Consider the following 72,089-nt stretch of genomic DNA (forward strand, 5'->3'; position numbering starts at 1 on the left):
AACCAAAACCTTCCCAATATATCTGTTTTCTCCACATACCTAATCCATCAAATGTAGATTTTTCTTTATACATATATATATATAGATATATATAGATATATGTAAAATAATCACCTTTCATTACCCAAGGAACACAAATTTGAATAATTATCAGATGGGGAAAGTAACACAAATGGGTACTTAAAAATCCCAGCTGTAGTTGAAAAGGGAAATGATTAGGTAAGTACCATCAGAAAGATGTAAAGATAGAAGATAAAGGAAAAGACGACAACCCAGATTCTGAATTTCTGAAAAGTAGAACAGGAAGTAAATGCCCTTTCCACTAAATCATTTGAAAAATATTTTAACTTTGTAGTTGGCTCAAATTTAATCTAGTGAGACTTCTTTTGGATTTCTGTCCTTTAGAACTGTAAAATGATAAATATGGATTATTCAAGCCAATTAACTTGTAGAAATTTTTTACAGCAGATTTGGTTTAGTAAACTAATTCAACTACAACCTTTTCCTGATGCAACTACAGGGACACCACATTACTACATTTCCTAGTTTCTGAGAATAAGAAAATTTTGCTACTGGCTTTGTGCACATGTGTGATATGTACATACCACTAAGGGCCTTACATAAAGGAAGACTCGAAATTGTAAATAATATTTAAATAAAAAGCTCCCTATCTTTATTTTCACATTTAGGGAACACTAAGTTCCAAAGCTATGTACAAGGCTAGGGTAAGATTATGGAAATCGAATCTGTCTCCTTATATTATAAAGATAATTTATATCATTTTGAGTTACATTTTCTAAAGCAATAAAAATTAAGGTAAAATGGAAACAGAAACTCAATTTTCTATCCTTCCTAACTTTCCAACAGAAATTAGAGAATCCATTAAAGATATAGTCATCCCAGGATGGTGTATGATATTATAGGAGCACTAGATGTTGAAAAAGAAGATAACAAAAGTGGGTCCCCTGGAACAATGAAAAACAAAATCTACACCTACAAATTGTGGTATAGCTAGAAAATAGTTTCCTCTCTGCTAAGTTTTTGATATTTTGTTTGTTTACCCAACAACAATCCTCTCGTAGGAAATGACCCCTTATTAGTACTCAAGGATTTGCAGTTTATAACCCAGAAAAAATAGTGCTTCAAAATGTAAACAAACATGATACTAAGAGTAACCCACGTTACTTCCATCACTATAGCTGATAAATAAGAATGATCTTGGGGAATAGTCAATCTTGAACTTTTTCATACTTTTTCTCTTCTCCAACCTGAGAAGTCCTAGTCAAGATAAGTAAAACATTAATACAAGATTTTCATATTTTTTATTGTTCATACCAAAGCAAATACACTTTCCTCTTTGCAAGCCTGACTTTGAAAATGTAAGACGCTCACAATTGTTTTATAGCCAAAAGTTTACTGCTTTGGCTTATGTGTTTTCCTGCCTTTGGGTGTTGTTAGCTATTATTTTGGCAACTACATAGAAAAACAAGATAAATCCATTATACTTATATTGAATTCTTCAAAGTCAAGGTGTCTTCAAATAAAGTTTTCTGTTCCCTTCTTCACTGCTAAGGTTTAATTATTGCTCTTTTAATTTTTTTAATTATTGCTATTTGAATGCAACAAAAACGTGATACATTAAGGTATATTCTTGTTCGAACTGGTGAAAACAGGAGTGACTGTGATTTCTTTTTTAATTGTTTTGAAGTATTTTCCTTAGGTATTTTCATTATTGCCTTTGTTCCAGTCTTTTAATCAGGAAACACAGGGTTACCCAAAAAGATTTTCCTAAGATATAAGATGTTAGGAAGAAAAAAATAGATGTATCATTAAAGATTACCATCTATTAAGAGACTGATAAGCTCAGAAGACATTTGCTATTAATATGACTTCAATGTTTTGGTTCTTAAATTAAGTGAAATATATGTAAAATGTTACAGTTGTTCCAAACAATGATTATGGCTTATACTTTTCTGCTCCAATGAGATGAAACCTCTGACAAGGTTGGAGGGCATATCAATTTTAGGGTAGAAGGGTTAACGTTAGAAAGCCAAGGAAGATTCCTAAAACAGAGTGGCAGGAAGATTGCAGAGGACAAGCTCTCGCATAGAAAGCAGTTTTAGTGTTCCAGTGGACAGTCCTAGGCTAGAGAAATACACCAATTGTGGCATCTCAGTACAGAGAGTTTGGCCAGAGAAGGAAAATCCAGGCAAGGAGACAGATCTGAGCACTTGCCTGCAGCCATGGCTGAAGTGGTAGCGGCGGCAGAGGCGGCCATAGCTGCCATACTTGCAACACAGAGACTCCGGGACAAAGGCGCCAGACATAGCAGGCCGATGCATTCTACTCAACACCAGCAAGAACTGACAAGGAGCAGATATCTTCATCCTGCAGATCGCAGACCAGAGATGACCCAGGAACCAACACTCCGGCAGCATGAGTAGAAGCCTGACATCCTCACTCCTTGTCAGGGAAGAGAGGAGGGAAGGCCACCCATCCACCCCCATCTACCAGAGATCTCCAGTTTTTGATATTGACAAATGCCCGGCTGAGCTGCTATCTCCAACTCAGGCTTTGGAAGATAACAAAAGGGTCATTTAGTATGTCACAGGAATCTGCCCAGACCTGTCAGGCTCAACTCAACAGGGTTCAACAGGGAAAACTCACCCAGCAAAGGCAGAGCAAAATACGCCCCCAGGAGTGGTTTTCTTCACTGGGTAAACTGAGCCAGAGACTGCCAGTCCCTACAGCAGCCTAGACAATCAACTGAAATTCAGTAAACATAAACCCTGAGAATGGCTCCAGGCTGGCCTTTGTGAGTGTCTCAGAAGCTAGCCCCTCAGGGAAAAGCTACTGTTTGCTGAAAGGCCTCAACTCAACCCAGAACCTAGCCTCATCACAGCATCTCCAAACTAGAGGAAACAGCCAACTCCCTCTTTTGTGAACCTCAAAACAGATCTCCCTCCCACTGAAGTAGGCTGGCAGGAGGATCAAAAAATCCTAGGTAAAGCAGAACATTATTCTGCTTGCACAAACAAACTGACTTAAGTAACCAATCAAGCCACAGGAAAACCAAACACCACAAGAAGATCAGACTCTCCACCACGAGACTGTTTATGGACACAAGGGAGATACAGAATCTTCCCATTCCCCCCCCAAAAAATAAAAATCGAAGAACTTTCTTTTTTTGTACCTTATTTTTAATTTTTTTATATTTAACTTTTAATTCTTTTTTTAAATTTTTGTTTTCTATTATTTTTTCTTTTCTTCCTCATATAACTTTTATTTTAGGTATATATCTATGTGTGCTTTTTTATTATCTCTACTAACCAATTGATCCTTTTTTCTCTTTCTTTCTTTTCTCATTCTTTTCACTTCTTCTCTTTTGTCCTTTTCTGCATGACTTAATTGCTGTTCTGCTCATCCTCAGATATACCCATCGTCGATTATTAGATCTTATCCCCCAACGTGTACACACTTAAACCAGAAATTTATTATTCAATTCAAAACCTCTTAGACTTCAATTCCTTAATAACAGTATTACCTACTTATACCCACATAATATTTTAAACATTTTTATTTTTCTAGTGTTTCATGTCTTCTTTCTATCCCTCCCCTCCTCTCATCCAATCCCCATTCTTCTCTGGATATTACATCTTCAAACTTGCAGTTTTTAAGGGTTTCAGTGTTTAATTTTTAATTTTTGTTTTTCCTTTTTTTCTTGTCTTTTTTATTTTTCTTCTTTCTTCTTCTTATTCTTTTTTACTTTTTCTTTTTTCTATTTTCTCTCTCTGCTATCATTCTGTCCAATATATTTCCCTCTCTGAGATTAGTACTTGGTTAATTCCACTCTCCCTCACCTTCCCACATTCCTCTAAGCCTATTTTACCCCACATTCTTCCTAAACATAATAATTTCTGTTTGCCAAATTCTCCTTTCTTGTTCTTAGGCCATTAAGACATGGTTGTGTGATGTTGAATAGATTGTATCTCTTGAACTAGATTGTATTTGCAGATTTTTGATTGTGGAATTATGGGCTTTGGTTGATGCTAACCTTAAAATAGTGTTCCACCAAAAAACTGGTGTTATTCTCATCCCAAATGGGCAGAAGAAGCCAGAAAAACACAAGAAAAATGGCAAGTCTGGGGATCTCAACTCCCACTAATGACAATCAGGGGACAGAAATCATAATGAATAATGCAGAGGAGAGTTCCCCAAAAGCTCTACAAATGCTATAGATAGATAGTGTAAATGAAAATAGTGAAAAGCTGCACAGGTCTCAGTGTGAGCATGATAGGGAGAGAGAGGAGGCAAACCAAAGATCAATACAGTAGTCTCATGAACGTGAAGAAGCTATTCAGATTGATACGGGAATTTCATGAGCAGATTGAGAACACTCAAAGAGAAAGAAAGGAATTGCATGAGCAGGTTGAGATCAGTCAAAAAGATAGGAAGTGCATGAACTGGCTGAGAAAAGACAAAGAGAACATAGTCAGGAATGGATGGTGTGAGCAGGCAGAGAACGCTCAAAGAGAACTAGATAAATTGCATGAACGTGAGGAAGCAAATCAAAGTGAAATACTTGAACTGAGAATAGACAAAGATCAATGGAGGCATTCATGGAATCCATAACCAGATAGTGGAAAGAAATCAGGGAGACTACAAAGGGAATGCTGAATGGAGCACAACAGAAGGAATGGCAGTACAAGGAAACCATAACCAATCAACTAAGTGATTTGAGAATAAACACAGAACACCAAATTAAGGAAATAAGGAAGTTCTTACAAGATCTAGAACAAAGTACCAACAAAGAATTTGAAGCCATCAAAGCCGACCAATTAGAATGAAAATAAGTTTAAAAAAAAAGTAGAAAGTCTTGACAGTAGGTTGGACCATGCAGAAGATCGAATCTCGGGGACTGAAGACAGCCTAGATATTTTAGAGAATGAACATACAACCATCCAAGACAAATCCAAGAAATGTGAAAAATCTATTCAACACTTGAAAGACACCATCGGATGGCCTAATCTGAGGATAATGGGTGTAGAGGAGAACCTAGAGACAGAAGTTAATGATCTAGGCAATTTGTTTAACAGGATCCTAGCAGAGAACTTCCCAAACATACAAAAAGATAGGCCTATTCAGATACAAGAAGCTTTTAGAACCCCAAATAGACCAGACCACAACAGGACATCACAATGTCTCATTATAATCTGCATAGGATCAATTCAGACCAAGGAAAAGATCCTGAAAGCTGTCAAGGAGAAAAGATCAATCACCTATAAAGGGAAACCAATTAGAATCACCTAAGATTTCTCAGCAGAGACAATTAAAGCAAGAAACACCTGGAATGATGTATGCCATGCCCTAAAGACAAACAAGTATCAACCAAGAATACTGTACCCAGCTAAACCGTCCTTCAAAACCAAAGGTCAAATAAAAACCTTCCATAGCAAAGACAAATTGAAACAATATATCTCTACCAAAACAGCCCTAAAAAGATACTTAAAGATGTCCTACACATAGAAAACCTACAAGACCACAACAAAGGCCAAGAAAGTGCACACAAACTGAGAATCCAAGAACGATAGGAAGAACTCAGTTGCCGAGCCCCCAAAAAGGTGGATAAAATGGCAGGAATACCCAAATATCTCTCCGTCCTATCTCTTAACTTTAAAGGGCTTAAATATCCAATTAAAATACATAGACTCAATTTGGATTAAAAACCAAGATCATTCATTCTGCTGCCTTCAGGAGTCACAACTTTCCCATAAAAACAAACACATTTTGAAAGTAAAAGGCTGGAACAAAATCTACCAAGAAAATGGCCTCCATAAACAGGCAAAATTTGCAATAATAATATCAGTTGAAATGGACTTTAAATTAAAATTAGTTAGAAAAGATAAAGAAGGTCGCTACATACTTATTAAGGGATCTCTCCTTCAGGATGATATTGCAATTCTAAATCTCTATTCGCCAAGCAACGGAGCACACAAATTTGTCCAGGGAAGACTATTTTCTCTCAAATCTCATATAAATCCAGATATTAATTGTTGGGGATTTTAACACACCATATCCACTTGGCAAAAACTCAATAGAGAAACCACAGACCTAAACAACTGTATAGATCAACTAGATTTAACAGACATTTACCAAATATTTTACCCAGCAACATCATAATACACGTATTTCTCAGCAGCACATGGAACATATTCCAAAATAGACTACATTTTAGGTCACAAAGCAAACTTGTCCAAATTTAGAAACATTGAAGTTGTACCTTGCATTCTCTCAGACCACAATGGAATAATATTAGAACTCAACAGCAAAAGCCATCAAAGAAAGTCCAGTAACACATGGAGGCTGAACAGCACACTGTTAAACCACCAGTTGGTCATGGAAGAGATTAGAAATGAAATTCAAGTGTTCATGATATTCAACAAAGATGATCACACAAACTACCAGCTCCTCTGGGACACAGCAAAGGCAGTACTCTGAGGCAAGTTTATAGCTCTGAGTTCCTCTATCAACAAATTAGGTGAGATCTAACAATTTAATGAGACAGCTGAGCCTCCTTGAAAAAGAGCAGCAAGATAAACCACAACCCAGTAGACAGAAAGAAATAATTAAAATTGAATGAATTAGAATAGAAAAAACATAAAAAGAATGAACAAAACAAAGAGTTTGTTCTTCAAAAAAATTAACAAAATTCACAGAATCTTAGCAATTCTTATCAGAAAAAGAAGAGGGCACACCCAAATAAATAAACTCAGAGAAGAGAATGCAAACATCACCACAGAAACAACCAAGATTCAGAACATTATAAGGGAATACTTCTCAAAACTTTATGCTAATAAGTTTGAGAACCTGGAAGAAATGGACCTCTTCCTAGCAAATATCAACATGCAGAAACTAAATCTAGATGAGTTAAACCATCTTAACAGGCCCATATCAAGCAATGAAATAGAAACAGCAATAAGTAACCTCCCATCTAAGAAAAGCCCAGGACCAGATTGTTTTAGAGCAGAATTGTACAAGGCTTTCAAAGCAGAACTTACACCAATACTCCTTTAACTCTTCAATGAAATTGAAAGAGAAAATTCACTACCAAATTCATTCTATGAAGCTATAATTACCTTCATCCCCAAACCAGGCAGGGACTCATTAAATAAAGGGAACTATAGACCAATATCTTTGATGAATATTGATGCAAAACTTCTCAACAGAATTTTGCCCTATCGACTTCACCAATTCAATCAAAAATCATACACCACCATCAAACAGGATTCATTTCAGGGATGCAAAGCTGGTTCAATATATGCAAATCAATTAACATAATTCATCACATCAACAAGAGCAAGGATAAGAACCACATGGTTATCTCAATGGATGCAGAAAAAGCATTTGACAAGATCCAACATGCCTTTATGATGAATGTTCTGGAAAAATTATGAATCCATGGAACCGTCCTCAATACAATAAAGGTTGTATATGTCAAACCTATAGCCAATATTATACTCAATGGTGAAAAACTAAAGCAATTTCCTCTAAACTCAGGAAGGAGATAAGGATATCCAATCTCCCCACTGCTCTTAAATGTAGTATTAGAATGCTTAGCTACAGCAGTAAGACAAGATGTAAACATAAAGGCGATGAAAATAGGGAAAGAAGAAGTAAAACTCTCCCTCTTTGCAGATGACTTGATCTTGAATTTAAAGAATCCCACAGACTTCACTCCCAATTTACTCAAGGTGATTCAAAACTTTGGCAAAGTAGCAGGGGATAAAATTAACCATCAAAAATAAATAGCTTTTCTGTATGCCAACAATGAGAAAAGTGTAGCTGAAATCAGGAAAGCAACTCCATTCAGAATAGTCTCACAAAAATATAAAATACCTAGGAATTAACCAAAAAGTGAAGGACCTCTAAGATGAAAACTTTAAAAACATGAAAAAGGAAACCAAAACAGAACTAAGAAAGTGGCAATAACTCCAATGCTACTGGATTGGAAAGATCAAAATCCTGAAAATGTCAATACTTCCCAAGGCTATCTACAAATTCAATGTGATATACCTATCAATAGTCCAACCTCATCCTTCAAGGAAATAGGAATGGTAGTACAAAAATTCATATGGAATAATAAAAGACCCCGAATAGCAAAAATGATCCTTAACTGAAAGAACAGTGCTGGAGAAATATCAATAACAAATTTCAAACTCTACTAGAAAGCCATAGCAATCAAAACAGCTTGGTACTGGCACAAGAAGAGATCCCAGGACCAATGGAAAAGAATTGAAAACCCAGAAATGAATCTAAAGACCTATAGCCATCTAATCTTCGGTAAGGCAGCTAAAAAATAGAATGGAAGAAGACAGCCTCTTCAGTAAATGCTGCTGGCAAAATTAGTTAACTACTTGTAGAAAACTAAAGGTAGATCCTTATATATCATCCTGCACCAGAATCAACTCCAAATGAATCAAAGACCTCGGATTCAAAGCAGACGTTCTGAAAACATTACAGGATGGAATAGAAGAAATCCTAGGTCTCCTTGGCACAGGCCAAAATTTCCTTAATAGAGACCCAGAATCACAACAAATCAAAGAAGGTTGTACAAATGGAATTGCATGTAATTGCAGAGCTTCTGCATGGCAAACGACATAGCTGGCAAGATCAACAGAAAGCATACGGATTGGGAGAAGATCTTCACTAGCCATACAACCGACAAGGGTCCTACCTAAATAATTACTTATAAATTATTGAGTAGCAATCCCATTCATATATATGTTGTGTAATGATAAAATACATCATATCCATTTTTTCTGCATGTAACATTCCTTTTAGTGAGAATGCTCAAAAACGTATCTTCTGGCTGTAATGATATATCTGTCCTTAACTGTAATCACTTTCCTTCTTGTGGTATACAATTAATATATTTACTTTTACTCATGGAAGTCTGCTAATTAAAGTTATATAAAACATGAATTGTAAAGTGAAAGTAATTCATGGTTCCATTAATTGCTTTAAGAAAACAGTTATGCCTTTTGTTTTCAATTAAATTTCTGTGGGAATATGTAATATTCATTGATTTAACTGTTAAAAGTGATAAGTTATATTATATCAAGTTGATTCAAACTTTTATTTTAAAATTGCACCCTTAACACAAATATACTTCTACTTTCCTTTATCACATAATTAAAATAATAGTAAAGCAAAGACTGGTGTTAGCCATTCATGTGTACAATCCTAGAACTCAGGAGGCTGAAACCTGATAATTTTAGTTCAATGTCAGTCCATACAGACAAAAATGTGAAAAAGTATCTCCAATTATCAAGCAAGAAGCAGAAGGTGAGGATGCGGCTCAAGGATAGAGTGTCATCCACCATGAGTAAAAATTACGAGAGACCATTAAACATGGAGTTCAAGCCCTAAAAATGGCATATACACACAAGGCAACAACAAAAAGTACTATGAATATCAATAATGAAGACAAAATGGTAGAAAAGATCATGAGAAATATGTAAACACCTGGAAGACAGAAATCATTTGATAGTTTTGATTCGTGAGAGGGAAAAGTCGCAATCACATTTGTACAATCACATTGTAGTCATTTGTATGAAACCTGGCTATTGGGTAACATGTGATAGAGTAGATTGGATTACCTGACATAGGAGACATTGCCTGTGACTATGCACATCCCACTCTGCAAAAATCTAAAATCGTGCTGGTTAACTGAGATAAAAACCTCATGTTAGAGACTGTTTGGTCCACACAGACTAGGGTCCTTATTTTGAGGCTTCAGACCAGTGATTTTGTTTATAACCACTCCTGTTTTACCCACCTTCCCTGGTGCAGCTATACCTTACTTAGCTGGCATCAAGCCAAGGCTTTGAACTAGAACCCCAGCCTTAATCCCTCCTTTTCTCCAGCTACAACACATTTCACATACTATCTCTGTCTTAGCATTAGTTGTTTTCTTACTAATCCCTACCAGAAAACCCTTATAGTCATGTAAACCCACTATAAATAACCTAGTTAGAAAAGGGAGGAAGGGTTTAGCATTGGCTGAGGCTCTCGTCTGTAAGTTTGCTACCTAAGAAATCTGTGTTACACTATCTCTTTTTCTCATGGCTTTTGAGTCTGACAAATGTTTTCCAGACTTACTTTGGAAGTTTTAACCTGTGCCAAGGAGCCCTCATGTTTCCCCTAACTGTAAGATTCCTAAGGCATCTGGACTTACATTGAGGTCTTTGATCCATTTGGAATCAATTCTGGTGCAGGGGGATATATAAGGATCTAATTTCAGTTTTCTGTGTACAGCCAATTATACCAGCACAATTTTTTGAAGGCTGTTTTTCTTCCATCCTGTGTTCCTGGCTCCATTATCAAATATTATGTGCCTATAGGAGTGGATTCATTTCTGGGTCTTCAATTCTGTTATATTGATGTAATTCTGTGCTTCCACTGGAAAGAATGGCATTATTCCATGCCTGAAGAAATGGAAAGACTGGGGAAAAATGGTATTAAGTGAAATAAGCTAGATCCAATTAAATATATGCTGCATAGTTTTCCTCATTTCTAATAAGAAGATATGTCTATAAATCTACAAAGTAATCCAATAGATTGTAAAAGACAAATAATTACACTTGGATATAATTAACAGCACTCTAAGCATTCACATGGCAAGAACAAGGAAAGCTATTCTTAGGATAGGATCACAATGGCTCAATAGCTATATGTATCTGACCAGATAAATGCTGCTTATTGCAATGAACTCTAAGAATCAATCATATATATGAAATACATATATCTGTATATAATTTTTAAAGATGTCATAAAAATAACCACCTTATCTATAAACTCAAAAGCAAAATTCTAAGTTTAGAAGATAAAATTGAGGAAAGTTTTCAACACATAAACTAAAATACATAGGGGAAAATGTGGGAGAGAAAAGATAAGATGGAAAGTAGAATAGCTAACTATTGAAGAATTCATAGACAATTTACAAAACTGTACAAGAGAGCTGGGGTACAGCTCAGTTGTAGAACTAGATTAATATATAAAAAGCCATGGATTCAATCTCCAAGAAGGTCAAATAATAAGTTAATAAATAGTGGTAATACAATAATTACTTGAAATAAATGTTTTTATATTAGAGAGGCCTGAATACTAAAACAGTAAAAAAAAAAAATACTTTCAATTCTTGTATCCAATGACATAAAACTTTTTTGTTTTCTTCTTTTTTTCTTTGGCAATATGGTGCTTGAAGTTACTAAGGCTCTAACCATTTTAGATTATTTTTCAGGCCAAGCCTCCCTTGAGCAATGATCTCTTACCTATGGCTTCCACAAACAAAATATCAGGAAAATTACACTATATCTACCTTTCTTTATTTTTGTAGTTACTCACGATTTTTTTTGTAAAAATTTCCCCTGATATCAGTCTTCCAAATCTTCTAATTAGCAAGGTATACTGCATCTCAAGCTTGAACTCAAACTAGTTTTCAATGCAAACATTCAATATTGCCTTCTGTTTTCTAGATATCATTAAATTCTATTGAGGTTAGTATGGATCTTTAAGATGTAAAAACACAGATAAACCACTTGAAAACTTTTTCCAACTTATTTAAATATTACTAGTATTCATCAGAAGTAGGACAATATTTAACAAGTACCTTATGCAAACTTTAGTTACTTTAATTACTTTGTGCATATATTAATTCCAATATAATTTTATCAACTCTATATGAATATACAATATTTACAGGTACATTACTTTACCAAAAATAAGTCTGTATCATGTTTCCCTTTTATACTTAAACCCACTACTTCTCTTTTTCCCATCCCAAACCTGTTTCATCCTGCCAACCAACACATTTTTTCTCTAACTTCTACATCATGCAATAATTAAGTTTTTAAGATTGCCTTCAAATCTATGGTAGATTATTCCCAGTTATTGTATGTCTTAATATGGTATTGTGTTCACTCTAATTGCCTTTTGGTTCTGTTATTAGAGAATGTAGCACAATTCGTTTCCCATTCACCTGAAGAAAGCCTGAATTGATTTCCATTTCTTAGACTAGAGGAAATAATGCTTCTATAATCCTCTGTGTTTTGGCCTTTGGGTGAATGTTACATTTTATTTTTATGAGACAAAGCCTAAAGAGCTCAATTCCTGTACTATTCTGTGGGTGGTTGCATATTTCTATTCTAGGGACCGGTCAAAATATTTTCAGAAGTGGCTTTCCCATTTGACATTCTTGCGAACATCCAGTTTCTGTGTTTCTTGACACCATTTATAATGGTCATTATTGTATTATGTGAAGTAATACTCGTACATGTTTTATGATGTCATTTTAGTTTCAATATGCATTTACTTGAGGACTGATGATGATTTTCTTGTGCATATGTTTCACAAGATGTATTTTGCTTGTTTCTAATTTATGTTCTTTTTAACATTAGGTTTTTAAGAGTTATATGTAGAGTCTAGATTTGAGGCATTCTTCAGGTGTAGGAGTTGCAAATATTTTATCCTTGACTATGGGTACCCTTCATCATCATCATCATAGTATTACTATTATTACTTTTGTACATGTATGTATCGTCTTGAGGCTTGAACTCAGCGTCCCTGAGATTTGTTACAATTTGTTATTAATTTACCATTTCAGTCATGCCTCACATCTGACATTTTTGGCTGATCAATCAGAGATAAGATTCTCAGGAACTTTATTTTGTGGGCTGGCTTCAAACTGCAATACTCAAATCACAGCCTCTGAAGTAGCTAGGATGAGATACATGAACCACCTGCTCCCACTATTCACTATTTGTATATGAGCTTTCACAGACTAAATTGTTTTACACTTTTATGGAGTTGAACTGTATCATTTTCCTTTCTTACAATTTTAATGCCAAATTTTAGAATATTTCATCTCCAAAATTGCCAAGAAATCTTCCTTTGCTTTACATTTAAAAAAACTCTTTTTGTTTTATATACCACGTTTTAATCCTGTTTGAAGTTAATAAATAAATAAATCCTGCTTGAATAAATTGTTATGTTTAACTAAATGTTCACTTTTTAATTCTCCCAAATACTGTCTAATCTATCCCCCTTATTAAAGAGAATGTCATTCCACAAATGTTTGGTTTTACCCCTTATTAAATATTCCTTGATAATATTTATGTGGATCTAATCTGGTGCCCTACAGACCTATTAAGCTGTGTATTATTTCCTCTACAAATATAACAAATTTACACTAACAGCTTTAATATTAGAAAGAGCAATATATTCCAGTTTATTATTCTTTTTCAATGACTCAGAGTGCTGGTCAGGTGTTTTTAGAAATTGTCATAAACTTAAATAAAACTGTGAAGCTGAGCGCTGTTGGCTCATACTTGTAATTCTAGCTGTCTAGGAGGCTGAGATCTGAGGATTTCAGTTCAGAGTCAGCTGGAACAGGAATGTCCATAAGACTCTCATGAGAAATGTCCATAAGAGAATGTCCATAAGACTCTCACCAGAAAACCAGAAGTGGCACAGTTGCTCAATGAGTAGATTATTCACTTTGAACTGAAGAACAGAGGGACAGTGCCCAGGACCAGATTTCAAGCCTCATGAATGAACAAAAAAAGGGGAGGAGACAATTTATATCTTTGCTGAATTGTATCCTCCAACCCACAAAAAAGATAAGTCTCAATTTATTTAAATTTTTGCTTTTATATTCAGCATTTTATAATTTTCAATTTAATACATTTTGACGATGTGTGAAGATAGCACAAAGAAATTCACAAAAAACAGTTGAAAAATAAAGGGCAATGGGAATGGAGAAAGACAGAAACAGGTTAATCAACCCCTTCATTAATATGTGAGAGTGTAAAATATTTAAATAAGATTTTTTGCACAATTAATATACACCAATTAATAAATATCTTCCAAAGACATTGGTATTCAAGTATGACATAAAGGAAAAATTGAGATTCTGTGGTGAAATGAAAGAAAGAGAGTTGAGAAAATACATACTTATAGTGATTGTCTAAATTAAGAAATTCGGTCAACAGTTTGAAGGCTCATGGCTCATTGAACTAGAAGGCTGCTGTTATCTAAGATAATACTAAAATGTTAGACTTGAGCCCATCTTTAAGACTGCTTAATACTATTGCTTTTTGAGCCAGTATACTTTTTATTGTTGGTGGTGGTGGTAGTCGTGGGCCTGAAGTCTCCCTCAGCTATTCAGCTCAAGGCTAAATCTCTACCACTTAAGCCATAGTGCCACTTCTCATTTTCTGGTGGTTTATTGGAGATGAGTCTCATGGACATTTACTGCACAGGCTGGCTTTGAACCACCATCCTTAGTTCTCAGCCTCCTGAGTAGTTAGGATTACAGGCATGAGCCACCGGCGCCCGTCTTCTCTGTGCAACATTGTAACAATAAAATAAAATCAATAAAGGACATGTTTGATAAATAAATAAAGTAAAATGATAACTTACAGACAAATGAAAATAATAATATACAAATATGTTTATATACATGTATGTACACATCTTTATATTCTTAAATATGTTTACATATATATAGGTATTTGTATATATACAGACATAGTGTGTACATATACATTTATTTAAAGAGACGAATCAGAAATATATTAAGAGCATATTAATGCCATTGAAAAACTTTAACCATCCTGAATAATTTATCAAAAATCCAAATACATATCTCTATAGTAATATAACAACAACCAAGGAATATATGGAAGTATCATAACATACCACGACATTGCATACATATAGAGATTAGTGGAAATAGAAACAATAAGATACCCTTGCACAACCATTATGTGCAAATTGGAATCCTTATACATTGGTGCTTGGCATTTAAAATGATATTTTCAGTTTGTTAAACATACTGGCAAACTTTAAGATATTACACGTAGAGTTGCCTCTATGATATAGCATTTTCAATCATAATTTTATATACAAAATATATTTCAACATATGTCCAATGAGACACATGTACAAGAATATACATAGCAAAACCTTTTACAATAACATATAATAAAATATTTAAATGCCCATTGAGGATATAATACCATTATATACATGCATACAAAACAATATGCTCTATCTATGAGAAAAATTTAGATGGACTTACTTTGGAAATAGTAACATTACATGGGAGAAATAGATAAAATAGACTGCATTTTCTAATTATATGAGCTTTTTAAAATTGGCACATCTGTAGAGGTAGAATATGAAATAATATCTGCTAAAGGGAGGGCAGGTTGAAATAATGACAGGAAGTGTTTACTAATAAATATTGGAGTATTTTGAGAGGATAGTGATGATAAAATGTTCTAGAACTGAAAGTGATGTTCTTACTCCAAATCTTTAACATTCTAAGAATCATTGTACTTTATTGAAGGATCACAGATTGCATTTGCATTATCCTTAGGAAAAATTTTAGAATAGTAGTCGGTGAATCTGTGTAAAAATTTACAATTTAAAATCACAGAATTATATAATGCATAACTTTAGTGCATTGATGAATATGATTATCAATAAAATGTGATCTGTGATATATTCTCTTAGTGACCATACATGACATTGCGAGTCAGTGAATATTCTACAAAATTATGTAAATTGAGGGATGAGATAGGATTGAGAAGGATGAGTGATAATGATGATCAATATGCGTTGTATTGACCATGGAATTTGTCTTAATGATAAACTGCTTGCCTTGAATGTGTGAAGCCCGGTGTTTGATTCCTCAGTACTACATAAACAAAAAAGCTGGAATTGGCACTATGACACAAATCAGAGTACTAGCGTGAGGAAAAGAAGCTTAAGGACATTGACAAGGCCCTGAGTTCAAGCCCTGAGACTAGCCAAAAAAAGTTCCTTTGTATTAAGCCGGGCACTAGTGGCTCACGCCTGTAATTCTAGGTAATCAGGAGGCTGAGGATTGAGGTTTGATTACGGCCCAGGCAGGAAAGACTGTGAGATTATTATCACCAATTAAATCTCAGAAACATCTGAAAGTGCTGCTATGTCTCAAGTGATAGAGTTCTAGCATTCATCCAAAGAAGTTCAGGGACAGCTCCCAGCCCAGCGTTCAAACCTCCGAAGACAAAAAAGTAAACAAACAAACAAAAAAAAACCTCACTAAACACTATTCATAAACTGCTTTGTCAAACAGCAATAACTCCCATAAGACTACTTAAAGTTAATTAAAAATGTGATAAAATACAAGTCATTTTGGGAACTAGAAATAGTATACAGGGGACAAAGTAAATTTTATATCATGCAGTTTGAGTTGAATTTTTTTCTATAGTCTTCTAACATTTATGAAATTGACAATACTGCCAATTATAGGTCAATTTCCTTGAGGAACAGATTGAATTCTGCTGTTTTGTCATAGCAAAGTGTAGATGTGATTTTTTTTGCCACTTATTGAAGTATATCTGATATTTTAAAGTAGATTTTTCCTAATATAATATTAATTTAATCAATCATTTCATTAGGGAGATGTTGGTCAAATTTTTTTTCTAGTAAATCTTATCACTTATAATAAATGAGAGCATGCTGTGATAGTCTCCTATTAACATGACAAAATACTTTATAAAATTCACTTAAAAGGGGGAAAGATTAATCTTGGCTTCTGATTTTATACATTTCAGTTTATGTTTCTTAATTGTTTTGGGTTGGTGGTGGCACAGTACCCCATGTCAGGAACACGTGATGGAGTATGAGTATTCATGGAATCCAGGAAGTAAAAAAGAAGTGACAGGGGGCTGGGAAGGTGGCTCAGTGGTAGAGCGCTTGCCTTGCATGCTCGAGGCCCTGGGTTCGATTCCTCAGCACCACATAAGCAAAAAGAAAAAAGCCGGAAGTGGTGCTGTGGCTCAAGTGGTAGAGCGCTAGCCTTGAGCTGAAGAGCTGAGGGACAGCGCCCAGGCCCAGAGTTCAGGCCCCATGACAGGACCCCCCCCCCAAAAAAAAAAGAAGTGACATAGAAGTGGGAGAGGGAGAAACTAAAGGATGGAAAGAGGGAGAGGGAGAAGGAAAAGGAGAAGGAAAAGGAGACAGAGAAGAAAAAGAAGGAAGAGGAGGAAAGGACTTGACCTTAACATACTTTTTGACTACAAGTTCTCGGTGACCAAATCTCTACAACTATGCTGACTTGAAAGGGTTCACCTCTTTATGGAAACATAGTGAAAGTTAATTATTAATCTCAATCCTTTAAGATTTCAGATTTAATTTCTAGAGTGGTGGGTAGATATTCCTATACATTGTGATAACTTCTGTTCCTAAATATTTACTTGAATTAATCAGAGAAGCTATTTGGCATGGAGGTGTTTTGGTTATAAAATTGCTGGAGCGATATTTTGAGTGCAAATACATTTAACAGATAAGGAAGCTTCAAGATATTTCATTTTATGACCTAAAAAGTGACTACTTCATCTAACTCATAATGACTTGAATTTTTCATAATTTTATGACATTTTCGTTCAAGATTTTGTCATCTAATGAAGTTCTTTCTAGTTGAAGGAAAAATAAATACTATTACAATCATTAATTTCTTAATTATTTTATAGAGTAGGTATAATATGAATTTCCTAACATTCAAAAATAAGTTATATTCAAGTCTATAGGATAAACGGATAAGTCATGGAATATCTTGCTTTATCTCATACTGAGATTGATTCAATGTCTAAAAATCACTGTTAACATAAAATACACGAAATTCAGTGTTTTGCTGAAGTGTCTTGGTAATCAAACCTCAGAAACACATGAGCAGTAACTAAGATTTTTATATATTCAAAAAAGTATGGATCTATATTTTATTTCAAAAAGATTAAGTTTAAAAGAAGAGAAAATCATGTGACCACAGTAGATAATCCTTAATGAAAAATTGCTTAATTCACCCTGACAGAGCCTATTGCTTTTAGTTTACATGAGAAATTTGTTTAACGATCCCGTTGTTGCTTTTGAATTTAGAGTACTTCAATTTGTGCAAAGATTCTGTCATTTAAATCTTCGAGTATATATTTTTTCATAAAAATGAAAACTTTTTTTCACACTGCAGGTTCAGGTTTAATAACTAAATAAATATCTAAATGTTAATTTCTTAAATTGAGCCTCTAGAATTCAAAGAATAAGAAATTTATTTTATTGTTAAATGTATTATATGTGTGCTGAATATGAATATCTCAAGCTTGTAATCCTCACTACTCAGGAAGCTGGGGTTCAAAGTCAGACTTGGCAACAAAGAAAATATCTTATAAATATGTTAGAAACAATCACAAGAAAGAAAAAAAAAACATTTGAATACTTATCTTGAGGTTCATTTCACCTAACATCAACATATCTGACCTTTTCTGCTTGTTTCAGACATGTCCCACCCCCACGGTATATCCCCTGCTTTCACTGTATTTGATGATGGTATAATTTGTGGAGGGGAAGAGCAAAAATAAACCGTTTAAATAGGGATACAGGTCGACCCATTGCAACGATGAGATGTAAAAATCGTTATGTCAAAAAACAAACTTTACAAACTTTAGCCCCAGGGGGATGGGGGGCGGTGTGAAACGGGATGGGTTGGAAGAGGAAACAAAGGAGAAGGCAACAATGCTTGATAAGAAACGTACTCATTACCTTGCCCATGTAATTGTAACCCCTCTGTACGGTATTTTCACAATAAGAATAATTATTTAATTAAAAATAATTTTTTAAAAGCCAGCCTTGGGAAGAAAGTTTGTGAGACGCATCTCAATTAATCATAAACACTCATCACAACACACACACAAAGCCAGAAGTGGAGTTGTGACTCAAATATTAGAGCAATATCCTTGAGGGGGGAAAAAAACAACTAAGGGATAGGTCTTGGTTTTTTTTGTCGGTTGTGGGGCCTGAAATCTGGTCCTGGGTGCTGTCCCTCAGCTTTTCATCTCAAGGCTAGCACTCTACCACGTGAGCCACTTCCGAATTTTTCTGCTTATGTGGTGCTGAGGAATCGTACCCAGGGCCTCATGTGTGGAAGGCATGCATTCTAGCACTGAGCCACCTTCCCAACCCAGGGATAGGTCTTGAGTTCAAATCACAAGAACAACACACACACACTCACACACACAATATTATGTCTAAATTCTTATTTTATTTTCAAGAAATAAACAATATCATGAACAGTAGTATTTTTTACATATCCTGCAATTTGGTGGGTTGCTTTTAGTAAAATTTTTCTTAAACATAGGTTATTAAAATTAAAATTAATCAAGTATATTTATAATTACTCATAACATCTTGTTGTACAATAGTTGGTATTATTGCTGTAGCCATAAGAAATATTCTGAGGGGCGGCTGGGAAGGTGGCTCAGTGGTAGAGTGCTTGCCTTGCATGCCTGAGGCCCTGGGTTCAATTCCTCAGCACCACATAAGCAAAAAGAAAAAGCCGGAAGTGGCGCTGTGGCTCAAGTGGTAGAGCGCTAGCCTTGAGCTGAAGAGCTGAGGGACAGCGCCCAGGCCCAGAGTTCAGGCCCCACGACCGGACCTCCCCCCAAAAATAAGAAATATTCTGAGTAAAAAAAGAAAGGAAGAATAGAAGAAAATGAAAGAAAGAAAAAGAGAAAGAAACAAGAGAAAGAAAGAAAAGAGAGAAAGAGAGATAGGTACGGATGGAGGGAACGAGGAAGGAAAGAAGAAAGAAGGAAGGAAGGAAAAAAGGAAGGAATGAAGGAACAAAGGAAGGAAGGGAGGAAGGAAGGGACAAAAACAATTTAATTTATAAAATCTGCTATTTAGCCCAAAATAAACTTCATGTAATTAACCCTAGTAAATGCAAGTTTGCAATTTTCCTTTCTCTGCCTGTTCCGCATGCATGAATGAAACCAACAAAAGAAGGATCAGAAAAAAACAGGTGAACCTGTTTGCATCTTTAGTAAATATGTATACAAATCTTTTTCTCATTTTTAACATCATCAAATAACTATTTGCAAACAATTTACATTTAGTTATAAATATTCAAAAATTTGAGGTAACCAAAGGATGTCAATATATTATAGAATATGAATACTAGTAATAAGAGTGCTATTAATATTTATTAATTTATTATTATTGATATTCATTTAATATTACAGTCTTCATGTTATATTAATTATAAAATTTTTATTTTGTATTTTATCAGAGAAATTAACATCCTCTGATTTTTTCGTCTGTGAGAGTCTACTAGCAGACCGTAATTAAAATCAAAGGAGATCTGTATTTGTTGGCTCAAACGAATATTTCTGAAAGCAATTAACTCATCAGAGATTGTTCAAATACTTCATAAGGGCCTTCGAAAGGCTTTACCATGCTTACATGGTTACCTGTGATGTGATTCAAGAGCCACTAAACAATCTTACTTCACTTTGCCATCAGTATAATTATTCATTCACATAATTCACATGTTATAAGCTTGTCCTTAAGTTATTATCTTCTATGAAATAATATCCAAATGATATATCACACTAAGTTAAAGAAAAAATTTCAAATGTATTGGATGATGTAACTCCTTCCAGATACACATGTTGAAATTCTATTCCCCTGTCTGGTGGCACACACTTAAATTCCTAGTGGTATTGGAGGATTGAACCTAAAACACTATACTTGTGAAATAGCATCTCCATTAATGCCATACCTGCAGATTGTAGATGGATTGCTTATTTTGAGGTAGTATCACTATGCCTGGGCCGTATTGGACTGCAGTCCTACTAAAACAAGCATAAAACATTGCACCCAGCAAATGGTTAGTTTCTGAAACTTCTTTTTTTGTCTAGGCTTCCCTGGAACTGGAATTCTCTAATTTTTGATGCCCAAGTAGATAACATTACAGGTTTGAGCCACTTTATCCACTAAGCTATACAATTTCAAAATGTCTTGATATTGCCTATATTTGTGCTTAACATATATAGTTAACCTTAATTTTCTCCCTCTTAAGTTTAGTACTCTTGAGCTGAAAACATTGGCTTTCTTGATATACATGGCTTTGTTTTGGATGGAATCGGATCACAATAAAAAAAAATCTCCCAAAAGTTTATTTCAAAAATCATGGAAAAGAAGGCTTCAGGTTGGAAAAAAATTGATCCTTAAGTTCTAAATGCAATACATTTATAGTGTTAGTCAATGCTTTCCTAATTATGAGAAGGAAGGTAGAAATGTGAAAGATGCTAGATATAATTTGATAACCTTCTAGTTCTCCATAGAAATTCTGTAGTCACCACTTCATGTTATCTTCCTTCCTTAAAGCTTGTTTTAAAACCCTCTGGGTGGATATTGGCTGGACTGATTGGTAATCTTCTCCAGGAAATGAAGCTGATTTTAGAAGGCTGATGGTGTAGTAAATAAAGGAATGATGAGAATGAGCACAGATATTGTCACAAAATGAGCAGACCTCCATTATATAATTTGCAAATATCTTTAGTATGTCTTAATTTTTATGTTGTAGTAGGAGCATCTATACAATGCTGAGAATTAGAATTCTACAAAATATACAATGAGAATTGGAATTCTACAAAATATGAAACATTGTTAGGTAAGAGTTGTTCAAGGATGTAATCTTAGCTAGGTAAGAGATTGAGATCTGAAGATTACAGTGTGAAGACAGCCTGGAGTAGGAACGATCATTCGATAATTAATTCCAACTAACCACCAAGGGAAATGGATTTCTAGGTCAAATGGTATGTAGAGCACTGGCCTTCAACATAAAAGCACCATCCAGGCCCTGAGTTTAAGCCCTGGGATCAACAGAAACAAAAACACAAAATACAACATAGAGTTAGATATTTTATAATGAAGCATATTCTAATGTACTCTTCAGTGTTAGAAAGACTAAACTTCTGTGTTAGCTTTATAACCTACCACAATAAGTGTTATTGTTCATTTATTAAGCAGGAAGGCTTACTCAGATTTAGAACTTTGAAGGTTTCAGTGTATGTTCAGTTGGTTTTATTGATTTTGGGGCCTGTGACAAGACAATGTCAAGGTCGGGAGTATGTCAAAGAGAAATGTTTTGACCTAGAATGATTAGAAGATAAAAGAAGAAAGTAGATGAGAATCTAGTTCTCATGTGTTTCACTCTAAAGAATTTAATTTCCAGAAGAACTATTCAGGTATTCTCCACAGTCTGGGAGGAAATAGAAAGTCATTTTTCTTTAACACGTAGGTCTTTCTGGGGCATTCTAAAAGCAAATGGCCATATCTTCACCATTGATAATGACTTGTCCAGGGGTGGAAGCAACTAGATATTTCTATAAATTCTAATCAGATCTCAGTAGACTAAATATTTTATGGAATTCCTATTAAAATATTTTCTTGCAGTCTTCATACAACATATGTGTTTATCTGTGTGTTTGTATGTGTGTATGAATAAACGAATACAACAATGTAGAGGATAAAAGTATTAGTATGGCCTTTTGTTTTTCTTCTCAAACCATGAAAGCCTGCCACAATCCCAATCAAATCCCATCCAAGATTCAAACATCAATGCTGTCCCAAAAGTTTTTCATGCAAACCCTAGTACATCCACCTCATTTAAGATGGCCATGGTATATGAGCATTTAAAGTCTTATAATTATGTTGTCATCAAGGAAACAATGTACAATATTTCTTTTAAAAATACCTAGATTTTAGAACACTTATCCAGAAAATTAAAGGAAATAATTATGGTATTAATTTAAATATTTAGTCACGTAAATGGGTATTCTATATCCACAGAGGCCTATTAAACCACATGATTGAAAACCTCATCTATTACCAACTTCCATGAAGACAGTTCTTGCTGAAAATAAACGAGATGTGGTAAACACATAAAAATGTATGCCACTAACAAATGCTGCTGTTCTAAAGCATGGAAGTGACAGAGCAATTAATGCCTGTGAACAGCAGGTTCTAAGTAGTGGAATGTGATTATACCCTAAGTAGAAAAATCCACAGATATTTCAGGTTGTGCTTCGTTGTTGACATTTATGAGATATATTTTGGAAAGCACAATGAATGAAAGCACGTTGTTTGTAAAACTTTGCTGGCTGATAGAAACTTATTGAAATGTATCAAATGAGAAGACTGACAATATGGTGGATAAGATGTGGTATGCAGCTTTCAATACAGACTGAAGCAAACCAAAGAATTGGAATTATTTTTTTCCTTAACAAATACTTTCTGGGTATATTGGGCTATACAGTATAATGATGAAATAATCATGTCTGTGAAAAAGTAAGGAAAAAACACTGTCACCTTTTGAATTTCTTTTTAAAGTGAATCTTAAATGAGAAAGATGAAGAAAATTTAAATGCGTTAATAAAATATTATCAAGTATTAGTTTAATTTTTGATTAAAAGTTAAAACAAACTGACAGACTTAGTCCTGGCACATGTTTTCTTTTGTTCTTGTTTTTTGGGGGGTGATATAAATATTTTTTTCAGAAAGGCATCCTTGTCTTAACCATTTCCCATAAAATTTATGCTGTCATAGGATCAGAGTTTTTTTTTGGCTAAATTAAGATAATAGCAGGCTCATTTTATGCCAACACAATATATAAACACCAATGACATTTTTCACTGAACAAACACTCATAAAAAATCATAAAATAATAAAGTCAAAATCCATGTCAATTTTTTTGTCGGTCATGGGGCTTGAATTCTGGGCCTGGGAATTGTCCATCAGTTCTTCAGCTCAATGCTACCACTGTACCACTTGGGCCACAGTGCCATTTCTTGTTTTTAGGTGGTTTATTGGAGATAAGAATCTCACAGACTTTTCTGCTCAGGCTGGCTTTGAACCACGATCCTCAGATCTCAGAATCCTGAGTAGCTAAGATTACAGTCACCAAAGCTTAAATCCAAGTCAATTTTTTAAAAAGCAAGCTTATTGAAACTTCTGGCTTTTTCCAATAAACAATCTTATTTTTTCAGTATTAGTTTATAACTATGAGTTACTTTTAGATGTAACTGTGAATTTTTTAATAGAATCAAATATAATTCTTACCATTACTCTGTATTTTACAAAAATCCACTGTAATGGATTTTCACCAAAGTCAATTATTACATACTATCTCACACACTATTGTTATTACATTCTATATTGCATATAGTGTGAAGTGAAAATAATTTCGACAATTTCATATAAATTTTAGGTGCTATTTTAACATTACAAATTCACATCTGTGGTTTTAAACTAAGGAAAAAATTTAGAGTTAAAAATAAAATATGAATGGGAAGGGATGGGAAGGGGAAACAAAGGAGGAAGCTACAATGCTTGATAAGAAATGTACTCATAATCTTGCCCATCTAATTGCAACCCCTCTGTACAGTATTTTCACAATAAAAAAAGAAATGCAAAAAAAACAAATATGAATGTTTAGTGTGTCCCAATTAAACCAAAAATTCTGAGTTCATCCACATAAAATTATTTTCTTTCCACTAAAAAATTTGAAGTATTACCATTAAAAATAGTTAGGCAAGATGAGGCAGAATTCAAATTACGTCAAACAACGTCTCTGTTATTTTGCTAATCCCTCCACTAAGAAGATCTCCCTATTCCCAGTTGTCACAAAAATTGAAGTATCTCTTAGAATTCTATTTGGAAAACTTCTATATCATTGATTCTTTTTGTATTTTCTATTATATGAAACAAAATATAGACACAAAACAATTGAAATAAAATACACACATATGTTGAAGTCATCACAGCTGGAAAACAACCAACAAATTGGAACTTCACCAGGAACAAAAAGATATTGTGCCCACTTTATTTTTTTAAGTACAAAGCCTTCAAATACATGTTAATTTGAGTAGAACTATAAGGATAACTGTCTCTCACAAATAAGGTTGTGCTAATTTGTAATTAAATTCATCTGGATGAACCTAATATAGCAAGTCCCTTGAATGAATCAAATTGTTTAAAACAAATGTAACTGTATGTGAAGCAAGATCTGTACATATTTAAAAGAAAAGTTGCTACAGTATCAAATCACAAAAATCATGACATACTTAAAAATTTCAGAAATGCAATTACTAAGTCCAAAATATCCATAATGAGAACTAAATACTACTGACTTATCAAGAACAAAATATGCAAAGAATCTGAGCAGTGTACATGAAGTACATAATTTAAAACTACTCCAAATTACACTGCTTTTAGAAGACTGAATATGTGTTATCTAAAGGAAAAATCAGCACATTATATAAATGAAATTAAAAATCTCATGAAAAGAGAGAATTGAAAATAATATTTTAATAAATGGTGGTCAAAATCTAGTACTGACAAAATTGCATACCTATTTAGTTAGATTCAAAAAAGACCCAAGTTACTCAAGCTGATTTAAAACTTTGGCAAAATAGTAGAATACAACTGTAACATTATTATGGATGTTGACTCTGGCATGGAATTAATTTCCTCTTTAATCTGACAAGTTAATATATCAAAGAACATAACTTCTCCAACTAAATATCAGACCTAACTAAACATACAACCAGAAAAGTCATCATGCAAGCCATATTGCAGCTGGGGTAAAAGAAAAATTTGGAAAAAAATGTAAGAGAGGAGATGAAGAGAAATATTGTGGAGTAAATATGTTCAAATATTTCCTAGGTTAGTATAATGACATAATAAAACATAAGTATAAAAATAGGATAATGAAATTTATAAAAGGAAAAAATTTAGCAAGCTACATTATATGGATGTATGTGTATAACACAATAAAATACTTTGTGAAATTAACATTTGCTAATAAAAAGTCAAAAATGCATTGGAGTTGTTGTACAGTCATATGTTATTTTCCATTTTTTGTTAACATATTTCCCTGATAAAGGAATAGGAGTAATAGGTTTTGCTCATTTAGAAAGACAATCTTGTCCAATTAGCATAAAGATATTCTAGTTAATTAATGTCAATATGAAATTGTTAAATTAATTATTGTATTAGAATATTTCCAATGCACTGTTCAAATATTACCCTATAGGTATATACTTTTTGCTATTTATTGAATAAGTTGTCTTTACTTAATTACTATATGCCATTTTCTGAATGTAGTTTGGTAAATACAACTAGGATATATTATACCTGAACAGGAAATCAATTATTCAAACAGTTTTATCAAAAATGCATCTAACGAAAAAAAGAGGTCAGCCCAAATTATGTATATTTGAAAATAATACTTGCTTAGTCCTCTTCTCACATTCCCCATTCCCTTCTTGAGAATGCTACACATTGTAGGGAATTTGTTAACATGTTTTAGAGACATAGGTTGACTTTAAAACCATGAGTTAGTTTATGCTGCATTTTTGTTTACTTTATATCCAGAAAAGCTAAATTCTTACCTTATCATTTTCCTTAGACTTTATACTCAGGTTTCATCTCTGATGGGTGAAAGATAGAGATATAAACATTTTTTAACAGTGGCTAAATTTAGATTGAGGAATCTATGTACAACTATACTCATGCAGATAGACCTCATCAGTCACGTGACCACAATATCAAAATGTTAACCTATGCTTCCTGAAATCATGCTTATGAGATCTTGTGTATTATAAACAGTGGTTATTAGCATTTGTTTTCAAACAACCTCATTTCATGGGTTAGGAACTAAAGTGAGATATTTTACTCAAAATTTAAGGAGGCATCCAAATTTAGTTACCAAGATATACAGCATTTAACACAATGTTTGAAAAATGCAAGATAAAGGAAATAATTTATAAAAAAAACAACGTTCAAAATAAATAGAGAATCAGTATGACTGATTTTTCTTTTACCCCAGCTGCAATATGGCTTGCATGATGACTTTTCTGGTTGTATGTTTAGTTAGGTCTGATATTTAGTTGGAGAAGTTATGTTCTTTGATATATTAATTTGTCAGATTAAAGAGGAAATTAATTCCATGCCAGAGCCAACATCCATAATAATGTTACAGTTGTATTCTACTATTTTGCCAAAGTTTTAAATCAGCTTGCAACCCAAGCGAATGTAGAAGATATTGGACCCTAACAAAACTGACAATTGCATAAACCCAGTCCTCTATGACAGATTTAACAAGGCCTATCTTGGAGATTCTTGTTAGGGACATGATAAAAATTTATAGTTTAGTTGTGATTACAGAACAGTTTTACACCTGTCACTAAGTCATTACCTTTATTTAGCACAGTCCCTTTTTCCCTAACTTATATTTTCTTGGCTCAGGAAACTGTTTTTTGCTTGTGAAAACCTGGCTGTTTACAATATAGAAATGGGTTTTTCATCCTTTTGAAATTACTGTCTGTATAGTGTTCTATGAGATGAGCTTCCTACGATATTCCATATCATAGGAATAAATTACTCTAATTCAAACTTGGACAACAGCTAGCTTGTTCACTCTCCTAGGAAACCATCTGTATAGATTTTTTACATGTAAACAGACCCTCATTTACTTACAAAAGTCTGTCAGTGAGTCAAACCTAACTCACCTAAGTGAGGTGAATTCCTCTCTCATGCTTCTTTTACATTAAAAATGGTAAGAACTGTTCAACAATGCATATACTTTTTAATGTGAAGTGTGACTCCTATTTTCCATAATGTGAATCAAGGAGAGGAATCAGTTTAAGATGTGAAAGAGCCTTTCGAAGAGTTTTGGACCTTGAAAATTGTCCTGGGTATTCATTTTTGGAAAAATATCCCTTTTCAAAGACAAAGGACTCCTTTTTTTTATATTGTGCAGGTACTGGGATTTGAACTCTTGGCCTTGAGCTCTACCTGGGCTTTAATTCTCTATGTTTAATCTATAGACCTGAGACACACATTCACTTCTTCCTTTTACCAAGAGTGGAGAAAAGAATCTCCTAGGTTTATCTACTTGGAATAGCTTCGAATTGCAATTATCAAATTTGAAATGGTTCCAAGCATTCCGTCTAAGGCATATTCAACAACTAGTGAAAATTGTGTTGGCTATAATTATGTATCTTTCTCTATGTGTGCACGTTTACATTTGTATATATATGTGTGTATTTGTGTGTATGCTAACGTGCAAGTGAACCTACATAAGGGCATATACACACATATATGCATATATAAATGAATATACAAATATAAATATATGTGCATATATATGTATATCAGATGTTCAGTGATTTAATCTATAGTTCCTAGCACATTGTCATTCTCACAAAATGTACATGATAAATTGCTCTGCAGATCTGTGATCTATTATGGATATCCTTTGTACTCACTTCCCCCATTAGTTTTTGACCATCCCTGTGAACAACTTCGGTCTACTTTCCATAGGATAGATTTTTTTCATTACAGGTAGTTACTAACTGATAATAAAAGAAAAAAGGTTGCTTGTAAAAGAAAAAAATTCTTGATTATAGCCATTCTACCTGGGGTGAGGTGGTATCTCAATGTTGCTTTGATTTGCATTTCTTTTATGGCTAGAGAGGTTGAGCATTTATTCATGTGACTATTGGCCATCCTTCTTTCATCTTCAGAGAAGTTTCTCTGTAAGTTTTTAGCCCACTTATGTATTGAGTAGTTGTTTCTTTGAAGATTTGTTGTTGGGGGATTTAATTTGTTGATATCCAGGTAGATTTTAGATATGAGACCCTTGTCTGTTGTATGGCTAGTGAAGATTTTCTTCCAATCCGAGGACATTCTATTGATCTTGCTAACTATGTCCTTTGCCATGCAGAAGCTCTGCAATTTCATGCAATCCCATTTGCCCAAATTTTCTTTGATTTGTTGTGTTTCTGGGACTCTATTAAGGAAATTTTGGTTTGTGCCGAGGAGACCTAGGGTTTCTCCTTTTCCATCCTGTAATGTTTTCAGAGTGTCTGATTTGACTCCAAGGTATTTGATCAATTTGGAGTTGATTCTGGTGCAGAGTGATATATAAGGATCTAGCTATTTTTCTGCAAGTAGTTAACCAATTTTTCCAGCACCATCTACTGAAGAGGCTGTTAGATGTTGGAGGAGATGTGGACAGAAGGGAACCTTACTGCATTCTTGGTGGGAGAGTAAACTTGTTCAACCATGTTGAAAAGCAGTATGGAGGTTCCTCAAAAGACTCTACATAGATCTCCCCTATGACCCAGCAATCCCACTTTTGGGCGTTTCACCAAATGATCACAAATAAGACCACACTAAAGCTACCAGCACAACTATGTTTATTGCAGTATTATTTACCATAGCTAAGACATGAAACCAACCCAGATGCCCCTCAGTAGATGAATGGATCAAGAGAATGTGGTATATATGCACAACGGATTTCTATGCCTCCATCAGAAAGAATGACATTGCCCCATTTGTTAGGAAATGGAAAGGCTAGGAAAAAATTATATTAAGCGAAGTAAGCCAAGCCCAAAGAAACATAGGTTTCATGGTTAACCTTATTTGCAACAACTGGTATATGTCTGAGTCAAGCAGAAAAGGTCAGATAGGTTGATGTTAGGGACATGAACCCTAAGATATGTATTCAAATGTTTTTAATGCGATTTTTTCTAACATATTTAAAGATTATTTCTTTGTTGCTTTGTATGTCCCTCCCCAACGGTATAAGCCCTGCTTTCACTGTATTTGATGGTGGTATAATTTGTGGGGGAGGATTGGGAAAAAACAATTCGTTTAAATAAGGATACAGGTGGACGCATTGCAACACTAATATGTACAAGTACTTATGTCGAAAAACGAATTTTACTACTTTGGTTGGGGGGAGTATTTGGTATGGGGGACAAGGAGGATTGGAAGTTCTGGGAAGGAGAAACAAAGGAGGACGCTACAATGCTTGATAAGAAATGTACTCCTTATCTTGTCCATGTAATTACAACCCCTCTGTACAGTATTTTCCCAATAAAAAAGAAAAAATAATAAAAAGAACAAAATTTTTAAAAATATATAAAGTAATCTTGTAGAAGATTAAAAAAATAAAAGAAAAATAATTTTAGGTCACAGGTTAAAGTATCTTATCCATTCCAATGATTCCTATGAGATAAAATTTATAGTAGAAGTAAAAGTGAAAAGGAACTCCTAGATATGTTATTTTACCATTTAGAATGGCAAAGAATAATATCATGTCACTGTCATAACTCTTAAAGAATGCAAGGTTAACCGATGGTTGCTTTTATGTTCCCACAAAACCAGTAGATCCTGAAGCATAATAGTAGCCTAGCAGAAATTCTAAGTAGCAGACATGGGGCATGGAAGAGAAAGAGAGGAAATGAGACAGAGTGAAAGAGAGAGAGAAATATCATAATATTGAAAGTGAATAATAGATAAACAAGAGCTGTATGAGAATATTCATACTGCTATCTTTAGACTCTATGTGTACATTTGCAGGTATTTGATATTTGTAATCCATCAACATGAAATATAAAGTTATGTTGATAAAAATAAAAGTGACTCAGAAGAAATTATAAATGCAAAAACGATCTTCACAGCAGCAAACTCTCAGAGATATTTCATGACTTTGAAAAGGATAAAGTGGGTGAAGTTACTATAAATTTAGAAGTACAACAATTCACAAAAATAGAAAAAGATATTTATATATTTCCTTATATAACCCAAAGCAAAAGGAAAATGTTGTTTAGATGATTTTTTTAAAAACACAGTCTCTCAAGTGCTAGGAAGTTGGCTCAGTGGTAGAGTGCTTGCCTTTCATGCATGAGGCCCTGGGTTTGATTCCTCAGCACAACGTAAGTAGAAAATGTTGGAAATGGTGCTGTACCATAAGTGTTAGCGCTAGCCTTGCCTGAGGAACAGCACTCAGGCCCCAGAGTTCAAGCCCCATGACCAACAAAGTCAAAATAAAACAAAACAAAACAAAACACAGTCTCTCACATTTGTGGCCTCAACTCTGTAATACTGTTGCTTCAACCTAGGGGTAAGATTTTAGTTGTGGACATGTATCAACTCTCCTGATTCAGACTCTACTTGATCATTTTTTAATAAATATTTTGTTCTTAATTTTCCTAGTTGTAAATTCACATGCACCTATAAAAAAATGGTTTGACCACCCCAGTAACCTTCTCAAAGTACCTCCTAATGATGACTAACAAAAAGTTGTATTATATAACAAGTAAAACAATGCTACAAAGAAAACCAATAATTAAATAATGATTAATAAAATAAAAAACAAAACAATTACCAGTGTTTTTAGTATTTGAAGTGCACTACATATTAGATTTTACTATTTTCTCATATTCCTGTACATTTTAAACCGCCTAAGATTATGATGTTCAACAAGATTTTTATAGGCTATGAATAGTCTTCAAAGTTACACACTAAGGTTATTATTTATGGCTCATCTCATTATTTGTTTATGGCCTATATGATCTCTTGTTCCTCGCTAAAATATAAAGTAAGGAATCCCTAAATTTTAACAAGAACTGTGTAGTTAGCAAGTCTTAACCCTTCATTCTGCTTCTTTACACAAAGACTTTGCAACTTCTCATTAACAAAGTTTCTATAAATTCTGAAATGTACATACTTAGTAGTATATGTCTGCTAACATAAATCTTAAATACTTTATAGAAAATTTTATACCTGCCAAACAGTCCTAATTTTGGCATATATAAGCAAATTCCTAAAATTAAATAGATATAAAACACTAAAATTTTTAACAACCCTTAACACTTGCTGCTGTGTTCATTATGACATGTGCCTTGTATAGAACAATTGAATTATTTCCCCTACACATCTCTTGAACCGCAAATATCTGGAATTATTTTGTTTTTGACATGTCCATCTTGACATTATTCTTAAATGTGTGCTTATGTAAGAAGTACATGGTTCTAAAATTTCACAATTCTTCTAAACTTACTTTTTGTTGAATTGCCTAGTTTAAGAAAATCAATTACACTTTATATATAAAAAATATTCTGTGCTCAATTCAGCATCACATAAACTAACATTGTAATGATACTGAGAAGATTAGCATGGCTCCTGCGCAAGGATGACAGGCAAATTCCTGAAGCATTCCATAGTTTTACAACAATAGATGCTGGAGGGGATGTGGCCAGAAGGGAACCTTACTGCATTCTTGATGGGAGTGTAAACTTTTTCAACCATTTTGGAAATTAGTATGGAGGTTCCTCAAATGACTCCACATAGATCTCCCCTATGATCCAGAAATCCCACTTTGAGGCATTTACCCAAATGATCACAAACAAGACCATCCTAAAACTACCAGCACAACTACATTTATTGCAGCATTATTTAAGATAACTAAGATATGGAACCAACCCCGATGCTCCTCAGCAGAAGAATGGATCAAGAGGATGTGGTTTATATAAACAATGGAATTCTATGCCTCCATCAGAAAGAATGGCATCACCCAATTTGTTAGAAATTGGAAAGATATGGAAAAAATATTAAGTGAAGTAAGCCAAATCCAAAAGAACACAGGTTCCATGGTTTCCCTAATTTTCAATAACTTTATATGTATAGTATAAGCAGAAAAGGTCAAAAGCTATGTCCATATGACCAGATAACATAATGTTACGGGAAATGAAACCCAAGATAGGGATACAAGAATTTTTCTCTTTTTTGCTATTGTTTCTAATGTACTTATAATGTGCAATGTGATTTTTTGTGTCTTTTTATATTTTCCTCCCCATGCTATAACAACTGTTTTCACTGTATTTGAAGTTGGTGCGCCTATATCTTGTATATATGCTCTTCTAATTTGGGGAGAGGAAGGAAAAAAACAAAATGCCTAAATAGGGATACAGGTTGACCCATTGTAACAATGAGATGCACAAGACACTATGCTGAAAAATGAACGTTACAATTTAGGCAGGGGAAGGGGGGAGCGGAGTGCACTTGTGGAGGTGCGAGGGAAGGAATGGTAGAGGAAAAATAAAGGAGGAGGTAACAATGTTTGTTAGGAATTATTCTCATTACCTAGCTCATGTAAATATGACCCCTGTGTACAGTATTTTTACAATAAAAAGTATAAAACTTTTCTAAGAGGAGGAGTTTATTACTTTATTTTGCTTATATAATATCGTTAACAAAGAAATTAATGCAAAACACTGATATGAAGATATTTAGAATGGCTGTATGTGTGTATGTGCATGTGTGCACACACGCGCAAGTAGCATGTGTGTACAGGAAATTGCATTTCTGTTGGCATGCTCAGAATTTGAAATCGCGGCTTCAAGGTCTTGCTAGGCCTTTCCTCTTAGATTGGTGAGGTACTATATAAGCTACATCTTCATTCTTGGCCCTATGCTAGTTCATTAAATTTTTGAAAAATTATATCATGAATTTATTTTGCCCTGATTGGGTTCCAACTGTTATCCACAGATCTCGGGCTCCTGAGTAGATGTCCGGAGGAGTTAGGATAACAGGTGCGACCATCCAGCACAAGGTTTTCAGAATAATTTCAAAAGTAGAAGAAAATTTACTTCACAGGGTCCTGTTTTATCATCTCCTACTTTGAAAGCATTTTGGGTGATTGTATATGAATTTTTTAGGTTTTTGATTCTTAAAAGTCAGTTAATGATAATATTTAAAAGTTTTAGTACTTTTTAAAAAGGAAACTGGAAGTTTCCTCAATTTATAAGCTCAACTCTCTACATGATAACCCAATCTCACCAACACAGTCTGTGTTGAAGACAAAATGTAACAGAAAACAATCACCATGGACATTAATTGCTATGCTATTATTTCTTGGACAATATGAATATTGAATTGAGAGTGTAAGAGAATGGAGAGATTTTACCTACCTTTTGTGTACTGCTAAAAGGCTTTTGGAAACTTTGCCTCATTTCCTTTCTCACTGTATGTCTTTGGGTCATCTACTTAAGGCATTTAATTACAATTTTTCCCAACACTAAAATGGTAATAACATTAGCATTATAACAAATATTATCTTAAGAATTAAGGGAAATAAAACTTGTGAAGTACTTAACCTAAACTTCTGTGAAGGAGCTTTGAGTTTAGCCAGCAGTTTTTTTTAAATACTAAATAGAATGCAATAAGCATTACAAAAGCCATTACGTGTAGTGAGAAACCAAAAGTAATGTTATCTATTGACCATGTTCTGCTTCCAAGGAAACCAGGGTGATAACTTCTTATTCTGTAAATCAAACTGGTTATCTTATATCTTACGTCTTGGTAGTGTAAAAGTATCAGGGAAAGAATAATGAATGAATGTTGTAGACTGAGGTGAAGTCCATATGAAAATGTGAAAAACTGATAAAACATAAAAGTACCTTCGCGATATGTTGTGGTTTACATTTTAAGGAAGACCTAGAAGAATGAATTCTCTTTTTGATATCCTAGCATAGCTCCTTATAAGTAGGTACTCTTTCTTCCTTCTTGTAGAGGCATCATCAGATGAGAGGAACTGTATTTTTTTTGTTTGCTTCCTTCCATTTATTCTTCAGTTTGAAATCTGAACTATTGAGACTGAAAGAGAGCAAGGGAAATTAGAAACATAGACTTTGGAAAGAACAATTAACGTAAAATAAATAAAATGCACATAGTCTTGTTAAAGGTCTAACTAAATTGAAGTATATGGTCTCAAGCATTAACAGAAAATGATTTAAGCAATATCATTTTATTGAAAATTGAAAAATGTTAGGAGTGGCTTAATATTTTTCTATCTACTACCTTGAATTAATTATTGATTTTGTATAGAGAGATTAAAGATGAGATTAACAAGAAACTTGATTAAAATTGGACAAAAGTTCTGAATGGACATCTTTTCCATAAAGCCCTGAAAATCGCCAGTGGGCTAACAAAGTTGTGTTTAATACAACTTCTACGCTGGCTTAATGGTTTGTGAACTGAAATCATTAGAGAAATGTAATTCAAAATTACTATGATAAGGGGTTCCGGGAAGATGGCGGAGGAGAAGCTGGAGGCTAAACAAGCTCTCACAGAGAAAGAAGTTTTATTTTATTTTTTTAAAATTTAATTTTTTTTTGTGAACATACTGTACAGAGGGGTTACAATTACATGGGCAGGATAATGTGTACATTTCTTATCAAGCATTGCAGCCTCCTCCTTTGTTTACCCTTCACATCCATTCCCAATCTCCCCCCTCCCCCCACACCCAATCCTCCCCCCTCCCCCCCACACCAATGTTGTAAAGCTCATTTTCTACATGACAACTTGTACTTCTCATTGTTGCAACAGGTCCACCTGTATCCTTAAACGACTTGTTTTTCCCCATCTCCTCCACAAGTTATACTGACATCAAATATAGTGAAAGCAGGGGTTATACTGTGGGGGAGGGACATACAAAGCAACAAAGAGATAATCTTATAAATGCATTAGAAACAAATGCATGAAATAAAAAAGCATTAAAATACATATCTAAGGGTTCATTTTCCTAACATCACATTATCTGACCTTTTCTGCTCGACTCATACATATACTAGATATTGCAAATAAGGGAAACCATGGGACCTATGTTTCATTGGGCCTGGCTTACTTCACTTAATATAATTTTTTCCAAGTTTTTCCATTTCCTAACAAATGGGGCAATGTCATTCTATCTGATGGAGGCATAGAATTCCATTGTGTATATATACCACATTTTCTTGATTCATTCATCTACTGAGGGGCATCTGGGTTGGTTCCATATCTTAGCTATGGTAAATAATGCTGCAATAAACATAGTTGTGCTGGTAGCTTTAGTGTGGTCTTGTATTTAAACATTTGGGTAAATGCCCAAATGTGGGATTGCTGGGTCACAGGGGAGGTCTATGTGAAGTCTTTTCACGAACCTGCATAGTGCTTTCCAAAGTAGTTGAACAAGTTTACACTCCCACCAACAATGCAGTAAGGTTCCCTTCTGTCCACATCCCCTCTTGCATCTGTTGTTGTTAGAGTTCTTGATTATAGCCATTCTAACTGGGATGAGGTGGTATCTCAATGTTGTTTTGATTTGCATTTCTTTTATGGCTAGGGAGATTGAGCTTTTTTCTTCCTGTGTCAATTGGCCATCCTTCTTTCTTCTTCAGAGAAGTTTCTCTTCAAGTCTGTAGCCCACTTATTTATTGGGCAGTTGTTTCTTTGAGGATTTGTTGTTGGGGGATTTAATTTTTTGAGTTCCAAGTATATTTTAGATATGAGACCCTTGTCCGTTGTATGGCTAGTGAAGATCTTCTCCCAATCAGTGGGCTTTCTATTGATCTTGCTAGCTATGTCCTTTGCCATGCAGAAGTTCTGCAACTTCATGCAATCCCATTTGTCCAACCTTTCTCTCTGGGAAGATGGCGGAGGAGAAGCTGGAATCTAAACAACTCTCGCATAGAAAGCAGTTTTAGAGTTCCAGTGAACAGTCCTAAGCCAGAGAATCACACCAAGTGTGCCATCACAGGACAGAGAGTCAGGCCAGAGAGAGAAAGGAATTTTAGAGTTCCAGTGAACAGTCCTAAGCCAGAGAATCACACCAAGTGTACCATCACAGTACAGAGAGTTAGGCCACAGAGGGAAAATCCAGGCAAGGAGACAGATCTGAGCACTTGCTAGCAGCTGCCACTGCAGGCTACAGTGGTGGTGGAGGTGGCAATAGCCGCCATACCTGCAACACAGAGAGTGCAGGACAAAGGAGCCAGACATGGCGCGCGAGTGTATTCTACTGAACACCAACAAGAACCGACAAGGAGCAGACATCTTCATCCTGCAGTTCACAGACCAGAGATGACCCAGGAACCAAAATGCGGTGTGAGTAGAAGCCTAATGGCCTCACTCCTTCTCAGGGAGCAGAGGAGGGAAGGCCACCCCTCCCCACCATTACAGGAGATCTCCATGTTTGATACAGACAAAGCTTGGCTGACCTGCTAGCTCAAACACAGGCCTTGGAAGAAAACTAGAGTCATTTAGCAGGTCACAAGATCCTAAAGTGACATGCCAAAATCAGCTCCATCCAGAGAAAAGTCACCCAGCTCGGGCCACCAGCCCCAGCAGTGGGTTTCTTCACTGGGTAATCAGAGCCAGAGGCTGCCCCTCTCTTTAGCAGCATGGACAATCCATTGAAATTCAGTAAACATAAACCCTGAGAGTGGCTCCAGGCTGGGCTCTGTGAGTCTCTCACAAAGTCTCCTCAGGGAAAAGCTACTGTTTGCTGAAAGGCCTCAACTCTACCCAGAACCTAGCCTCATCAGAGCATCTACAAACATGAGGAAAAAGCCATCTCCCTCTTTTGTGATACTCAAAGCAGATCTCCCTCCCATTGAACTAGCCAGGGGAGAGGATCACAAAATCCTTTGAACAGCATAGCATTATTCTGCCTGTTCAAACAAACTGCTTAAGAAACCAACTAAGCCAGAGGAAAATCAAACACCACAAGCAGACCAGAGACTCCAACAAGAGGCTGGTTATGGATACAAGGGATAAAAAAGATCTTCCCACCACTCCCAAAAAAATCAAAGAACTTGTTTTTTTCTCTGTTTCTCTTCTTCTTCTTCTTCTTTTTTTTTTTTGGTTCCTTTTATAAAAATATTTTTCTTCTAAAACTTTTTTTTTTAATTTTTAATTTTTACCATTTTGAAAAAAAAATTCTATACTAGTAACTTTTTTCTCTTCCTCTTATAATTTTTATTTTAGGGGTATATGTGTGTGTGCGTTTTTCTTTCTTTTTTGTTCTTTCTTTTCAAAAAATATTTTTGTTTTTTGTTTAGCTCTACTGAATGCCTGATTTTTTTTTCTTTTTTGCTCATTTTTTTCACCTTTTCTGCTCTTTTGCTCTTCTTTGTGTGACTTAATTGTTGTTCTGCACATCCTCAGATATACCCATAGTCGATTATTAGACTTTATCCCCCATTGTGTACACATTTAATCCACAAATTTATTACTCAATTCAAAACTTCTTAGACTTAAATTCCTAGCAGTATTACCTCTTTATACCTATATAATATTTTAAGTATTTTTATTTTTAAGGTTTTCATGTCTCCTTTATATCCCTCCCGTTCTCTCATTATACCCACGTTCTTCTCTGAATATTTCATTTTCAATCTGCATATTTTTAATCATTACACTTTTTATTTTTTTAATTTTTGCTTTTCTATTTTTTCTTGTCTCTTTTTTCTCTTTCTCTTTCTTCTTTTTTTCTCTCTCTACTTTTATCCTATCCAACCTCTTTCCCACTTTGCGATTAGGACTTAGTTAAGTAAACTCTCCCTGTTCCTTCCCATATTTCTCTTTTCCTATTTTTACCCACATGCCTCCCAAAAACTAATAATTTCTGGTTTTCCAAATTCTACTTTGCGGTTTGTAGCCCATTATTATATAGTTGTTTGATGTTGAATAGGTATATCTGTTGAACTTCACTGTATCTGCAGACTTTTGATTGTGGATCTACAGACTTTGGTTGATACTTGCCTTAAGATAGTGTTCTAGCACAAAACTGGTGTTACTTTCATCCCAAATGGGCAGAGTAAGCCGAAAAAACACAAGAAAAATGGCAAGTCCGGGTAGCTCAAATCCCACTCATGACAATCATGGGACAGGACAGATAATGAATAATCCAGAGAAGAGTTCCCAAACAGCTCTACAAACACTACTGGCAAACATGGTAAATGAAAAGATGGAAAACATACAAAAGGACTCTGTATGAGTGTGATAGAGAGAGAGAGGAGGCAAACGAAAGGTCAATACTGGAAAAGATTGAAAACATACAAAGGAATCTATATGAGCATGATAAGGAGAGAGAGGAGGAAAACCAAAGGTTAATACCGGAATATCATGAGCGTGAGGAAGCTACTCTAAAACTGATACAGGAATTGCATGAGCAGCATGAGAACACTCAAAGAGAAAGGCAGAAATAGCGTGAGCAGGCTGAGAACACACAAAGAGAACTTCACGAATGGCATGAAAGTGAGGAAGCTAAGCAAAGAGTAATAAAGTAATTAAGAGAGAAGGATGAGAATACACAAAGATCACTAAAGGGATTCATGGAATCCATTAAGGAAGAGCTGAAGGATGTCAGGGAGACCAAGGAAACCATAAACAATCACCAAAGTGATTTGAGAATAAACACTGAACACCAAATTAAGGAAGTAAAGAAGTCCATACAAGATCTAAAACAAAGCTTCAACGAAGAATTTGAAGCCATCAAAGCTCACCAATTAGAAGGAAAAGAAATGAAAAACCAAGTAGACAGCCTTGAGAGCAGGTTAGACCATGCAGAAGATCGAATCTCAGGGATTGAAGACAGCCTAGATATTATAGAGAAAGAACATAAAACCATCCAAGACAAGTCCAAGAAATATGATAGATCTATCCAACACTTGGAAGACACCATCAGAAGGCCTAATCTAAGGATAATGGGTGTAGAGGAGCACCTAGAAACAGAAGTTAATGGTCTAGGAAATTTGTTTAACAGGATCCTAGCAGAGAACATCCCAAACATACAAAAAGATAGGCCTATTCAGATACAAGAAGCTTTTAGAACCCCAAATAGACCAGACCAGAATCTGACATCCCACCATCACATTATAATCCACATAGGATCAACTCAGACCAAGGAAAAGATCCTTAAAGCTGTCAGGGAGAAAAGCTTAATCACCTATAAAGGGAAACCAATTAGAATCACCTCAGATTTCTCAGCAGAGACAATCAAAGCAAGAAGAGCCTGGAATGATGTATGCCATGCCCTAAAAACAAACAACTATCAACGAAGAATATTGTACCCAGCTAAACTCTCCTTCATAACTGAAGGCAAAATAAAAACCTTCCATAGCAAAGAAAAATTGAAACAATACATCTCCACCAAACCAGCCCTACAAAAGATTCTTAAAGATGTCCTACACATAGAAAACCAACAAGACCACAATAAAGGCCAAGAAACTGCACCCAAAATGAGAAACAAAGAACCATAGGAAGAACCCAGTTTCGCTGCCCCCAAGAAGGTGGATGGCAGGAACTCCCAAATACCTCTCAGTCCTTTCTCTTAACGTTAAAGGACTGAACTCTCCAATTAAGCGACATAGACTGTCTAGTTGGATAAAAAAACCAAAACTCTTCTATCTGCTGATTTCAGGAGTCACATCTTGCCCGTAAAAACAAACACATTTTCAATGTTAAAGGTTGGAACAAAATCTACCAAGCAAACGGCCCCCATAAACAGGAGGGATTTGGAATCCTAATATCAGATTAAATAGACTTCAAATTAAAATTCGTGAGAAGAGATAAAGAAGGTCGCTACATACTAATTAAGGGATCTCTCTTTCAGGAGGATATTACAATTCTGAATATCTACTCGACAAACATTGGAGCACCCAAATTTATCAAAGAAACACTACTTTCCCTCAAATCCCATATAGATCCAAAGACATTAATTTTTGAGTATTTTAACACACCACTCACCCCACTAGATAGATCAACTCGGCAAAAACTCAACAGAGAGACAGCAGATCTAAACAGCTGCATAGATCAACTAGACTTAACAGACATCTACCGAACATTTCACCCAGCAGCATCAGAATACATGTTTTTCTCAGCAGCACATGGAACGTTTTCTAAAATAGACCACATTTTAGGCCACAAAGCAAACGTATAAATTCAGAAACATTGAAATTATACCTTACATTCTCTCTGACCACAAGGGAATAAAATTAGAACTCAACACCAAAAGCCACCAAAGAAATTCCGGTATCACATGGAGGCTGAACAACACACTGCTGAATCATGAGTAGGTCATGGAAGAGATTAGAAAGGAAATTCAAATGTTCATGCTATTCAAAAAAAATGAACACACAAACTACCAGCTCCTCTGGGACACAGCAAAGGCAGTACTCAGAGGCAAGTTTATAGCTCTGAGCTCGTACATCAACAAATTGGAGAGATCTGAAACAAACAATTTAATGACACATCTAAACCTCCTTGAAAAAGAGCAGCAAGATAAACCCCAATCCAGTAGGCGGAAAGAAATAATTAAAATTAAATCAGAATTAAATGAATTAGAATCCAAAAAAACTATAGAAAGAATAAACAAAACAAAGAGTTGGTTCTTCGAAAAAATTAACAAAATTGACAGACCCTTAGCAAATCTTATCAGAATAAGAAGAGAACACACCCAAATTAATAAACTCAGAGATAAGAATGGAAAGATCACCACAGAAACAACCAAGATTCAGAACATTATAAGGGAATACTTCTCAAAACTTTATGCTAATAAGTTTGAGAACTTGACAGAAATGTACCTTTTCCTAGCAATATTGACATGCCAAAACTAAACCAAGATGAGTTAAACCATCTTAACAGGCCCATATCAAGCATTGAAATAGAAACAGCAATAAGAGACCTCGCAGCTAAGAAAAGTCCAGGACCAGATGGTTTTACAGCGGAATTTTACAAGGCCTTCAAAGCAGAGCTCACACCAATACTCCTCCAACTCGTCAATGAAATTGAAAGAGAAAGCTCACTACCGAACACATTCTATGAAGCCATCATAACCCTCATCCCAAAACCAGGCAGGGACTCATCAAAGATAGAGAACTATAGACCCATTTCTTTGATGAACATTGATGCACATGGTTATCTCAATAGATGTAGAAAAAGCATTCGACAAGATCCAACACCCCTTCATGATGAAAGTTTTGGAAAAATTAGGCATCCATGGATCATTCCTCAATACAATAAAGGCTATATATGACAAACCTACAGCCAGCATTATACTTAATGGTGAAAAAATAAAACCATTTCCTCTTACCTCAGGAACAAGACAAGGATGTCCATTCTCTCCACTTCTCCTCAATCTAGTATTAGAATGCCTAGCTACAGCAATAAGACAAGATGCAGACATAAAGGGGATCCAAATAGGGAAAGAAGAAATACAACTCTCCCTCTTTGCAGATGACATGATCTTGTATTTAAAGAATCCCATAGACTCCACTCCAAAATTACTCAAGCTGATTCAAAACTTTGGCAAAATAGCAGGTTATAAAATTAACCCCCAAAAATCAATGACTTTTCTGCATGCCAACAATGACAAAAGTGTGGCTGAAATTAGTAAAGCAACTACATTTGTAATAGCCTCACAACAAATATAATACCTAGGAATTAACTTAACCAAAGAAGTGAAGGACCTCTATGATGGAAACTTTAAAATCTTGAAAAAGGAAATCAACAAAGAACTTAAAAAATGGCAAAACCTCCCATGCTCCTGGATTGGAAAGATTAACATCGTGAAAATGGCAATACTTCCCAAGGCTATCTACAAATTCAACGCAATACCTATCAAAATTCTAACCTCATTCTTCAAGGAAATAGAAGAGGCAATCCAAAAATTCATGTGGAACAACAAAAGATCCCGAAGAGCAAAAACGCTCCTCAACGGAAAGAACACTGCTGGATGAATATCAATACCAAATTTCAAACTCTACTATAAAGCCATAGTAATCAAAACAGCCTGGTATTGGCATAAGAACAGACCTCAGGACCAATGTAATAGAATTGAAAACCCAGAAATGAACCCACAGATCTATAGCCATCTAATTTTTGATAAGGGAGCTAAAAAAAATAGAATGGAAGAAAGACAGCCTCTTCAGTAAATGGTGTTGGCAAAATTGGTTAACTAGATGTAGAAAACTAAAGCTAGATCCTTATATATCACCCTGCACAAGAATCAACTCCAAATGGATCAAAGACCTCGAAGTCAAAGCAGACACTCTGAAAACATTACAGGATGGAATAGGAGAAACCCTAGGTCTCCTTGGCTCAGGCCGAAATTTTCTGAATACAGACCCGGAAACACAACAAATCAAAGAAAGATTGGACAAATGGGATTGCATAAAGTTGCAGAGCTTCTGCATTGCAGAGGACATAGCTAGCAAGATCAATAGAAAGCCCACGGATTGGGAGAAGACCTTTACTAGCCATACAACGGACAAGGGTCTCATATCTAAAATATACTAGGAACTCAAAAATTAAATCCCCCAACAACAAATCCTCAAAGAAACAACTGCCCAATAAATAAGTGGGCTAAAGACTTAAAGAGAAACTTCTCTGAAGAAGAAAGAAGGATGGCCAATAGACACATGAAGAAATGCTCAACATCCCTAGCCATAAAAGAAATGCAAATCAAAGCAACTTTGAGATACTACCTCACTCCAGTTAGAATGGCAAAAATCAAGAACTCTTACAACAGATGCTGGAGGGGAAGTGGACAAAAGGTAACCTTACTTCATTGTTGGTGGGAATGTAAACTTGTTCAACCACTTTGGAAAGCAGTATAGAGGTTCCTCAAAAGACTTCACATAGAGCTCCCCTATGACCCAGCAATCCCACTTTTGGGCATTTACCCAAATGTTTACAAACAAGACCACACTAAAGCGACCAGCACAACTATGTTTATTGCAGCATTATTTACCATAGCTAAGATGTGGAACCAACCCAGATGCCCTTCAGTAGATGAATGGATCAAGAAAATGTGATATATATACACAATGGAATTCTATGCCTCCATCAGAAAGAATGACATTGCTCCATTTGTTAGGAAATGGAAAAACTTGGAAAAAATTATATTAAGTGAAGTAAGCCAGGCCCAAAGAAACATAGGTCCCATGGTTTCCCTTATTTGCAATATCTATTATATGTATGAGTCAAGCGGAAAAAGTCAGATAATGTGATGTTAGGAAAATGAACCCTTAGATAGGTATTTTAATGTTTTTTTTTCTTTCATTCATGTGTTTCTAACGCATTTATAATATTATTTCTTTGTTGCTTTGTATGTCTCTCCCCCACAGTATAATCCCCGTTTTCAATATATTTGATGTCAGTATAACTTGTGGAGGAGATGGGGAAAAACAAGCCGTTTAAGGATTCAGGTGGACCTGTTGCAACAATGAGAAGTACAAATTGTCATGTCAAAAACGAGCTTTACAATGTCGGTGGGGGGTGGAGGGGGGAGGCTGGGAAGGAGGTGAAGGGTAAACAAAGGAAGAGGCTGCAATGCTTGGTAAGAAATGTGTGCATTATCCTGCCCATGTAATTGTAACCCCTCTGTAGTATTTTCACAAATAAAATAAAATAAAATAAATAAAAAATAAAGAAGAAACAAGAAATCTCTTTTTAAAAATTATTAAAAAAAGAAAATTAATAGGGAATACTTCTCAAAAATTTATGCTAATAAGTTTGAGAACTTGGCAGAAATGGGGACCTTTTCCTAGCAAATATTGACATGCCAAAACTTAACCAAGATGAGTGAAACCATCCTTAAAGGTCCAGACCAGCATTGAAATAGAAACAGCAATAAGAGACCTCCCATCTAAGAAAAGTCCAGGACCAGATGGTTTTACAGCAGAATTCTACCAGGCCTTCAAAGCAGAGCTCACACCAATACTACTCCAATTCTCCAATGAAATTGAAAGAGAAAGTTCACTACCAAACACAATCTATGAAGCCATCATATCCCTCATCCCAAATCCAGTCAGGGACTCATCAAGAAAGAGGACTACAGGCACATTTCTTAGATGAACATTGATGTAAAACTTCTCAACAAAATTTTGGCCAATCCACTTCAACAGTTCATCCAAAAAATCATACACCATGATCAAACAGGATTCATTTCAGGGATGCAAAGCTGCTTCAAAATACGCAAATCAATTAACATAATTCATCACATCAATAGGAGCAAGGTTAAGAACCACATGGTTATCTCAATCGATGCAGAAAAAGCATTTGAGACGATCCAGCACCCCTTTATGATGAAGATTTTGGAAAAATTAGGAATCCATGAACATTCCTTAATACAATAATAATTCCTTAATACAGCATTACACTTAATATTGAAAAACTAAAGCCATTTCCTCTTAACTGAGATACAAGACAAGGACGTCCACTCTCTCCACTTCTCTTCAACCTAGTATTAGAATGCCTAGCTACAGCAACAAGATAAGATGCAAACATAAAAGGGATCCAAACAGCCTAAGAAGAAGTAAAATACTCCTTCTTTGCAAATGACATGATCTTGTATTTCAAGAATCCCATAGACTCCACTCCCAAATTACTCAGGCTGATTCAAAATTTGGCAAAGTAGCAGGGTATAAAATTAACCCTCAAAAATCAATGGCTTTTCTGAATGCCAAAAATGAGGAAAGTGTGGCTGAATGTAGGAAAGCAACTCCATTCGTAATAGCCCCACAAAACATAAAATACATAGGAATTAACTTAAGCAAAGAAGTGAAGGACCTCTATGATGAAAACTTTAAAAACTTGAAAAAGGATATCAAAACAGAACTTAGAAAGTGGCAAAAACTCCCATGCTCCTGGACTGGAATGATCAGCATCGTGAAAATGGCAATACTTCCCAAGGCTATCTACAAATTCAATGCAATACCCATCAAAATTCAAAACTCATTCCTCAAGGAAATAGAAGAGGCAATCCAAAAATTCATATGGAACAATAAAAGACCAAAAATAGCAAAAATGATCCTCAACAGAGAGAACACTGCTGGAGGAATATCAATACCAAATTTCAAACTCTACTATAAAGCCATAGTAATCAAAACAGCTTGGTACTGTCACAAGAACAGACCTCAGAACCAATGGAATAGAATTGAAAACCCAGAAATGAACCTACAGACCTATAGCCATCTAATTTTTGATAAGGGAGCTAAAAAAATAGAATGGAAGAAAGACAACCTCTTCAGTAAATGGTGCTGGCAAAATTGGTTAACAATTTGGAGAAAACTAAACCGAGATCCTTATACATCACCCAACACCAGAATCAACTCCAAATGGATCAAAGACCTCAGAGTCAAAGCAGACACTCTGAAAACTTTAAAGGATGAAATAGGAGAAACCGTAGGTCTCCTTGGCGCAGGCCGAAATTTTCTTTTAATAGAGACCCAGGAACACAACAAATCAAATAAAGGTTGGACAAATGGGATTTCATGAAGTTGCAGAGTTTCTGCATGGCAAATGACATAGCTAGCAAGATCAATAGAAAGCCCACAAATTAGGAGAAGATCTTCACTAGCAATACAACAGACAAGGGTCTCATATCTAAAATATACTTGGAATTAAAAAAATTAAATCCTCCAACAACAAATCCTCAAAGAAACAATTGCCCGATATATAAGTGGGCTAAATATTTAAAGAGAAACTTCTCTGAAGAGGAAAGAAGAATGGCAAATAGACACATGAAGAAAAGCTCAACCTCCCTAGCAATAAAAGAAATGCAAATCAAAACAACATTGATATAACACCTCACACCAGTTAGAATTGCTAAAATAAAGAACTCTATTAACAACAGATGCTGGAGGGGATGTGGACAGAAGGGAACTTACTTCATTTTGGGTGGGAGTGTAAACTTGTTCAACCACTTTGGAAAGTAGTATGGAGGTTCCTCAAAAGACTCCGCCTAGAGCTCCCCTATGGCCCATTAATCCCACTTTGGAGCATTTACCCAAATGTTTACAAACAAGACCACACTAAAGCTACCAGCACAACTATGTTTATTGCAGCATTATTTACTACAGCTAAGATAGGGAACCAATCCAGATTCCCCTCAGTAGATGAATGGATCAAGAAAATGTGGTGTATATACACAATGTAATTCTATGCCTCCATCAGAAAGAATGACATTGCCCCATTTGTTAGGAAATGGAAAGGCTTGGAAAAAATTATATTTAGTGAAGCAAGACAGGCACAAAGAAATATAGGTCCCTTGGTTTCCTTTATTTGCAATATCTAGTATATGTCTGAGTCAAGCAGAAAAGGTCAGATAAGGTGATGTTAGGGAAATGAACCCTAAGATATGTATTCAACTGTTTTTTTTTCTTTCATGATATTGTTCCTAACACATTTATAAGATTATTTCTTTGCTGCTTTGTATGCTCCTCTCCCACAGTATAACCCCTGCTTTCATTGTATTTGATGTCAGTATAATTTGTGGAGGGGAAGGGGAAAAACCAGTCGTTTAAATAGGGATACAGGTGGACCCAAAGCCACAATGAGAAGTACAAGTCGTTATGTCGAAAAAGAACTTTACAACTTTGGTGGGTGTGTATGTGGAAGATTGGGTGGGGGGTGAGGGGGGAGGATGTAATGGGATGGGAAGGGGAAACAAAGGAGGAGGGTACAATGCTTGAAAATAAATGTACTCATTATCTTGCCCATACAATTGTAACCCCTCTGTACAGTACTTTCACAATAAAAAATAAAGATTAAAAAATTACTATGATACTACTTCATAACTATTATAACTCATCGAAAAAAAATCAAAGGAACCAGGTGTGGTGGTAAAGACTTGTAATTCCAAGCGTTTAGGAGGTTGGATTTAACTCTAAAGCAACACTGGGGGGTATTTCAGAGAGTGAAAATCTGCCCTTTATTACCTTTTGAACAAAAGCTAAGAATGTTGATGAGAGTGTGGAGAAAAGGAAATTTTCTACACTCTTGGTCAAAATAGAGGTTAGTAGAAAATAGTCGAAAATAGTATGCAGTTTTCCAAAGAGGCTGTGATCTGATGATTGTGGTTCAAAGCCAGCCCCGGCAGGAAAGTCTGAAAATCTTACCTCCAATAAACACTCAGAAAACCAGAAGTGATGCTGTGGCTCAAGTGGTAGAGCACTAGCCTTGAGCTGAGAAACTGAGGGACATCGCCCAGTCCCAGAGTTTAAGTTCCACGACCGACAAAAAAAAAAAAAAGAAAGAAAGAAAAAGAAAAAAAAGAAAAATAAATGCAAAGTTGAAATATCATCTGACCCACCAATCATGTGATTATTTCTCTCTGGGTGACTCGTAAATATTCTGTAGTTCATTGTCATTCACATTATTCACAACAGCCAAGATATAAATCGAAGTTCAGTGTTCAACTATACACTAATAAAGCAACTGTGGTACATGCACAATCATGTTTTTCTGTTTCATCCTTAAAATAGCAAAAGACTTCTAGCATTAGCCACAACTTACAATAACCTGAAAGATGTATTCTAATTGAAGAATAATGTTATCCTCTGCTCTTTGTAAACACACACACACACACACACTCTCTCTCTCTCTCTCTTAAAAACCTCAAATATTAAGAGAGAAATCTTTTTAAAAAGTAAAGCAAAGTGGAATTGCTGGGCATTTAGGTCACAATGTAGAAGATAGTAGATATACAGGATGACCAGGTATAGAGTTGTGATGTACCGTATGAGGATACAGGGGACAACACTGGCTTTACATAGGAATGAAGCTAAGTAAGTAGGAGTTGTTCTTCCTAGTAGGGATTGCTTTTTTAGTTGTTTTTCCTTCAGTAATGGTTTGGATGAATGTAATTCTTTAAATACCTGCTTGTTTGCAGAAATTATAACAAACAATATAGCAATAATGATGCATGCTCAACATAGAACAAAATGTCAAATTAAAATGCATGAGATTATCCTTGATGTAAACTAATTATTACAAATAAAGGAAACCATAGGACCTATGTTTCTTTAAGTCTGGCTTACTTCACTTAATATGATTTTTTCCAAGATCTTCCATTTCCTTACAAATGAAGTGATATCTTTCTTTCTAACATAAACATAGTATTCCATGTGTGTGTATCTGTGTGTGTGTCCCATTTTCTTGATCCATTCATCCACTGAGGGCCATCTGGGTTGATTCCTTATCTTATCTCTGGTGAATACTACTGTGATAAAGATAATTGTTCTGGTAGCTTTAGTGTGGCCTTGTTTTGGGTCTCCTAGTTAAATGCCCAGAAGTGGGATTACTGGATAATAGGGGAGCATTATGGTGTACATCAAGTATAATCTTTGTAGATGAGCAGAATAGCTCAATAGCTAAGTACATATCAGCATATAAGGTGATTCCATGTGAAATAAACTACAAGACATGTTCTTTGTTGGTGTTCTTAATGTTCTAGGTGAATTCTTTTTATCCTTTATGTTTTCCCACCTATGCATTATCCCCTGTAGTCACTGTATTTTGATTTTGATACCCTGGGTATTGTAAATATGTTGATATGAACTATGGAATGGTAAGGGAAAAAACAAAATGGTGAGACAACGGACAGAGGGGGAACCTATGCAACAGTGGTATTCACAAGACAATATGTTAGAAATAATCTTGGGGGTGTTGGGAGTGAAGAGGGAGAAAAATTGGAGAAGGGATAACAAGTTTGAAAAGAAATGAGTTCATTAACTTACTTTTATAGCTAAAGCCCCACTGTACATTACCTTTACAATAAAATATAAATATAAATAAAATAAAATATATGAAAGCAGCAACACAGGAGATGGGAGAGGGGAAATACTGTATGTAGTAGAGTAGAGTAGAACAGTTTGGAGAGCAGTAATTTTATATTAACATAGCAAGTAATAAACTAGCATACAGGTTTTCACCCTCATGTCAGTCACTAAAAAGGAAAACAGAATGCAAAATCAGCAAACCCATAGAGATAAAATAGAATACTAAGCAAGGTGGAGAGATGACTTGGACCAAGAATAACAAATGACACAATTAGGAAACAAATAACAAACTGGTAAGTTTAAAAAATATTACCCATAATTCTATTAAATGTTGTTTACATCACAATTAGTTAGAACTATAATTCAAATCACAGTTTAATAGTATATCATATAAATAGTAAGTTATTTACTATTGATTTCTTAATATTGAATGTTTAATATAAAATTTTAACAAAAGAATAATGTGAAACTAACTTTAATGATATATTTCATGAATTGTAAATTTGAGAAGCTTTAGAATTTAAACAAATAATATATCATTATTGTTTCATTTCTGTGAATTAATGTAATAATTCAAAGTGTATTCTACACCTAGCACTCATTTAACATCAAATAATAAATTATTTCTCATTATAATTTATTGCACATAATAACTCTTGGTATTAGGTAGAAGGGTTCAGCATTGTGGAAAAATTCACACCACACAATACACGAGGGTATGACTCCTCTCAACTAGCTTAAATTGTGGAAATTTTATTTTTACATACATGTTAAATTCCTGTCTAGATGGTATCTATATAAATATATATAATTATATACATGAGGAATATTTCAGATGATACTTAAAAGTCATATTCATTAAATAAATTTTTATTATTTTGTACAAAATAAATATTTATAGACAGACTGAATTTATGAGTAGATGATGGTGTATGAGTGCCAGATTATATGTATTGAGGCTTATTTTATATTCCTGACATTGTTTCTATAATTGGATTTAATTTTCCATAATGGGTTAAATGTATTATATTGGATATATGAAAGTAAACTGTATATTTATTCCATTAATACTTTGCCACTTGTCTAATTCCAATATAATTTATCCATGTGTTTGAAGTAATGAGAATAACAACAAATATAAGCAAGATAAATCATTCTGAAGTAGACAAGTATTTTCACCTTTGTTTTGATAGTTGGTCCTCTTTTACACTACAGAATATGCTTGTGAAAATATGCTGCAGGCTGGCCACAACTGCAGAATATTATGGTTTGATCTATCATAAGAGAAAGAAGGAAGGGCAAATTTCCTTCCAAAAGTCTGCTCTCAGGGATGTGATCTGCTTTATGGTAGTGACTTGGAAATGAACATTTTTTTACAGTAAGCCTTGAAAAACCATCTGATAGATCATTTCTGTAAGTGGATTATTACAGAGGATTATTGATGTCTTTGCAAGGATGCCAGATTGCTTCATTTTGAGAGAATTAAAATAGGAATTTAGTTAGTTAGGCCAAGGGATGACTGGGGCCCAGAGAACCTACTACGTTGAATAGTAATCCTAGACTTTAAAACAACACACACACACACACACACACACACACACACACACACACACACACAAATCAACCAAACAAAAAAACCTCCAGTTAGCACAGCCAGTGAGGGCTGATATAACAGCCTACATGAAGGCAGGCAAAAAACAGAAGGTGAGAGCCATTTAGCTGATAACTAACATATTTTTGATGAGGCAGACTGAAATGAGACTCCAGAGAGAGAGAGAGTCAGAAAGACTGATCAGAGAGAACTAAAATTGGTCACACAAAGATTGGAAAGTAGAATTCCTTGTAGAACAAATAAATCATAGAAAGCTTATGCATGTAAAAACAAGACAGAAATCAACTCCAAATGGATCAAAGACCTCAGAGTCAAAGAAGACACTCTGAAAACATTACAGGATGGAATAGGAGAAACCCTAGGTCTCCTAGGCACAGGCCAAAATTTTCTTAATAGAGACCCGGAAACAAAACAAATCAAAGAAAGGTTGGACAAATGGGATTACATGAAGTTGCAGAAATTCTGCATGGCAAAGGACATAGCTAGCAAGTTCAATAGAAAGCCCACGGATTGGGAGAAGATCTTCACTAGCCATACAACGGACAAGGGTGTCATATCTAAAATATACTTGGAATTAAAAAAATTAAATCCTCCAACAACAAATCCTCAAAGAAACAACTGCCCAATAAATAAGTGGGCTAAAGACTTAAAGAGAAACTTCTCTGAAGAAGAAAGAAGGATGGCAAATAGACACACGAAGAAATGCTCAGCCTCCCTAGCCCTAAAAGAAATGCAAATCCAAACAACATTAAGATACCACCTCACCCCAGTTAGAATGGCAAAAATCAAGAATTCTAATATCAACAGATCCTGGAGGGGATGTGTACAGAAGGGAACATTACTTCATTGTGGGTGGGAGTGTAAACTTGTTCAACCACTTTGAAAAGTAGTATGGAGGTTCCTCAAAAGACTCCACATAGAGCTCCCCTATGGCCCAGCAATCCCACTTTGGGGCATTTATCCAAATGTTTACAAACAAGACCACACTAAAGCGACCAACACAACTATGTTTATTGCAGCATTATTTACCACAGCTAAGATCTGGAACCAACCTAGATTCCCCTCAGTAGATGAATGGATCAAGAAAATGTGGTATATATACACAATGTAATTCTGTGCCTCTATCAGAAAGAATGACATTGCCCCATTTGTTAGGAAATGGAAAGGCTTGGAAAAATTATATTAAGGGAATTAAGCCAAGCCCAAAGAAACATAGGTCCCATGGTTTCCCTTATTTGCAGTATCTAGTATATGTCTGAGTCAAGCAGAAAAGGTCAGATAAGGTTATGTTAGGAAAATGAACCCTAAGATATGTATTCAAATTTTTTTTCTGTCATGCCTTTGGTTCTAACACATTTATAAGATTATTTCTTTGTTGCTTTGTATGTCTCTCCCCTACAGTATAACCCCTGCTTTCACTGTATTGGATGTCGGTATAATTTGTGGAGGGGAAGGGGAAAAACAAGTCGTTTCAATAAGGATACAGGTGGATCCGTTGCAACAATGAGATGTACAAATTGTCATGTCAAAAACGAACTTTACAACTTTGGGGGGGGATATTGGGGGGGTGGGGTGAGGCTGGGAAGGGATTGGAAGGGGAAACAAAGGAGGAGGCTACAATGCTTGATAAGAAATATACTCATTATCTTTCCCATGTAATTGTAACTCCTCTGTACAGTATTTTCACAATAAAAAATATAAATTTAAAAAACAAAAACAAGACAGAAGACCAAATTCCAGAAATGTGTATTTTCTTAGAGGTCATCTTAATCAATTATCAATAGAAATCTTTGAATTCTTAAATATTTGACCACATGTGGGAGATGGTTGAAGAGAAAGAAAATGTCACCACTCTGTTAGGAGTTCCAATATCACAATATGAATTAATCAAGCACAAATTTGTAAGAAAAAGGGAAAACAATTATTCCAACTGAGGGATTCGTTTGTTTTGCTGTAACAGTTCTTGATTTAGGTGCTAGCAATTACCATTCAATTGATCCAGTCCCACAGCTGAGTTGATATTGACTGCAGTATTCCCACATGAAGGAAAAGAAGAAATTTACAAAAGTCTGATGAATTGAGTTGAAAGTGTTGTAATAGGGATATCTGAGATTTAGACACAGATGAAGAGGTGGATTTTCTTTTCTAAAAATCTCCCATTTTTAGTCTGGTGCCAGTGGCTCACAGCTGTAATCCTAGCTGCTGAGGAAGTTGAGATCTGAGGATGGTGGTTCGAAGCCAGCCTGGGCAGGAACATCCCTGAGACTCTTATCTCTTTTAACCACCAGAAAACCAGAAGTGGCACTGTTGCTCAAGAGGTAGAGCACTCAACTTGAGTTGAATAGCTGAGGGACAGTGCCCAAGCCCAGGTTTCAAGCCACTCGACCACAACTACAAAAATCCCCCTTTCTTGGACTGCCTACATTTTATCCTAACATTCAACAAATAAGCCATTTTATCACCCACTACCTTTAATCCTAACCTAGATACTGAAAATAAAATGATTTGGTATCTTTTGTCAAAAGATTCATATTTGAGGAAACAAATACCGTTAATAGTAACTTTTTTTCCAGTCCTTGAACTCTGGGCCTGGGCCCTGAACATGGGTATGCTGGTAGCTTTCATGCGAGCTTGTTGTTATTTTTTGGATTACTGCCGTTGAGGGAATTACTGGATCTTAAGGGAGATCTACATTTAGTCTTTTCGGAAAATTCCATACTGCATTCCAGAGTGGTTGAACAAGTTTAATTGCCACCAACAGTGTAATAGAGTTCCCAATTGGCTACATACATGCCAGCATTTGCTATTGTTTGTTTTCTTGATAATGGCCATTCTAACTGGGATGAGGTAGAATCTGTCTTGTTTACTTGTAGAATTGTGGGCACCTTCTAGCTATCATAAATGAATGAATCCATGAAACCTATATTGTTCTGAGCCTGCATTCCTTTCTCTTTTCTTTTAGTATAATTTTTTCAAGCCTTTCAGTTTCCTTAATACTGGTGAAAAGTCATCCTTTCTCATGGGGGAGTGGAATTCCAGTGTGTGTGTGTGTGTGTGTGTGTGTGTGTGTGTGTGTGTGTGATGACTATAGGCCCATGAGTTTATTTGTAAGCCTTCTGTTTTATGTGTAATTTTGTAATTCCATATTAAATTTTGGTTACTTTCTCTAATGCATTGAAATATATTGTTGGGATTTTCATGTGTATTGCATTGGCAATTATTTGGGGACAATATTGCATTTTTCTCCATGTTAACTCTTCCAACCTGGAGCATTGAAAGACTTTCCATTTCCTTGAATCTCCTTCAATTTCCCTTTTTATATTTTTAAAATTTTCACAGTAGAGGCCCTTCACATTTTTAGGTAAATTAATTAATTCCTTGTTTTGTTGTTATTGTTGTTGTTTTGTTTAGATTTGATTTTATTTTGAGACTAATACATATGAGGTTGTTTTTTTGGATTTCAGCCTGGATCTTCCCATTGTTGGTAACACAGAAATAATACTGATTCTTGTGGTTTTTATACCCTGTTACATTACTGAAAGTTAGCATCACCTTTACTAACTTGAGGGAGGAAGCTATAGGGTCCTTTAAATACAGGATCATTACATATGAGAAAAGGGATAGTTTTACTTCCCCTATTTGGATCTCCTTTATGTTTTTCTCTTGCCTATTGTTCTTGCTAGAAAGTCCACAACCATTTTAAAGAGTAGTAGAGAGAGTGGACATCCTTGTCTCATTCCTGATTTTAATGTCTTCATGCTTCCACCATTTGGTAAATGCTAATTATCTCTGTCACATTCATACTGAGGAATGTTCCATGTATTCCTAGTTTCTCAGACCTTTTAATCATAAAGGGCTATTGGAGGTTCTTAAAAGCTATTTCTACATCCATATAGACGATTATGTATTTCTTGTCCTTGCTTCTGCTGATGGTTTGTATTATGTTTATTGACAAGTATATTGAATCCAATTTTATCCTAGGATGAATCCTATTTGATCATACCATATGATTTTTTTTGTTAATTGCTGAAATTGTTAGGTGAGAATTTTATTAAAAAGCATCAATGCTTACCAAAGAGTTGGGTTAATAGTTCTCTTTCTTTGGTGAGTCCCTATGTGATTTGGGGAAGAGTCTAATTCTAGCTTCAAAGAATGTGTTTGATAATTCCATTTTCCGTTCTATTCCATTTTCCGTTCTATTCCATTGAAGAGATAGGTCTGAGTATTGTAAGTTCTTTTCAGGCCTTAATTTCATGGTAAATTAATTCAGTCCTAGATTTTTCTGGAATGGATAGTGGTTTATTGCATTTCATTTTCATTACTTCTTAGGTGTAAATACTTGGTTCAGATTGTGTATAGGAAAGCATCAGTTTCTCCAGGATTCTCCAGGCGATTGGCATAAGGTTTTCAAAGTACTCTCTTATAACATTCTCAATTTTGCTTATATCTGTTGTGTTGTCTTATTTTTACCTCTAATTTTCTCTCTTTGGGTGAGTTCTCTTATTGTTTTTGGTGGGATTTTATATTATGAAGGTGATATGTAGAGAGATGGGTTACATTTACATAAATAATGAGTATATTTTTAACAGTGCTATCCCTCCCTCAATTTTTCCTGCTTCCCCCAACCCTGACATCTCCCTCCCCCAAAGTAGTGAAGTTCATTTCTAACATAGTGTCTACTGTATATCACTGGTGCTTTGGTTGATCTTTGTCCCACCATTTCTGTGATTTCCCTTCCCTTCCCCAAATCAGATTAACATGTATAAGACAAAGGGTTGAGAAAACAAAAACAGTTACTACAGAGAGTAAACCAAAGGGTGAAAACTAAATAGAAATAAGTAAAAAGAGTTAACTATACAATCATCTTCTATCCATTTTTTGGAGCTCCTTTCGATAAGCATCATTTTTATATGGTGATATTCGTATTGCTATTGAGCTATTGTAAATAGCCTAGACATATTCTAGTTTTTCCAAATGAGTGAAAACCTGTAGCCTATGATTCTTTGGGTCTGGCTTGTTTGACTTATTATGTTTTCCAAGTAGTTCCATTTCCTTACAAATGGGGCAATGTCATTCATTCTGATGAATAGTGTTTTGTTGTGAATATATATGACATTTTCTTGATCCATCATTGCTGGGTCATGGGGAGCTCTATTGAGGAACCTCTATATTTCTTTACAGAATATTTGAACAAATTTACATTTCCATCAGTAGTGTAATAATGTTCCTTTTTGGCCACATCCCCACAAGCCCAGTATGTTATTATTAGTTTTCTTCATAATGGTAATTCTAACTGGGGTGAAGTGAATTCTCAATGTTTCTTTGATTTTAATTTCTTTTATGGCTAGATGTTGCATATTTCTTCATGTGTCTATTGGCCATACATATTTCTTCTTCAGAGAAGTCTCTCTTTAAATCTTTAGCCCACTTATTAAGAGGGTTGTTGGTTGTTTGAGAATTTGTTTTTTTGGGGGGGTTAACTTTTGGGGCTCTAAATATATTTGAGATATGAGGGCATTGTGTGTTGTAGAGAAAGTAAAGATCTCACAATCTGCTGGCTTTTTATCTATATACCTATATAAGTTCTCTTCTTAGTCAGATTTGGTAAAGGTCTCTCAAGTCTGTTAATTTATTTAAAAAACCAACCCTGATTTTTTTATTCTTTCCATGATTTATTTTGTCTTTATTTAGTTATTTCTGATTTTTTTATTTGTTTCTGTGTACTGCTTTGTGTCTGAGTTTGTTCCTGTTTTCAAGGAGCTTGAGGTGCATAATTAAAATATTCAATTGAAATTTCCCCAGTTGCTTGATGGACATCCTCAGAGCTATGCATTTTCCTTGAAATACTGCAAATACCAGAGGAGCTGGTAATTTGTGTGTTCATTTTTGTTCAATTCCAGAAACTTTCAGATTTCTTTTTTTTTTGGGGGGGGTCCGGTTGTGGGGCCTGAACTCTGAGCCTGGGTGCTGTCCCTCAGCTCTTCAGCTCAAGGCTAGCACTCTACCACTTGAGCCACAGTGCCACTCCCAGCTTTTTTTCTTTGTGCTTATGTGGTGCTGAGGAATCGAACTCAGGGCCTCATGCATGCAAGGCAAGCACTCTAACACTAAGCCACCTTCTCAGCCCCTCAGATATCTTTTCTAATACCTTCAGTGTCCCATTGTTCATTCAGCAACATGTTGTTCAGTCTTCCTGGGTTTGACAATTTTTTATTTGCTTTAGCCATTTAATTCTAAGTTTGTTCTCTTATGATCTGACAAGATATGGGAATTCAATTAATTTTTCTTTGGACAGAATATCCATGTGACATAGGATATGTTCTATTTTGGAAAATCTTCCATGAGCTGCTGTGAAGAATGTATATACTGACGCTGAATGTATATTCTATACATGTCTGTTAGGACTAGGTGGTCAATGTAGTTATTTAGGTCTGCAGTTTCTTGGTTGAGTTTTTCCTTGGATGACAATGATTTGTTGAGATGTGTTTTTAGGTTAAGTAATATTTGGTTGATGAAGTGGTATGCTCCAGGATTCAGGGTTTTGATATTTAGACTCTACGTATCCTACTAATGTAGAGCTGCCATTATCAGTATGTAATGTCTCTTCTAACTAATTTTAATTTGAATTCTATTTTATCTTATGTTAGTAATTCTACTTCAGCCTATTTAGGGTATCCTCTGCTAGAATTCTGTAATATGTTTCCTATCCATTTTGTTTCCTGCTCTTCTCCTTGATACCTATCTCCCCCATGTTTTATCTTCTAACTGAATCTTGAAGTTCCTGCAAGATCGTTTCTTATTTCTTTGATTGGTTCTAAATGATTATCTCTTCTTTCCTGTTAGACCTATTCAGTCTTTGATGCTTGAGATTATCTTCTATGTAATCTATTCTCTGTGGAGAGATTCTTCATAGTTTTTTATTTATCTGTCTTCAAAACGGTCACTTTATATGGCTTTTATCTTTATTAAGGTTTTGTTTTTGGGCTTGTGTGGACTTTCTTTACATCTTTTCTTTGAATAGGGGGTTGGGAGTTGGTCTTTTAACTGTGTCTTCTCTCATAAGTTTTAACTAGACATCTATTTTTTCCTAGGACTCCCTTGCCTTCTCAGAATTTACTTATCTTTCTCTTTGTAGTCTCCCTGAATTATTTTGCTAATATTTGGTTGGTCGCATCTTGTTCACAAATTTCCTTGTAGAGGTTTTGTATCTTTTCGGTAATCACATTTTTCAGCACTATTTGTAATGTATTTTGAAAACTACCTTCTATGTCCTTGATTGCCTGTTGTAGTGCCTGCTTATTTACTGTGTGAATTACACTACCTTGACATCACTTTTTTTTGTATTTTTCTGATTGGTTCTGTACATTTGAAGGATGTCGTGGCTTTCATTTAGAGCATCTATGATCTTAATATTTGACTCTCTATGTTCTTGGTTGATTTGCCAGGTGTTGGTATAGACTTCTCTTATGATTTTCTGGAATTAAGTTTTTGTCTAGCCCATTAAGTGTAGGAGGAGAGATCAGTTGTGGTGAGATGTTGTCATGTTAATACTTGTGGTTCCAATGACAGTTTGAGCTGTCCAGTGGTAAGGTGAAGTGTGTTTGTGTTTGGATGTGGCTGTCTCTGTCCCTGATTTTTTTCTCATGTGGCCCTTTTATTTCCACCTGCAGCTCTGCTTTTGAACATGTTCCCCCACCACAGTCACAGCAGTCACCTGACTAGCTGGGTAACTTTTCATAGATATGTGTTTTTTTGTGATGATAATATAAAATCTTTTTTTATGTATTGTGGATCTATATATAATTATAGCTGACTTGCTTTGACCTTCTAGAAGTGGAGTACCTGCTAGGACTCTAAATCTCTGTTTCATTAGATAGAGCTAGGGTAATTTTCTGTTGTTTCTCTGCCATTATTTTTCCACTTCCTCAGGTTCAGTTTTTATTGTGGAGTTTTTCACCTAATTTTGGGTATGCGATGGTTGTACCAGGTTATTTTCTTTTTTTCTGTTTGTGTTACTTTGAAATAGTGATTTCAGCCTTGTATGAAGAGACAGCAATAATATGAATTGTAAGTTATTACATCGAATGAAAGGGAGCAGACATTTTAACCTATTTGCTATAAATGCATTAATATTAAGCAAAGCTAATAAAAATGATTACATCTTTACTCTTCAGAGGATGAGTATAGTACTCTTGGATATCTTGTAGGAAAAGAAATTGGCCTCATTACAACTGATGCCTTACATTGAAATTACAGGCTAAACCTTCTTTCTTTTCATTTCTTTCATAATAGTATTACAATATCATAATACCTGAATGTTGATTTGTTTTCATCTGCTATTTTCAATTCCATTCTTCATCCATTAGGAATCCAGGTCTTTGAATGACCAGTTCTTTAAAATACCTATATTGCTTATATTATTTTTTGAATCTCAGTAAAATAAATATGAATTTATGTCTGAGTCTCATCGTTACCTACATTCATGTGAAATGTATGCAGTCTCAAGCAAGGAAACTGACTATTTTACTCTTTTCTGTTATTTAATCTAATCAATAAATCTTTTCTCTTCAGCAATATGTTCTCACCTTTTAGTGTTGATTTTTTCTTTTTTCTTTTTTTTCTGTTTGTTCTTACCTTTTATATTGCTCCAGTGAACATGATGTATTTCCAGTACTTTTATAGACATACATTTAAAGTTTTGAACATGGAGACAAGCCCCCTCCATTATTTCTTTAAAGTAAACCCTTTGAGACTCTTTTAGATATAAAAATTAAAAAGTTCAATGCTCAGGTTTATACATGAATACTCTAATGGTTCAGTCAATTAGACACAACAACTACAATACCACAATAATTCTTAAAGGCACCAAAATATTATTGTTAATGAATTAGAAAATGACTAGTCAAAACAAAGTTTATATTATATTTGAAAGCTAAAAAATGAAAATTACACTCAGATTTACTGTCAATATCCTATTTCCAAGAACACATTTTTCAGCAATCCGGGAAACAAAAAAATAAGGGTTTGTCACAGAATGAAAGATGTAAAAACAGACTGTATTTGCTTAAGATGATAAGTATATGCAAATCATTTTATTTTTTTCAAAGATACTATAAAATTTCATAAGAGGATTTGTGATCAGAAGTGATAGGTAAGCAAAGTAACTGGAAATCTGTATATGGAAATTTTGCTTTCAATAGAGGAAGACAAGTTTCACCAAATGAACCTATCGAAGATGATTTTGTATCTGCAACACACATCCAGTATTTTACACTGTAGACATATTCTGATTCTCTTCCCTCAGTTCCTGTTCAATATTCTTCTACTTTCATGTTGGAGATTCATTGTTCCAAGTTCTCTTTGTCAAAAATATTTTTATATATCCTTTAAATGTAAAGGAGTGTTTGGCTTGGGACCCTATTTACGCTTGGTATTTGTTTACCTTTAATGTTTGCCATTTATCATCCCAGGCTCTCCTTTTGACCATATCAGCTAAGAAATCTGTAATTATTCTGACTATGTATCTTTTTTATATAATCAGTCTTTTCCGATGAGAGCTTTAAGCATCCTTTCCTTGATCTCTAATGATCCTCTAATGGATTATAATGTGGTGGTGGGTTGTTCTGTTCTGGTATTCTCCGTTTGGTGTTCTAAAGGCTTCTCTTCTCTGAATGAGCTTATCTCTTTGGATGTTTGACATTTTCTCTGCTAGAATTCTGTAATATGTTTCCCATCCACTTTGTTTCCTGCTCTTCTCCTTCTTGATACCTGTTTCCCCAAGTTTGATCTTCTAACTGTCTTGAACTTCCAGCAAGATCGTTTCTTATTTCTTGGTTTGGTTCTAAATGATTATCTCCTCTTTCCTATCAGACCTATTCTGTCTCTGAGACCTGAGATTATCTTCTATGTCATCTATTCGCTGTGGAGACCTGAGATTATCTTCTATGTCATCTATTCGCTGTGGAGACTTTCTACTTTCGTTTTGATTTCCCTGTTTTCTCATTGCTCATATTTTAGGGCTTCTCTCTTTATTAAAACTTTGTTTTATGTTTTGTGTGGACTTTCTTTACATCTTTTCTTTGGGTAAGAGTGTTAGGGGATTTTTTTTAGCTGTGTCTTCTTTCATATCTTTTAACTAGGCATCGTTTTTTCCCTTATACTCCTTTGACTTCTCAGAAATTATTTATCTTTCTGTTTGTAGACTCCATGAATTATTTTGCTAATCTTTGGTTGGTCTCATCTTGTTCACAAATTTCCTTGTAGATGTTTTGTATCTTTTCGTAAATCACATTTTTTAGCAGTATTTGAAATATAATTTGGAAAGTATCTTCTAGGTCCTTGATTGCCTGTTGTAAGGCCTGTTTATTTAGTGTGTGAATTATATTATCTTGACATCCATTTTTTAAATTTCTGATTGGTTCTGTCCACTTGAAGGATGTCTTGGCTTTCATTTGGGAGATCTATGATCTTAAAAGGTGACTATCTATGTTCTTGTTGATTTGCCAGGTTTTGGTTTGGTCTTCTATTTTCCTTTGTTTTTCTGGAATTAGGTTTTTATAGACAGCAGTTGTGGTGAGATGTTGTCATGTTAATAAATACTTGTGGTTCTTGCTGGGAAGGTGGTTCAGTGGTAGAGCACTTGCCCTGCATGCCTGAGGCCCTGGGTTTGATTCCTCAGCACCACATAAACAAAAAGAAAAAAGCCGGAAGTGGTAGAGCGCTAGCCTTGAGCTGAAGAGCTGAGGGACAGCACCCAGGCCCAGAGTTCATGCCCCTCGACGTGACCAAAAAAAAAAAATAAATGTGGTTCCAATGACAGTTTGAACTGTCCAGTGGTAAGGTGAATTATGTCTGTGTTTGGATGTGGCTGTCACTGTTCCTGCTTTTTTCCCATGTGGCCCTTTTATTTCCACACTGCATCTCTGCTTTTGAACATGTTGCCTAACACAGTCACAGTAGTCACATGAATGGCTGGGTAATTTTCATAAATAGCTGTTTTCTTGTGAAGACAGTATAAAAAACTTCTTTTGAATTGCATATCTATATATAATTATAGCTGGCTTGGCTTGATTTGATCCACTAGAAGTAGACTTTGTATAGGACTCTAAATCTCTGTTTCATTAGATAGAGCTAGGGTAATTTTCTGTTGTTATTCTGCCATTGTTTTTCCACTTCCTCAGGTTCAGTTTTTATTGTGGAGTTTTTCACCTAATTTAGGGTATGTGATGGTTGTACCAGGTTATTTTCTTTTTTCTGCTTGTGTTACTATAAAATAGTGATTTCAGGCTTGTATGAAGAGACAGTAATAATATGAAATGTATGTTATTACATCAAATGAAACGGAGCAGACATTTTAACCTATTTGCTACAATTAAATTAATATTAAGCAAAGCTAATGAAAATAATTACTTCTTTACTCTTCCGAGGATGAATATAGTACTCTTGGATATCTTGTAGGAAAAAGACTTTAAACTCATTACAACTGATGCCTTACATTGAAATTACAGGCTAAACTTTCTCCTTCAGCAGGCAAAAGCTTCATTTCTTTCATTTCTTTATTATAATATCATAATACCTGCATGTTGATTTGTTTTCCTCTGCTATTTTCAATTCTATTCTTCATCCATTAGGTATGTAGGGCTTTGAATCACCAATTTCTTAAAATACCTATGTAGCTTATATTGTGATTTAACTCTCAGTAATATAAATATGAATTTATCCCTGAGTCTCATCTTGAGCTATATTAATATGAAATTTATGCAGTCTCAAGCAAGAAATGTGACTATTTTACTCTTTTCTATTTTTTAATAAATAAATCTTTTCTCTTTTGGAATATGTTCGCATCTTTTATATTTCTCCAGTGAACATCATTACTTTTATAAAAATAAATATAAAGTTTAGACATGAAGACAACCCCCCTCCATTATCAGTTTAAAGTAAATCTTTGGGGACTCTTTTATATATAAAATTTTAAAAGTTCAATGCTCAGGTTTATACATGAAAAATCTAATGCTTCAGTCAATTAGGCAAAAGAACTACCATACCACATTAACTCTCAATTTACTTAAAGCCACCAAAATAGTGTGCATGAACATCACTCATTTTTCGAAAGTGACTGGTCAAAACATAATTTATATTATATTGGAAAGATAAAAAATCAAAATTACACCCAGATTTGCTGTCAGTAAAAAAAAAAGAAATGTATTAAATGTTAATTAAAGATGAACTTATTTCAGGTTCTAGGAAAAAAGGAAAAGCTGGGATAATAGAAGTACAATGTATTTCATAATATCAGAATAACTGTAATAATCCACTTATAGAAATGGTCTATCAAGATGGCTTTTCAAGGTTGACTGTGAAAAATGTTCATTTCCAAGTCACCACCATAAAGCAGATCACATCCCTGGGGGCAAACTTTTGGAAGGAAGGTTCCCCTTCCTTCCTTCTCTTTTGATAAATCAAACCATAATATTTCTACAGTTGTGACCAGCCAGGATCACATTTTCCCAAGAATATTCTGTAGTGTAAAGAGGACCAACTATCAAAACAAAGGTGAAAATTCTTTTCTACTACAGAATGACTTATCTGGCTTATATTTTTTGTTATTTTCATTACTTCAAACACATGGATTATTTATATTGGGATTAGACAAGTGTCAAAGTATTAATGGAATAAACGTTCAGTTTACTTTCATATATCCAATATAACACAATTAACCCCTTATGGAAAATTAACTCCAACTGTAGAAACAATGTCAGGAATATAAAATAAGCCTCAATACATATAATCTGGCACATATAAACCAGCATCTACTCAGAAATTCAGTCGCTCTATAAATATTTATTTGGTACAAAATAATAAATATTTAATTAATGAATATGACTTTTGTCATCTGAAATACTCCTCGTGACAATAATTGTGTATAATTGTATAGATGTCACCAACACAGGAATTTAACATGCATTTAGAAATCAATTTTCTGCAATTTAAGCTAGATGAGAGGAGTAATATCCTCTTGTATTGTGTGGTGTGAATTTTACAACAGTGCTGAACCTTTCCACCTAATACCAAGAGTCATGTGCAATAATTTATCTCATGTTAAGATGAGTGCTAAGTGTACAATACAATTAGAATTATTACATTAATTCACAGAAATGAAACAATAATTATATGTTATTTGTTTAGATTCTAATGCTATTCAATTTTACAATTCATGAAATATATTATTAAAATTAGTTTCACTTTCTTCTTTTCTATAGCTGGCTATTTAAACATTACATATTACATATTAAACATTCAATATTAAGAAATAAAAAATGAGTAACTTATTATTAAAATGATATATTATTAAATTGTGATTTAAATTATAGTGCTAACAAATTGTGTTGAAAACAACATTTAATAGAATTATGGGTATTATTTTTTAAACTCAGCAGCTTGTTATTTGTTTCCTAATTGTGTCATTTGTTATTACTGGCCCAAGTCATCTCTTCACCTCGGTTAGTTTTCTATTTCATCTCTATTGGTTTGCTGATTGTGCATTTTGTTTTCCCTTTTTTTTTTTTTTTAAATTTTATTTTATTTTATTTGAGAACATACTGTACAGAGGGGTTACAATTACATGGGCAGGATAATGCATACATTTCTTACCAAGCATGCAGCCTCCTCCTTTGTTTACCCTTCACCTCCCTTCCCAGCCTCACCCCTCCCTCCCACCGAATCATACCCCCCCACCCCCCCCACCGACATTGTAAAGCTGGTTTTGACATGACATTTTGTACTTCTCATTGTTGCAACAGGTCCACCTGAATCCTTAAACGACTTGTTTGTCCCCATCTCCTCCACATGTTATACTGACATCAAATATAGTGAAAGCGGGGGTTACACTGTGGAGGAGGGAGATACAAAGCAACAAAGAAATAATCTTATAAATGCGTTAGAAACACATGCATGAAAGAAACAAAAACATTAAAATACATATTTGAGGTTTCGTTTTCCTAACATCACATTATCTGACTTTTTCCGCTTGACTCATACCTATACTAGATATTGCAAATAAGGGAAACCATGGGACCTATGTTTCTTTGGGCCTGGCTTACTTCACTTAACATAATTTTTTCCAAGCCTTTCCATTTCCTAACAAATGGGGAAATGTCATTCTTTCTGATGGAGGCATAGAATTCCATTGTGTATATATACCACATCTTCTTGATCCATTCATCTACTGAGGGGCATCTGGGTTGGTTCCATGTCTTAGCTATGGTAAATAATGCTGCAATAAACATAGTTGTGCTGGTAGCTTTAGTGTGGCTTTGTTTGTGATCATTTGGGTAAATGCCCAAAAGTGGGATTGCTGGGTCATTGGGGAGCTCTATGTGGAGTCTTTTGAGGAACCTCCATACTGCTTTCCAAAGTGGTTGAACAAGTTTACATTCCCACCAACAATGAAGTAAGGTTCCTTTCTGTCCACATCCCCTCCAGCATCTGTTGTTGTTAGAGTTCTTGATTTTTGCCGTTCTAACTGGAGTGAGGTGATATCTCAATGTTGTTTTGATTTGCATTTCTTTTATGGCTAGGGATGTTGAACATTTCTTCATGTGTCTATTGGCCATCCTTTTTTCTTCTTCAGAGAAGCTTCTCTTTAATTCTTTCACCCACTTACTTATTGGGCAGTTGTTTCTTTGAGGATTTGTTGTTGGGTGGTTTAATTTTTTGAGTTCCAAGTATATTTTAGATATGAGACCCTTGTCCGTTGTATGGCTAGTAAAGATCTTCTCCCAGTCCGTGGGCTTTCTATTGATCTTGCTAGCTATGTCATTTGCCCTGCAGAAGCTCTGCAACCTTATACAATCCCATTTGTCCAGCCTTTCTTTGATTTGTTGTGTTTCCGGGTCTCTATTCAGAAAATTTCGGCCTGAGCCAAGGAGACCCAGGGTTTCTCCTATTCCATCCTGTAATGTTTTCAGAGTGTCTGCTTTGAGTTCAAGGTCTTTGATCCATTTGGAGTTGATTCTGGTGCAGGGTGATATATAAGGATCTAGCTTTAGTTTTCTACATGTAGTTAACCAGTTTTGCCAGCACCATTTACTGAAGAGGCTGTCTGTCTTCCATTCTATTGTTTTAGCTCCCTTATCGAAGATTAGATGGCTATAGGTCTGTAGGTTCATTTCTGGGTTTTCAATTCTATTCCATTGGTCCTGAGGTCTGTTCTTATGCCAATACCAAGCTGTTTTGATTACTATGGCTTTATAGTAGAGTTTGAAATTTGGTATTGATATTCCTCCATCAGTGTTCTTTCCGTTGAGGAGCGTTTTTGCTATTCGGGGTCTTTTATTGTTCCATATGAATTTTTGGATTGCCTCTTCTATTTCCTTGAAGAATGAGGGTGGAATTTTGATAGGTATTGCGTTGAATTTGTAGATAGCCTTGGGAAGTATTGCCATTTTCACGATGTTAATCTTTCCAATCCAGGAGCATGGGAGGTTTTGCCATTTTTTAAGTTCTGTGTTGATTTCCTTTTTCAAGATGTTAAAGTTTTCATCATAGAGGTCCTTCACTTCTTTAGTTAAGTTAATTCCTAGGTATTTTATTTTTTGTGGGGCTATTACAAATGGAGTTGCTTTCCTAATTTCAGCCACACTTTTCTCATTGTTGGCATACAGAAAAGCCATTGATTTTTGGGGGTTAATTTTATAACCTGCTACTTTGCCAAAGTTTTGAATCAGCAGAGTAATTTGGGAGTGGAGTCTATGGGATTCTTTAAATACAAGATCATGTCATCTGCAAAGAGGGAGAGTTTTATTTCTTCTTTCCCTATTTGGATCCCCTTTATGTCTGCATCTTTTCTTATTGCTGTAGCTAGGCATTCTAATACTAGATTGAAGAGAAGTGGAGAGAATGGGCATCCTTGTCTTGTTCCTGAGTTAAGAGGAAATGGCTTTAGTTTTTCACCATTGAGTATAATGCTGGCTGTAGGTTTGTCATATACAGCCTTTATTGTATTGAGGAATGTTCCATGGATTCCTAATTTTTCCAAAACCTTCATCATAAAGGGGTGTTGGATCTTGTCGAATGCTTTTTCTGCGTCTATTGAGATAACCATGTGGTTCTTATCCTTGCTCCTGTTGATGTGATGAATAATATTAATTGATTTGCGTATATTGAACCAGCTTTGCATCCCTGAAATGAATCCTGTTTGATCGTGGTGTATGATTTTTTGGATGAATTGTTGAAGTCGGTTGGCCAAAATTTTGTTGAGAAGTTTTGCATCAATGTTCATCAAAGAAATGGGTCTATAGTTCTCTTTCTTTGATGAGTCCCTGCCTGGTTTTGGGATGAGGGTTATGATGGCTTCATAGAATGTGTTCGGTTATGAGCTTTCTCTTTCAATTTCATTGAAGAGTTGGAGGAGAATTGGTGTGAGCTCTGCTTTGAAGGCCTTGTAAAATTCCGCTGTGAAACCATCTGGTCCTGGACTTTTCTTAGCTGGGAGGTCTCTTATTGCTGTTTCTATTTCAATGCTTGATATGGGCCTGTTAATATAGTTTGCCTCATCTTGGTTTAGTTTTGGCATGTCAATATTTGCTAGGAAGAGGTCCATTTCTGTCAAGTTCTCAAACTTATTAGCATAAAGTTTTGAGAAGTATTCCCTTATAATGTTCTGAATCTTGCTTGTTTCCGTGGTGATGTTTCCATTCTCATCTCTGAGTTTATTAATTTGGGTGTGTTCTCTTCTTTTTCTGATAAGATTTGCTAAGGGTCTGTCAATTTTGTTAAGTTTTTCGAAGAGCCAACTCTTTGTTTTGTTGATTCTTTCTATAGTTTTTTTGGATTCTAATTCATTTAATTCTGATTTAATTTTGATTATTTCTTTCAGTCTACTGGATTGGGGTTTATCTTGCTGCTCTTTTTCAAGGAGGTTTAGATGTGTCATTAAATTGCTAGTTTCAGATTTCTCCAATTTGTTGATGTAGGAGCTCAGAGCTATAAACTTGCCTCTGAGTACTGCCTTTGCTGTTTCCCAGAGGAGCTGGTAATTTGTGTGTTCATTTTTGTTGAATAGCATGAACATTTGAATTTCCTTTCTAATCTCTTCCATGACCCACTCTTGATTCAGCAGTGTGATGTTCAGCCTCCATGTGATACTGGACTTTCTTTGGTGGCTTTTGGTGTTGAGTTCTAATTTTATTCCCTTGTGGTCTGAGAGAATGCAAGGTATAACTTCAATGTTTCTGAATTTAGACAAGTTTGCTTTGTGGCCTAAAATGTGGTCTATTTTAGAAAACGTTCCATGTGCTGCTGAGAAAAACGTGTATTCTGATGCTGCTGGGTGAAATGTTCGGTAGATGTCTGTTAAGTCTAGTTGATCTATGCAGCTGTTTAGATCTGCGGTTTCTCTGTTGAGTTTTTGCAGAGTTGATCTATCTAGTGGGGAGAGTGGTGTGTTAAAATCCCCAACAATTAATGTCTTTGGATCTATATGGGATTTGAGGGAAAGTAGTGTTTCTTTGATAAATTTGGGTGATCCATTGTTTGGCGAATAGATATTTAGAATTGTAATATCCTCCTGAAGGAGAGATCCTTTAATTAGTATGTAGCGACCTTCTTTATCTCTTTTCACAAATTTTAATTTGAAGTCTATTTTATCTGATATTAGGATTGCAACTCCCGCCTGTTTATGCGGTCCGTTTGCTTGGTAGATTTTGTTCCAGCCTTTAACATTGAAAATGTGTTTGTTTTTATGGGCAAGATGTGACTCCTGCAGGCAGCAGATAGAAGGGTCTTGTTTTTTAATCCAACTAGACAGTCTATGTCGCTTAATTGGAGAGTTCAGTCCGTTAACATTAAGAGATAGGACTGAGAGGTATTTGGGAGTTCCTGCCATGTTATCTACCTTCTTGGGGGCTGCGAAAACTGGGTTCTTCCTATGGTTCTTGGATTCTCAGTTTGGGTGCAGATTCTTGGCCTTTATTGCGGTCTTGTTGGTTTTCTATGTGTAGGACATCTTTAAGAATCTTTTGTAGGGCTGGTTTGGTGGAGATGTATTGTTTCAATTTTTCTTTGCTATGGAAGGTTTTTATCTGGCCTTCAGTTATGAAGGAGAGTTTAGCTGGGTACAGTATTCTTGGTTGATAGTTGTTTGTTTTTAGGGCATGGCATACATCATTCCAGGCTCTTCTTGCTTTGATTGTCTCTGCTGAGAAATCTGAGGTGATTCTAATTGGTTTCCCTTTATAAGTGATTACCCTTTTCTCTCTGACAGCTTTAAGGATCTTTTCCTTGTTCTGAGTTGATCCTGTGTGGATTATAATGTGACGGTGGGATGTCCTATTCTGGTCTGGTCTATTTGGGGTTCTAAAGGCTTCTTGTATCTGGACAGGCCTATTTTTTTGCATGTTTGGGAAGTTCTCTGCTAGGATCCTGTTAAACAGATTTCCTAGACCATTAACTTCTGTTTCTAGGTGCTCCTCTACACCCATTATCCTTAGATTAGGCCTTCTGATGGTGTCTTCCAGATGTTGGATAGATCTATCATATTTCTTGGACTTGTCTTGGATGGTTGTATGTTCTTTCTCTATAATATCTAGGCTGTCTTCAATCCCTGAGATTCGATCTTCTGCATGGTCTAACCTGCTGTCAAGACTCTCTACTTTGTTTTTCATCTCTTTTCCTTCTAGTTGGTCAGCTTTGATGGCTTCAAGTTCTTTGTTGAAGCTCTGTTTTAGGTCTTGTATGAATTTCTTTACTTCCTTAATTTGGTGTTCAGTGTTTGTCCTCAAATCACTTAGTTGATTGGTTATGGTTTCTTTGGGCTCCCATTCCTTCTGTTGGGTTCCATTCAGCATTCCCTTTGTGGTCTCCCTGACTTCCTTCAGCTCTTTGTTAATGGATTCCATGAATGCCTTTAGTGATCTTTGTGTGTTCTCTACCTGGTCTCTCAATTCCTGTATTACTCTTTGATTAGCTTCCTCCCGTTCGTGGGATTCCTGCAGATCTCTTTGAGTGTTCTCAGCCTGCTCACGCCATTCCTCTCTTTCTCTTTGAGCATTCTCAAGTTGTTCACGCAAATCCTGTATCAGTTTTTGAGTAGCTTCCTCACGCTTATGATATTCCTGTATAAACTTCTGGGATGCCTCCTCTCTCTCCCTATCACGCTCATACAGAGTCCTTTGTACGTTGTCAAACTTTTCATTTATCATGTTTGCCAGCAGTGTTTGTAGAGCTGTTTGGGAACTCTCCTCTGGATTATTCATTATCTGTTCTAACCCCTGATTATCAGGATTGGGAATTGAGATACCCGAATTTGCCATTTTTCTTGTGTTTTTCCGGCTTACTCTGCCCATTTGAGATGAAGATAGCACCAGTTTTGTGCTAGAACACTATCTTAAGGCAACCATCAACCAAAGTTTGCATTTGTACAGTCAATAGTCTACAGATACAATCTAGTTCAACAGATACATCTATTCGACATCAAACAACTATATGTTAAAGGGCTTCGAACCGCAGAGAAGAATTTGGAAAACCAGAAATTATTAGGGTTAGGGAGAGATGTGGGTAAAAAATAGGAATAGATTGATGTGGGGAGGCACAGGGAGAGTTAACTATGTCCTAATCACAATGCAGGAAATAGGTTGGGTAGGATGTAAGTAGAGAGAGAGAGAAAAAGAAGAAAGGGAAAGGGGAATGAAAAGAGACCAGAAAATAAAATAGACACATAAAAATTAATGTTATTTTAGAGATTAAAAGACCATCTATTTATAGAGGAATATGAATATGTTGAGAGAAAGGGAGGGACATAGAGGAGATGAGAAAAACTTTAAAAAAATGCTTAAAATATTATATAGGTATAAAGAGGTAGTACTGCTATTAATGAATTTAAGTCTCAGAGGTTTTGAATTGAGTAATAAGTTTGTGGATTAAGTGTGTACACAATGGGGGATAGGGTCTACTGGTTAACTTCGGGTTTATCTGAGGATGTGCAGGACAAGAGTTAAGTCACATAAAGATGAACAAAGAGGAAAAGATGGAAAGGATAGGAAAGTGAGAAGAAAAGATCAGAAGTTCAGTAGAGCTAGAAAAAAAAACAAAAAGATAATTAAGAATGAAAGAAAAAGAGAAAGAAGACAAGAAAAGAAAAGAAAACACACATTCACGTATTCCTACAATAAAAATTATAAGAGAAGAAAAAAAAAAAAGTTAATGGAAACCAATTATTTTTTCAGAAGAGGCAAAAATTAAAGATTAATAAAAGTTTTAGAAAAGCAAAAAAAAATTTATATATATATAAGGTAACAAAAAATGAAAAAAAAACAAAACAAGAAAAAGAAAAAAAAGAAAAGAAGAAGAATAAAAAAGTTCTTTGATATTTTTTTTTTTGGGGGGAGGGGTGGGAAGAGTCCTGTATCTCCCTTTTGTCTGTAATCAGAGTCTGGTTGGAGTCTCTGGTCAGCTTGAGGTCCTGTGGCTTGATTGGTTTCTTAAGTTTGTTGGAACAGGCAGAAAAATGCTCTGCTTTACCCAAGATTTTGAGATCCCCCTCCCAGGTTAGTTTACTGGGAGGGTGATCTGCTTTGAGAATCACAAAAGAGGGGGATGCAGTGATGAGGCTAGGTTCTGGGTAGAGTTGAGGCCTTTCAACGAACAGTAGCTTTTCCCTGGGGCTATTTTGTGAAAAAAAACTCACAGCACCCAGCCTGGAGCCATTCTCAGGGTTTCTGTTTTTCAATTGATTGTGGTGGCTGCTAGAGGGAGGGGCAGCCTCTGGCTCTGGTTACCAGGTGAGGAGAGCCACTCCAATGGCTGGCGCCTGAGCTGGGTGACTTTTCCCTGGATGGAACTGAGTCTGTGAGGTCACTTCGCCGTTAAGTTCTTGTGACCTGCTAAATGACTCGTTTTATTCCAAGGCCTGAGCTGGAGCTAGCCGCTCCTCCGAGCTTTGTCGGTATCCAAGATGGAGATCACCGGTGCTGGGGGGGGAGGGGTGGCCTTCCCTCCTCTGCTCTCAGAGAAGGAGTGAGGAAGTGGGGCTTCTACTCACGCGGAGTCTTGGATCCCGGGTCATCTCTGGTCTGCAAAGTGCGGGATGAAGTTGTCCGCTCCTTGTTGGTTCTTGCTGGTGTTGAGTAGAATCCGCTCATCCACTGCGCTGGCTCCTTCGTCCCGGACTGCATCTCAGGTATGCCTCCGCGGCGGTGGTCGCCGCTGCGACCCTGCCGCCGCAGCGGCAGCTGCTCAGATGTGTCTGCTTGGCTTCCCCTCTCTTGACTAACTCTCTGTCCTGTGATGGCACACTTGGTGTGATTCTCTGGCTTGGGACTGTTCACTGGAACTCTGAAACTGTTTTCTATGCAAGAGCT

The 72,089-nt window shown here is 35.3% G+C and overlaps 1 non-coding gene across 1 annotated transcript; it reads left to right on the forward strand.

The window, feature by feature from the left end:
* Positions 1-31,861: 31,861 nt before the first annotated feature.
* Positions 31,862-31,968, forward strand: LOC122098239. Its single transcript, XR_006145696.1, has one exon. It is a non-coding gene; the product is annotated as a U6 spliceosomal RNA (small nuclear RNA).
* The last annotated feature ends 40,121 nt before the right edge of the window (positions 31,969-72,089 follow it).

This window comes from Dipodomys spectabilis, unplaced genomic scaffold (assembly GCF_019054845.1).
Source record: "Dipodomys spectabilis isolate Male_0828 unplaced genomic scaffold, ASM1905484v1 ptg000466l, whole genome shotgun sequence".
Taxonomy (NCBI): domain Eukaryota; kingdom Metazoa; phylum Chordata; class Mammalia; order Rodentia; family Heteromyidae; genus Dipodomys; species Dipodomys spectabilis.